The following is a 72,089-nucleotide window of genomic DNA, read 5'->3' as shown; positions in this document are numbered from 1 at the left end:
AACCAGTGGGGGGCCCTGGAAAGAGACTGGAAGGAAGGAAGAAGATGAGGTGAAAGTATTTATCCTCCTGGTTCCCTCTTTGCCGGGGAGGCTTAGTCACTACTTACATGCCAAGAACCTCTCTAGAACACTCTTCTCTCTTGGTTCCAGGAAGGTCTCCTTACTCTTGGCCCCATCTTGCTCCACAGAACTGCACTTTTCCCTGAAGCTTTCTCTAAACCTTCCCACATCAGTGTAATCAGCTCTGTTGCAAAACTTCCCTCAGATCACCCGGACTGGGTGAGATTCAGCCAGAGCCCTGCCAGGAAGAGGCAGGTACACTCAGACAAGGTTTTCATCTTCTTGATGGACCTCAAAACTATGCATCCAAGACTCAACACATATCTGAGATGTTGACAGAATCAGATAGGATTTACTTGTTCTAAGTAAAAGCGCCATATTGATATCCTTATTCAAATGATAAAGAAACAAGCAAGCAAGGTGATCCTGTTCAATAGATTTATTGTTTTTTTGGGTGGACTGGATCAATTCAAAATTAAGTGCAAATTAAATGTAGAGGAACAAGATTTGAATGATGCTTTCAAATTACTAAATTTCACTTCCATTAACAGAGTACTCTGGAGAATAATAATAATTAAAAAAAAAAAGAATGATTAGAGATCAGCCTGTATTAACTGAGTAAATTTGCCTATTTTCGCTTAATGTGATATTAAACTGAATTAATTATCATCCCATTTTGGATATATTGAGTTACATGATCTTATATTAATTTTTACTGACAGTCCTTTGGATAAATTAAATTATATATAATTTATTAATTATATTAATTATTAATTGTATGATTAAATTAAATTATATATACACAAACCCTACTGTTCACTTACTTAATAATATAATAATTTCTACTATACAACTTATCAGTGTCAATAATGTATATCGTTCAAATTCTGATTTTATGGTCCCAATAAACAAGCAAGCAAACAGATTAATAAGTACGTTTTAAAAAGATAGACTGATGTTACATAATGTATATATTATACATGTAGAACATATAACTGGAAATATATTATATTGGTTATAGCAGTTAAATGCAAGATTTATGTGGCTCATTGAGTGCTAATTATTATTTTCTCTTGCAACACACTGTGGCATTTCAGTGAACTATTTTGACATCAAGGCATTCCTAAGTATAGGCAGTAGGCTCCTATTAATATAGTAGCATATTTTTAGCATAGGCTTTAGCTTTTTAAAACCACACAGCTCAAACTGTCCCTCACAGAAAAAAAAAAATACCATACTCGAGTATAATCCCATCTGTGTGTCTACCTGAGTCCTTTAGCTTATGAAACGAGTACTCGACTTATATAAAGATAAATATATATTTAATTTCAGCAAGATACTCCACAGTAAGTGAAATCTCATAAAACAGGAAAAAAATTTTGTCTGTTGGATTTACCTTCTTGCCTCTTCAAAAGGGTCTCAGAAGCCCTGGCATAGCACAAAAGTGACATACAGAGTATTTGAAGAAAAGACGGAAGTGTCGAAGATTCCAGAACACTCGTGACCAAATGTGCTGTGGCTAGGAAGTCACGACAGTGGGCTCCCCAACGAGATCTGTTTTGTTGACATTTCTGTGTGGTGTGCGTGTGCGCGCGCGTGTGTAGTTGTGTGTGTGTGTGTGTGTGTGTGTGTTTCTACTCAGATAGCCAGGGTAACAAGTCAGACAAGTTCTCCCACAAACAAACTCAACACTGTTAATCCATCACTCTTTGCACTTTGAGAATTCACTTCCTCCTGAAAACCACTTATGAAATGATCCATTTTTCCTCTTTAGATTAGAGAACTGGAACAGAGGGAATCAGCACACTCGTGGTTACATATTGACGTCTGGAGACAATGGAATTAAAAGCAGCAGTTCTCGCCGCCGATAGATAATCATTCAGTTCTGCTGAGCGCAGATAACAGAGTGAGACACAAGCCCTTAATCACCAGCACTCACTTGTTTGGCTTTCGCTTTCTACTTTGTATAATAAAGTCGATGGTGGCACCCTGTACACTTCACAAAAGCCAGAGGCTGAGTCCGTGGCCATCTCGATCCTAAGCAAATCCAAAAAGTAGAGAGCCAAGAAGACCCTGCACCATGAATGCCATGCACATTTCTGGAGCCGCTGTGTCCCTCCCTCCAATGTTACTTACTTTCCCATTGCACCAGCTTTTCTCCAAGTGTGTGATGGATGTTCCTTGATAAGGAATCCTTCTGTAGAAACATCTACACAAAATAAAATACAAAACAACATACTCACAGGTTTTGCTGATCTCCACATTGCTCCAAATTGCAAATCTCCAGACTGCTCCAAACCTCCAGAGCCTTCTCAGAGGATCTACCCTGTTGCTTGGCTCTAGATTTGGGGGAGGATATCATGAGCTGCTAGTTCAGAATTCACAGTTCACCCCCCCCCCCCCGCCCTTACCCCGATCGCTCACCTCTTTAGTAAACACCAGGAGTCAGTTATATCAAGCTCATTCCCTGATCTCGCGCAGTGTGGAAGGAAATAGAGGAGAGTGGTGGGCACGGCCATGAGGATGAAGCCGACGTACACTACCAATGAGTAACAGCTGATACCCTGACGAGCATACGGTGAGAGCACGACAGGAAACAGCAGTCACACTCACGATACCTGATGGGCTGGAAACATTTGGGGGTAGAAGCAAAGAATTCTACACAGTACAGTTTCGAGGAATTGGCTAGGCTCACAAACACAAACTAATTTCTGCTCTTCAGGGATGACTTTTGTTCATCCTCACAAGGGTAAAGCAGCAAATATTTGAAACTGCAAGTTGGCTGAGATGTGAAAAAACCAACCTACTCTACCTTGTCCTCATTTTACAGAGAAGGAAATTAGAATTCTCGGAAACTGGTAACTGGTTAGAATGCAGCCAGCTGTTTTTTGTTTGTTTGTTTGTTTTGTTTTGCTTTGTTTTATTTTAAAAAAAGGGGGGGGGTGGATAGAACCCAACTCACTCATTTGTAACCAAAAGCTATTGTCCAGCCATATCTGATATATTAAATATTAACAAGTGAGACTGATAAGTGAATAATGAGCTTGGTCACTCTTTTTACTTGAGATGAAAGTAAAAATCTGGTGCTGAGTATATTCATTATTTACTATGAATCAAGACTTCATTGTTGGATGCTATTTTTGATCATTCAACAATATAGAAAGTGCTAGAGGACACTTTGAGAGGCTTCCCAGATCCCATTTCAATGAACCTGTTGCTCCAGAATCTGGGGATGCTCTGGCCAATAGCCTTGGGGGCTCAGCCATGCCCTCAGCAGCCATATTGGATCCTGACACAAAATGCAAAATGTGTGCCCCTAGAATCACGTATCAAAATATCCACCCCCATGTTTTTTGTTTTTTTTTTAAAGATTTTATTTATTTATTTGACAGAGAGAGATCACAAGCAGCAGAGAGGCAGGCAGAGAGAGAGGAGGAAGCAGGCTCTCCGTTGAGCAGAGAGCCTGATGCAGGGCTCAATCCCAGGACCCTGAGATCATGACCTGAGCTGAAGGCAGCGGCTTAGCCCACTGAGCCACCCAGGCGCCCCCACCCCCATGTTTTGAACCAAGTGCAAAATTTAACAGAAGCCCATCGGTGGAAAAAGACAAGGCAAAAACGAAAACAAAACATGACTATAAACAGAACCTTGCTCTGCCTAATCTATTTGCGCCCCAGTGTTAATTGTCAAAAACCTGCCCAGTGAAGACTTCGTACCGGTGAAGGCCTGAGAACCACCATCTGATTGGAAATGACTATTTCCATCACAGGGCCATCAAGCAAACAACAGCTTGGCTTTGTTTAAATTCTGATATTTTGCACACCATGCATTTTTTTTTTTACATGAAATTTGACTTTTAAAAATGTTGCCTTAAGGGGTGCTTGGGTGGCTCAGTGGGTTAAAGCCTCTGCCTTCGGCTCAGGTCATGATCCCAGGATCCCATGATCTCAGGATCAAGCCCCGCATCAGGCTCTCTGTTCAGTGGGGAGCCTGCTTGCCCCTCTCTCTCTGCCTGACTCTCTGCCTACTTCTGATCTCTGCCTGTCAAATAAATAAATAAAATCTTTTAAAAAAATATTGCCTTAAAACATCAGTTATCTTGATCCCTGAGTTTTGGATGCCCCTTCAGTTCTGCACGGAGGACATTGCTTTACCTACCCGAAACTGAACCTTTGGAAATTGCCTCCATTGTGAAGAACTGCCTCACCAAGGTCCTGCCCTTCTCAAGGGACCCACTCCCAGTGGCGGATCAACGTGGAAGGAGGCTGGCCATTCAAGCCCAATGGGAGCCGGCTCTGAAGGGTCATTCCAGGTCCAGGGCTCCCCGCAAGGTTAGCCAGAGCTGATTTAGGGACTGAGTTGTCCCTGGATTTCTCCTTCTACCCACCCCTGCTTTGTTCCCTGCCATCCCCAGGCGTGGACCTCCAGGGTTCTTCATAAAGACATGCTTCACACCAGCCTTCATTTTCGAGGATGATTCTCAGAGAACACTATCTATAAGAATTATCAACCTGGATTAGCTAATAATCTGAGCACATCCCAGGTTCCATGCGCATTTATAGGCGTTTTTATTTTATCCTCACAATAGACCAGTAAAGTACAACATGGATACTTTGTTGAAGGTATTAACATCAATTATACACAATGAAAATTTTTTCCCTCAACAGATAAAGTAACAAGAAAAAGTCCACATGAAACCAATGTGCCTTATCGTGACACCACACAAGTCAATGTTTTTCTTTTCCTCACCGGCCTGAGTAGCACAAAGATGCTTAACCTCATGAAAGCTCCTACGTGTCGTTCAGACCACACTCTTTAAGAAAAGTAGAGAAGGATTTAATACATATTAAGGTTTCAGTTCAAAATGTTACAAAATTGACTTAAAATTCACCAAGTGATATGCTTCGGCTACTTAGAAAGTTTACAATTTTCATTTTATTCTCTGATGATATTGTGGACAAAAATTTTTTTTTTCATTTAGTAAACATTAGTAATAGTGTTTCAAAATTTCAGTGTGTCCTAACCTCAACATTTCTACTTATTCAGACATGGAATACCATTAGAGACTGTAATAGTGTACAGATACCAATGATCATCCCAATACATAAAAACGCTAAAATACTTGTCAACTCTAATAAAAATAGTCTCACTCAAATCAGGATATTCGCTGTGCATGGTCCAGCGTGGGGCCCCACAAATTCATGGAAGCTCTTTAGAAATGCAAATCACCTATTAGAAATTGCTTCAGTGAGTACGGTTCTCTTTTTAAACTCCTTTTTGGTCTGGATGATTTGTGAAATCACACTTCTGAACTCACCATGATATGTCTTTTCTTTCTACAGTTATGGCCCCCATATTTCTGAGCATACTCTATTTTATACTCAGGTCTTTTAGTGTTCTGGTTCATAGGAAATGGTGTTATTTATTTATTATAAGATCTCACATTTGTTTTATCCATCACAAGCTAATGTTTGTATGAATTAGGCCCTAGAGATGTAATAGCATCTTTAAAAAGCTGCCCCAAAGACAGAAAGCTGAGAACCAAAAGTGGAATAAGAACCAAGGTGCACAGTCTGATTTTCCAAGTTCATATATCTTGCATGTAATGATATGAACGTCTTAGAATCCACAGTCTACTTCTAATTTTCATTTTACTTATCTATTTTTTTTTAAAAATAGCTGTTAGGTGCAGGAGAATGTGCAAACCACAGCAGTGACTGGGTAGCGATGTCTCTAGTCTGTGCCAGGAGTAAAAGCTGACTCGGTCAAGCTATTACTCTGTGTTTACCTGCTCTGAATTTTACATCTCTCAACCTTTTTCCAAAACAACAATTATATTTTAAATCTACAGCATTTCATTGGTTGATTTTTTTTAAAGATTTTATTTATTTGTCACAGATAGAGAGGGAGAGAGAGCGAGCACAGGCAGACAGAATGGCAGGCAGAGGCAGAGGGAGAAGCAGGCTCCCCGCCGAGCAAGGAGCCCGATGTGGGACTTGATCCCAGGACGCTGGGATCATGACCTGAGCCGAAGGCAGCTGCTTAACCAACTGAGCCACCCAGGCGTCCCCACTGGTTGATTTTTGAACTCTAACTGTCTCCTAAATATAATACTCTTCAGCAAAATATTCTGAATAGGTAGCCAGGACTTACATATATCCTAGTCAAGCATTAGAAAGACATAGGTACAACTCAATTTTGTGAACTGAGAAAGTTAGCAACTTGCAAGCACCTGGTTTACCAGGGAGCCTAGCATGATGTCAAAGAAAATCCATGTAAACAAGCCATTTACAGAGGTTTTGTTGTTGTTGTTGTTGTTGTTGCTTTCATTTTATTTTGTTTTACTGCACCTTGTAGAGGAAGAAGCCCAAAGGCCTCAAAGACCAGTCCTTGCCTGTGGTCTTAGAGCATTCAATATTAACTAAAAGACTTTCATCCAAAATGTAGAGGTTAAATTATTAGAGTGGCAAACAACTTTATAAAATGGTAAGCTAAACGTTCATTTTATTAAAGTAGTAGGGCTTTATATAAGCATGACATTTTAGGTTATGGCCTTCTAGTGTATTATTAGAGGCTACGGGGGGGGGGTGTTCAATAGAAATAAATTCAGTGGAGATATTTAAGAGAAGAAATTCACCTTTACTCTTACAACCCCAACATACTTCGGCTGTACCCAACTGATGTCAGTTGGTACAAAACAATATTCTGTATTGGAAACCAACCATCATTACCATAATAGCATCATAAAAAAATGCTTTACTTGACACCTTCACCAACAGCTGGCCATCTGTTCTGTTTTCCATACCATTTTGACCATTGTTCATGTTTCAAAGACTCTCATGTTCAGTGACTTCTCAGAAGTTTAACCAGTAGCTCACTTAAAGTAACATCAGAGTCTCTATGAAGCTAATGGGTCTATGACATAGTTGCCACTGAGTTCCCAGATTGTCCATACCAAAATACAGCTTATGATGTGTGTGCCCCTGCCCAAACATGTTTCATATGCCAGAGGACGTTGAAATGATGTCCTGTTGGCACAGGCTCTGTTTACCACATTGCCTTGACTTCATGAGTTGGGGCACATTCTATTTGGGTTGTGCAAGCCAAGGTCATCATTGCATAAAAGCAGGAGCCCACAAATTGCTGTTTCTTAGGTGACCTGATAGTCTCTGTTCACAACGAAGGCTGAGTGAGAGTTATCCTGGGTCTCTTTGGGACGTGGCAAAGCCAACTTACTCAGAGTTCCTTGGCTGAATCCAGGAAAAAAAGTCAGCTAAGATGAGTCACTATTGAGCAAAAACCTTGTCTGCAACTCTCTTTAGAGGTTATGTGCTCTTCTAAAATTACATATTTGGATTGATATATTAATGTCGCTGTATTGTAGTTGCCTAGAGACAACTTGGAAGCCACTGAGTTAGATGATGGGGTTCTCTGTCACTGACTGTATCATCTTAGGCACTCTACTTGACTTATGCCTTTTACAAACAGAAACAGAGTTGCCCCTTCTCACCTGTGACAGAAGAAACATTTTATCTGTTGGCTTCCTCATCCCCTAGAAGGGTCCATTCTTCACTTGGCAACGTCCTCTCATGAGGTTTAATATGTATGTGAGTCATTGGGATTGAATATTGTCACTTTGAGGAGACTAAAGAGACAAAGTGTCAGGAAAGGGGAGACAAGAAGAAAAATGTCAAGACAAGCATTGTGAACTATTTTGTGTTTTTCTTTATTCATTCTTTCAACAACTTTAACAGCTATCACATAAGATGTTTGGAGTGAAACTCTAGGAAAAATGAAGATATAGAAGGTGAACTTCTATTCTCAAGGAGATGCCATATATAACATAAAACAATAAGATGTTACTAACAAAGTGGGTGTGTGGTCTGAGAAAGAGGTGCTGCCAAAGGATCAGGAGGGACTCTTCAGAAGAGATTCCATGGTCTGTTCCCCCAAACAGCATAACTCTTGAATATTTGGAGATAAGAAGGGTGGGGTGTGTGCTTCGTAAGCCGAGGCACAGAGGTGGGGAATTGGTAAGCTAAGACCTAAATGAACATTTGGCTCAGGAAAGACTCTGAGGGCAACAGACAGAACGTGGAGGGAAATATTTCCACAGCTAAGTTAAAGATGGTGGCTACAGTGACAGCATGAGACAGGAAAAGCAACCCGTGGGTGTGAGGAAGAATGTGAAGGAGGAACAACAGATGCAGCATGGACTGGAACGATGAGGGGGAGGTGTCACCAACAGAGATGGAGCTCCTGAACCTGGCTGTGTGGGGGGAGTGGGGGGCCTCTGAGAATAGGAAGTGTAACAGGGAAAGAAACGGATGGAAACTAAAGACAGAAGAGAAACAAGTGCACCTCTAACTTTTTGTATTATATATATTTTTTAAAGATTTTATATATTTATTTGACAGAGAGAGATCACAAGTAGGCAGAGAGGCAGGCAGAGAGAGAGAGGAGGAAGCAGGCTCCCTGCTGAGCAGAGAGCCCGATGCGGGACTCGATCCCAGGACCCTGAGATCATGACCTGAGCCGAAAGCAGCGGCTTAACCCACTGAGCCACCCAGGCGTCCCTTTTTGTATTATATTTAAATGTGATTACTCTCCGGTGGTAATGGCCTATCCAGGTCAAGAGGGCCATCAGCTATCTGTCGTTGAGGGACATAAAATCAGGGTTTTTTAAGTATCAGAACCCGAGAGTTTTTCAAAGCACCCTTTGAAACTGTAGAGCTAGAAATGGTTGTTTTGGTCTCAAATAGGGCCATGTCTATTTACTACCATGACTCAATATTTTTGCTCATTTATCATTGGATTAAAAGGGATGAAAGAGAGTTCCATTTCAGAGATGACATAAATATACTTTTCCCTATTCTCTCTGCTAAGTACCACTAAAACCCTGGACATTATACATAAGACTAACTATTTGGACTCTGAAAGGTAGAAAGAAAAGGTTAACGGGCTATGAGCCTTGGGACTGAAGCAACAACAAAAAATTGAGTTTTCATGGGGGTGGTGGGCCTATGCCTCACATTCCCCAGATTTGGAGCTGAAGAACGAGGCAATCTAAAATCACCAGTGAACATAGGCAAAAGAAACCCCAATCAAAGTCCCTCTCTCTAGCCAAAGAACCAAGAAAGGGGTGGCCTAGCAAGAAAGAATGCTTTTTGGCAATAACTACTCTACTCCAGGCAAAAGCTACAGAAAATACTGTGACCTACCTCCACCCCCACAAGCAAAGGCTGAGAGGGAAACTTAGACGTCTACCCTCACCTGGCAGTAACGAGGTCACATGAACCCCACTTCTCCTGCTAAAGCACTGTCATAAAAAGTCATCTGAAACAGAGGATATAAATTAAGATCCGGATTCTTATAACATTGTACCCCAAATGTTTGTTTCAATAAAAAATTCATTTATGATAGGAAGAACCAGGAAGATTTCAAAATGATGAAAAATGAGCAACAGAGAACACTGAAATGATAGAGGTGCTAGGATTATCTGACAAAAATTTTAAAGCAGCTATCACAATAACAATAATTAATAATAATAATAATAAATGCTTGCATGAGCAATAATAAACATGTTTAAAATGAATGAAAAAAAGAAAGTCTCAGCCAAGAGATAGAAGATAAAACAAAGAACCAAATGAAAATTTTATAATGAAAAATTAATAACTGAAATTTTATTTTTAAAAAATTTTTAATAACTGAAATTTTAAATCTCAGTGGATTGGCCCAAGAGTAGCATAGAGGGGGCAGAGGAAAGAATTAATAAACCTGGAGATGGAACAAGAGAAATGACCCAGTCTGAAAAACAAAGATGAAATAAATGGAAATCTTAAATAAAAAAAAAAAAAAAAAAAAAAACTTGTTCCAAAAATGAGGGAGAAGAGGATAATATTGAAAAAACACCAATGAAACAGAATTATCATCATACACAAAAATATATTTGGGAGGATTAAGCAATACGACATCTTGATGTGTGTGTGTGTTTTAAGTGAACTAAAAGACTCGCAATATGAACATGAGTAGTAACTGTTACACAGCCTTTAAATTTGAACATAGCTTAACAACCTGGGGCAGGAGCTTCCCTTTTTCTTTCCTCTCAATTAAATCATCTAATTAAAAACCTTCCTAGATAGAAATCAAGTATACAAAATGTGCCTGACAAAGTGGCTTTCCTTCCAAAATATTAAACAAAAATAAATGGCCTTTTTTTTGTTGTTGTTCATTGTCTTTTATTTATTTATTTATAATTTTTTTTTTATAAACATGTATTTTTATCCCCAGAGGTACAGGTCTGTGAATCGCCAGGTTTACACACTTCACAGCACTCCACACTTCAAAGCACATACCCTCCCCAATGTCCATAATCCCACCCCCCTTCTCGCAACCCCCCTCCCCCCAGCAACCCTCAGTTTGTTTTGTAAGATTAAGAGTCACTTATGGTTTGTCTCCCTCCCAATCCCATCTTGTTTCATTGATTCTTCTCCTACCCACTTAAGCCCCCATGTTGCATCACCATTAATAAATGGCCTTTTATGGTGAATGAGGAGGATGAGCAAGAAAAGTGGGCAATATATGTTCTCATTTGAAGCACAGTGTTACTTCATTGTTTATAAATTAATTCCTTCTTGCAAAAATACCATCCTGGTGTTCTTAGGCATTATCCCTCCTGTTCTACTTTCCATCATATTGAGACAGTCCATCATATTGAGACAGTCTCCAATCTGCTCTCTGTGCTGCAAGTTCACTGAAAAGGAATTAGGGCCTCAAAGCCTATTCCCTACAAGAGTTGGCCACCACAGGGACCCAGTGTCCTAAACTCCTATTACTCTAATCCTCACTTGTTCTGCTACTACTGACGCTGGGTCCTCCTTGGTGCTCTTCAAACACATTAGCATGTTTCTACCTCAGGACCTTTGCACATACTTTCATTCTATCTTCAATGCTTCTCTCCTGATTATCCACATGAACTTGTTCATTTTATGTAGGCCCCTGCCAGATGCAACCTTCTCAAGAGATCATTTCTGAGTACCCTACCTCAACTAGCACCCTACTCCCCATCACCCCCTGTCCATTTATCCCATTTCACTTATCAAGAACACTGGCATGTCATTATATAATTATTTTGTTGTTGTTGTTCACACTACCCAAGTGGAAGCAAGAACAACCTTTGTTTTTCTGACTGTGGCATCCCCAAAGTCTAGAATGCAACATGTAGCACACAGTAGGTGCTTGATAAATACATGGTAATAATGAATTAATTTAATACATCCACATACTATGACTGATCTCTCAAAAATGATTCCTTATGGATTTCGAACAACTTATGAAAAGGATTCATAATTTCCCCTACAGAACACTTATTACATTTCAAGGGTCCCAACAGGTGACACAAGATCCTTAACATGTGCCAACCATTTTTCTCCAGTTTTCTTCTTTCATTTCTACCTTAAATAAATCCTTCAGTTAAGCTCGCTCATTGCTGACCTTATCATGCTCATCACGACCTAGAAGGGTGACTAGCTATCCTACTTTGTCCATGATTGGGGAGTTTTCTGGAGCACAGAATGGTCATCTCTGAAACTGAAAATGTTCCGAGCAAACAGGGGTGACGTGGTCACTCTGCTACCCTGGGTGACGTGGTCACCCTGACACCTTACTCTTCCCTTTGGCTGCCAGGTTCCCTGTTCTCTCCTTTACTTGCCAAAGGTCCCTGTTTTTTATGACAACCAACAAAAGTGTCACATCCTTGGCAAAGCTCTAGCAGTCTCTGCCACACCCTGTGATGTCTGCTCTACTATACTCAGTAGCAATTCTTGTTTATTATTTTATCAAATATTATTATATATTTTCTTCTTTTTTTCTGTATCCTTAAGGGATCTTTCATTTAAATTCAATTTAATTAGCATGTACTGTATTATGTTTCAGAGGTAAAATATAGTGATTCATCAACTGCATATGACACCCGGGACTCATTACATCACGTACCCTCCTTAATGTCCATCACCCAGTTACCCCATCCCACCACATGCCTCCCCTCCAGCAACCCTCGTTTGTTTCCTGGAGTTAAGAGTCTCTTATGGTTTGTTCCCCTCTCTGATTTTATCCTCTTTTATTTTTCCTTCCATTACCCCATGTTCATCTGTTTTGTTTCTTAAATTCCATATATGAGTGAAGTCATATAGTATTTCTCTTTCTCTGACTATTTCGCTTAACATAATACCCTCTAGTTCCATGCATGTTGTTGCAAATGGCAAGATTTCATTCTTTTTGATGGCTGAGTAATATTCTATTGCCCATATATGATATATGGGCGTACACACACACACACACACACACACCCCACATCTTCTTCATCCATTCCTATGTTGATGGACATCTGGGCTCTGCCCATAGTCTGGCTACTGTGGACACTACTGCTATAAACATTGGGGTGCATGTGCCCCTTTGAGTCACTGTGTTTCTATCTTTTGGATAAATAGATAACTGTGTCCGCTTCATTTATACAAATATTGTCTCTGCAATGGAATTTATCTCTAGAGAGCAGGAACTATACTTCATTTTTTATATGTCTTTTCATTTAGCACAGTGCTTGAAATGTAGTATTCAATAATTATTTATTATTGTGGATGGATATATTCTTTTTTTAAAAAAGATTTTATTTATTTATTTGACAGACAGAGATCACAAGTAGGCAGAGAGGAAGGCAGAGAGCAGGAAGCAGGCTCCCTCCTTCCTGAGCAGAGAACCCGATGTGGGGCTCGATCCCAGGACCCAGGGATCATGACCTGAGCCGAAGACAGAGGCTTTGAGGCTTGAGCCACCCAGGTGTCCCAAATGGATGGATATATTCTATCTTTGGAAGGGTATCTTAAATGCAAACATAATCATCTGGTAGGTTGCTTATGGAAATGGTGAGGTAGATTTTTAAAACCCAGGATATATGATTTTGGCAGATCAAAAAAAAAAGATTATTTTGATTTAAAATAATAGAAAAAAAGTACAGATTTGGATTGAGTCATCTCTTGGTAAAGATACCTGGTGATCCTTCCTTTGTTCCATGCTGAATATTACAAATCCGCGAAATGCCCCTATGGATAAAGTTTAAATTGGCATCTGCACCGCCACCACAAAATATGTGGTAAAGAGGGAAAAATCTAATGAAACATCTTGATGACTTATAATACGCCATGTTCTAATATTTGGCAGCATCCTAATGACCAACTGAAGTTTTCACTTTTCATCTAGCTATTTTGGTGCTGTGTAGACACAGGCCAAGAACTGGAACAGTAGGAAAATTGCCACAGTAATGCTGAATTTTACTGGCTTAGCAATGAGGGGAAACTCACATATTTCTTGCCAGAAAAATAACTGGCTTTAGTTGGTGCTATTAGTCTCACGCTTTTTAGGAGCACTTAATTTAAAACAAAATTGTGGGCTTAACTCCTACCCTAATGTTTTGAGACTGCTGTAATAAGCAAATGTTCAAAGTGTTCTTTATCCAACCAAGTGGCTGAGTTTCTTGTTCAAGCTCCATCTATAACAAAAAGATTTTCATTTGGTGAGCGGTGATCCCTGATTTAGCACAAGCAAACACATCAAGATGCATTCAGGCTTACAGTGCAGAAATCTCAGAGCGGTAAGGTTTAACTTGACAAAACAATCACTATGGAAAAATAACTTACAAATCACACTAGCCACCTAAATAGAAGCTCAGTTTCCTAACTGGCTTGTAATGGAAGCCCTGGAACAGTATGAGGGATTGTTAATAGAGGTTTAGAGTTACTATCTTATGTCTGTACCTTAACCATGAATTCTGGCCCGTTGCTGTGAAGCGTGTACCACATCAACATTTGAAGGATGTTGGGAGCAACCCCTTCCACACTCGGAGTGTCTTAAAGACAATATTATATTTCACTAAGTATAAACCTTTGACTCTTCAGTAATTATGTTTTAGCTTTAATCTATGTTTCAACTCCATCAGAGACATGGTTTACTTGGATAAGAGTACACTGGGAAAACATGGAAGTGAAAGCACTTCCTAAAAGGACTGAAATACTACTTGCAAGTATTTTTTTTCTGTGAACTGTACCATGATTTCCTTCCTCCAGGTGAAACCTGATCTTTTCACAGGAGTGATACTAGATCGTGTATAATATTCCAGCCTTGATGGTTATTTAATTGTCCTATTAGCACAGCACTCTTTTTTTTTTTTTAAGATTTTATTTATTTATTTGAAAGAGAGATCACAAGTAGGCAGAGAGGCAGGCGGGGGTAGGGGGGAAGCAAGCTCTCCACTAAGCAGAGAGCCCGATGCAGGGCTCCATCCCAGGACTCTGAGACCTTGACCCGAGCTGAAGGTAGAGGCTCAACCCACTGAGCCACCCAGGTGCCCCAACACAGCACTCTTAATACTCAAATGCTTTACTCATCCACGGTGCATTCGTTCATCATACCGGGTGCCTGCTAAGGGACCACCGGATCCTCCTCATCATGGGGTTGATGATAAAGGAAATTAACACACGTAAAGTAGTCCTCACTACCCTTTAATAAAGGCCTAATGTTTTCTAGACAATCTGTTGCATACTCTGAAGTATTATTTCTAACCCTTATGAAAATCTTACAACGTAGGTATTATTTTAACCATTTCACAATGAGGAAAAGTGAGTTTTTGCATATCACTTAACCCTGCTGACCCTCAAACCACTGGTGAGTGGCGGACAGAGCCATACTTTCTGGCTATCTAAATCCTCATTCCTTCCATTGTGTGCAGAAAAACTGCGCTCAAAGGAGGTAGATACTGTATGCCCTTAGAACAGGATCTTGTTCTCCATGATATTATGTTGAGACAAGTCAATGGTGGCCTTTATTTTTTACTGTGATAAGAGTATTTAATATAAGATCTACCCCTTTAACACATTTTTAAGTTTTCAATACAATATTGCTAAGTATAGGCACAATGTTGCACAGATTTCTAGAACTAATTCATCTCAGATAACTGAGATTTTATATCTTTTGAACACGAACTCCTCATTTCTCACTCCCTCCAGCCCCTGGCAACCCCCATTCTAGTCACGGCTTCTATGGAGTTTGGTGTTTTAGAGATCACAGAAGTAGAATCATACAGTCTTTGTCTGTGACTGGTCAATTTCACTTTGTATAATGGCCTCAAAGTTCATTTTAACAAGACCAGAGATGTCCAGCACTATGGAGGTCATCATTAGGCAGAACATACTAAACGAACAGTCCCTTTAAATACACTCCATATCAAGGAAACAGAAGCAAAGCCAAGCCAGGAGATGAATTTTCTGATGAATCTTGTCAACCTAGGGAACCAAGTTGGAATAAAGGGCTCATATGGGGCCTTCTATGGTGTTAGATAGTTTGCTTTGTGAAGCCTGCGGCTCTTGTTTTATCATATACTGTAATTTGGTTTTTAAAAAATGCATAGTCGAGGTTTATATAATTGAATGAGAGCTATTGACTGAAATGATTGGAATGTCTCAGTGGCCATTGGTAAAATCTTACTGATTTCCATTTCCCGCTCTCCAGATAGACAGCTCGCAATTATAGGATGGGAATGAGTCAGCTCTCTTTTCTGACTGTACTGTCTCTTCATTTTTACAAGGTCAGCCTAATAAATAACATTCCTAGAAGTGAAACTAAGTTGCATGGAATTAATGATAGTGATAAATGTGTTTCCGACAGCTACTGTATCACTTAGACCAAAAATAATTTGAGAAACAAGATATATATATATATATATATATAGTTATATATATATATATATATAGTTTTCCAAGTCAGAAGAACAAACAAGGAAACAAAGCTATTGCTTCCCTAGAGAATAGAAAACTAGTGTCAGTATCTAAAGACAGTCTTTTCTCTGAATTACAGATTTGGGAAACTCTCTCTCTCTCTCTCCCAATGAACAATTTCTACCTCCTATTTTGGTGAGGCAGTAAAGAAATATTGGTACATATTTAACATAACATTCTAATACCAATGATAATAGTTGTTTGAAAATGTGAGATTGGAAACCACCTTAAGTGGCAAGGTAGTTAATCACAGATGCTCTAGCCACTCTGTCTTATTTATTTTCTAGCTCCACTAATTATAAACCCCATGAAGGACTTTGGGTAAGATTTTTCACCTTTATTTGCATTCTTTTTTCTTTTTTTCACATGTAAAGTGGTGACAACAGTAACTATCTCATTGGGTTGTTGCAAAGATTAAGTGAGCTCTCGTACATAAAGTACTCAGAACTGGCACATCGTAATCGTAAGGTTATGATATGAAGGACATGAATACACTTAGAAATGTGTCAATTATTCATTTCAAGAGGAAAAGTATCAATGGAGAATATTTAATATTATATTTGCTTTTTTAAAACTTCAGTTCTAAGCCCATGGGGTAAATAAACTTTAAGTCAGGATAAGGAAGCAATGGAAAAAAAAGGGAGGGTTAAGAAGGGGGAACTTGAGTGGCTTAGAGAAGTTACATTCCATAACAAATAACTTAAAGTAGGAACAGTGTCTGTGACAAAGAGCATCCTTTGCTTTTTTATTGAATTAAAGCCTGCTGCATTCAGCCAATCCAAGCTACACCACACCAGACCTCTGCTTTCTGATGTTCCATCTCTGCTTTAAAAAAAAAAAAAAGAAAAGAAAAAAAAATCAGCTGCAAAATACATAGACAATTTACAAGTCTCAAAGATCGTATTTGTCCTGGGGTCTCCCAGTCCAGATGATCCTAATGGAGGACCCCATTGGTGGAACATCATTAATCAGGCAGCCATGGCCAAGGAGGTGGGTGGCTGCTGATAGTTTTGGCCCATTGGAAATGGCTTTGGATGACTGCCAGGTTGTGTGTAAAATTTTGAAATGTTTGAAACAATACAGTCTTTACAATGTTATAAAATACTAGGGTGGTTAGAGTGGGCTGCAGACTGGCTCATGGCCAATAAAACCTCAGAATTCCAGTCAGCTGTAACCTGGAGTTTAATGTTGTCTGAGGTGTTCAAGGTCATCTCTCCCCAATGTCCTGAAGGTCAACCCAGTCTTTATAAAGCTGCCTCATTGAGCTACTGCTCCCCCAATCACCCGAGTTCAAAAAATATTTTAGTCCATTTGCTTCCCCTGCACACCCCCATCCCCTGAACCACAAAAATCACTTTGAGAGTGAATCTTAAAAGTCTTACTTAGGAAAGGTTTTGAAAAAACTGAACTTGCTTTTTGTTTGTGCCCATTTAAATAGAACATGCTCACTGCTGACATGTCAATAAACTTGGAAAATAAAAAAAAGAAATTGCCACTAATTCCATCACTTTTAGGAAACCAGATAGATTAATGGAATATTGCTTTGCTGTCCTGCTTTCAGCCTGCATTTTACATAATCTGTGATCATATTTTACATATCCAGTTGGCCCTGGAACAACACAGATTTGAATTATGTGGGTCTACTCATACATGGATTTTTTTCAATAAATACATGCATAGTGCTGTAAATGTATTCTCTTCTTTATGTTTAATGATATTTATTTCTCTAGCTTACTTTATTATAAGACATATATGACACATATAACATACAAGATATGTGTTGACTACTTCTGTTATTCCGGTCAGTAGTAGGTGATCAGTAATTAAGTTTTGGAGGAGTCAATACTTTTGTGTAGACTTTCAACTGTGTTAGCAGTTGGCATCCTTAACCCCTGCACTGTTCAAGGGTCAAATGTAATTAAAAATCACCTTCTCCCAAACTTTATATTTCAAAATTCTATTCTATGTGAAGATAAATTATTTAATCACAATAATAGTGGCAGAACAATATTTTATTTTGTATTTAACAATTCTCATATTATCAAGTACTTATTATGCTTTTTCTCTCCAAGACGGTGCTAGGTTAAATAGTGTTATTGTTTACATAGAGCTTTTCTGTATCTAGTATTATTTCCTTAGAATAAGTTCCCAGAAGTGAAATTAAAGGGTCAAGGGAGACAGATACTTTTAGAGTCTTGGCAAATGTTGCAAAATGGCTTTCCAAACATTGTTTCCCGCAACTGACAGCCCATCAGTAAAGTTTGAGAGGGTATCATTTCATTCCCTCATTGTCAGCAATAGGTAATAGCAAGTATTCTTCTAAAGAACACAAATATGCTAATATTAAAAGTGAAAAATTGTCTTGTTCCAAAAATGTACATAGTGGTAGAACTAGCCAAGCGCTCAGTGTTGTTACACATACAGAATCACAGAACTACTTCATGGGTGATGTGTTTTCAGTATATTCTCCAAGCAAATGATTCTTCTAAGCAAAAGGGAATTTAATTCTGGGGCGTCGCCATATTAAATAAAACAATGAACACAGAGAATGTGAGATACAATGCTCCAGATAGAGAAGTAAAGACCAACAACACTATGCAGAGGTACCCTACGTAGTGGGGAAAGCAGCTAGCCTGGGGAGACTATTGATAAATGCAGAATATTTGAAAGGAACATTTGAGAAAGTGTCAAAGCAACAAATTAAGAACATTTTACAATTGTAACAGAGGACTTGAATCAAGAAGAGGATGTTCCGTAGTAAAGGTAACAGAGAAGTGAAAGACAGGACATGAAAAAAAGAAACACAAGAAAAATCCAGAGCTGAACCAGAAGAGAGACATTTATGCACTCTTATTTTAAATAGCATGGTTAGCTTCACGGAGAGAACTGATATGACATCTACTGATATGACAAATAACTGTATAGTTAAACTTACCAAGTTGCCATTCTAGTACGTTCTTTGGTCACATCCCCAGTTAATAAATCCCTTTATCCATCGGAGTTAGTGGGAATGCACTTTACTAACACAGTATAGATTTTGCTACTCACAAAAAAAGTAAAACTGATAAACACCTCCTAAGAAATGTTGACACACTTTTGTCTAGATGTCCTACAAATTATGTTCATTTCCCTGGCCATGGTATTCCATGTTTGTCATTATTAGCTCTAAGAGGGAATTTCTTATGCTTATTCTTACTCTTCGCTTTTCTTCTGAAGGGCATATATTCTTTTGTAACATACCATATTAAGTACTGAGCTGAAGTGCTTTTAAGAAATGTTCATGGGATATCCATGTATCTTAATGTTTGTATTTAATCCATGTTCTTCAAATCTAAAGGTCTTCTCTGATTATGCTCAGTTCTACCTTTTTTCCTCATCTAGGCTCTGGGTGACATGTTTTTGTTCCTTTTTTTCTCTCTCAGGTTCCCATGATGGCCCCATCATCCATGAGTTTTTCTGTCTCTTATTGATAAAAATCAAGTACAACAGCTCCTACTCACGATTCCTCCATTTTAAGCAAAATATAATCTACAAGGCAAATCAAAACTCTATCAGATGTTCTGGTTTCAGCAAAACTAGACATTTTCCAGATGTTGGGCACTTGAAATCTTCCATCTGTAACATAGTGTGTCTTGATTTCAGTTCTGACGTCTGTTCCTTAGCTGAGTACTTAACCTCTCTGTGCCTCAGCCAGCTCATCTCTAAAACACAGATAAAAATCATACTTGCCCCCACAGTGCTGGAGAGAATTAAATGAACAAATAGTGGAGTGTTCAGGACGATGCCTACAGAGGAGCACACAGGCAACATAAGGTATTACACCCATCATTATGAACAACCTCTCGGCTTACCCTCTCTCACTGATAGTGGTGCTCTTTCTCTGCTTTAAACCTCCTTCAAATGTTCTCGATCATACAAGCTTCCTCACCCAAAGGCCTTCTGGAAAGCTGTGCACATCTTAGCCTGCGATGTTCCCCTTCCTTCTCCAGTGGACTCTTTCAGTTTGGACTACGTATACCATTCTATTTTAACCATAAATCCCAACCCACTGAGTCTCCTGACATCTGTGAGGCTATATATAATTTTGCGAGCTACAATATCAAGTTTATTTTATTACCTAAATGCAACTATATAAATAAGAGAAATCTAGTGTAAAATCAGTAGCTAATAAAATCAATACTTAATTCATCAAGTATTCCTTATTGGGTCTTCAACTTCTTGTTTTAAGTGAGCTTAAAATGATATTCTAGTGTGCCCTTATGTTGATAACACAATGTAGGTGGTGTCAGCTCATGCAAATAACTGTTTTCACGTCTTGTGACTTATCGGTAATCGTCTATATCACAGATTTTTCTATGCTATTGCTGAAAGGTGCAAACATGCTTCCTTTCATTGAAACCCATTCCTATTCCAACATTTTAATGACTGTCCATGTTTTAAATCTCCTTTTTAAAAAAATTCTACCACAATTAAGCAAAATGGTAGATTGATGACTGATTGCAATGCAGCTGTGTCAAAAAATAAACAGCGCTTTGAACTCAGTAAGTTTTGCTTTTTCCAAACGTTGCTGTGTACATAGACCCACCCCATGTCCCGTATCGTCTCCACACTTCACACACATAAAATTACTCCCAATTAGGTGTTTCTCTATTTGCCTCTTTTTTCTCATCATAATCATCCCCAGAGCTTAACCATCTGCACTCACTGTGCTGTCTGAAATCTTCTGTGCTGCCGAGCCTGTAGTCTTGAAGATTTTACGTTTACAGCAGACTGACTCAGTAAGTACACTTTGGAAACTCTGGTGAACAGCTCAGCCCAATGCTGGTCTTGATGCCTGGCCAACAGGCTCAAACAACAGACATAATAGCTAAATCTGTACTTCCATTCAGTTAGGAGGTTGCCAAGTTAGTTTTCCTGATACTGCACCTACAGTATATTCATCTCCCAATGTCTCAGACTCACTTCATTAACTTTGTGACATCAGGCTCTGATGTTATGAACTCAATTTTGCTAATATAAATGATACAGTACTATACAGAAATTTAAGAGGTTGTAACATTAGAAGTCTCTTCAAGATTCCCATAACAGTTAAAGAACAACGAACCCAAATTCCCAGAACTAATCCTCGCTGGGAAATAATTCCTTATATATAATCTTAAAGCTATGCTCCCTCCACACAGCCCTCTGCTTCTGATTCCCATTTATGTGGCAAATAGCTTTTAATGATAGAACAGGGAAATATACTGTGGTTTCACACTTTCAGGGATTTTTATGGTCACTTATTCCTAACTAGGAGATAGAGATGCAGAGCAGAAAGATTTCTTTTGTTTTGTTTTTAAACCGGTTTAGTGCATTGTACCCTTCATCAAAAGGATATATGTAAGAAAGACCACTATTCAAAGATCAACTAGTAGAAGAATGTTTTCTTAATGGCAAGCATCTATTATCGGCAAAGCTTACCGCTGGATGGATTTATAAGCCTAGTGACTCAATTGGTTAGACTGACTAATTTGGAAACTCCAATATACTGCCGCGAATCCCCACCATGAAGAATATGGAAAATGGATGCACTATTGTTCACACAGAAGTAAGGAAAATTTGTCCAACGCCAATTATGCCTCCTAAAATACAGCCCATGTCAAAAAGCCAAGTAGAAGGAGCTTTTCTTACATGATTCAAATACCTCACTTTCTCTGTCTTCGCATTCCCTCCGTCTGAGCTGAGCAGATGTCAGTAAGTGTCACGTGTTGGTTCACTTGCGCAGAATGAGAACAACGCCAGGAAGCTACAAGGTCAACCTGCCCGGATGCACCTCCTGGCTTTCCTGTGACTTAATGCACGGCTGTGAACAAGTTAGGTAATAGCACTATGTCTTAAAATGCCTCTCAGTAAAATGGGAAAAGCAGCAGCAGAGAGCCGCTGTGAAGATTCAGTGGTATGCTGTGCGTGAAGCCATTACAACTCTTCCTGCTTAGTAAATGTAGACAGATGATAGATGATGGATAGACAGATATAAAGTTGTGATTAAGATATCCTTCCAGCTGAAAATATAAAGAATCAAAGCAATGGAGAAATAATCGTCTGGAAACCTCTCTCATGTTAATACTGATCCTAACTTAAATTGATTTCTCCCATACCCCATCTTCAAAATCCAAAGCCTCTCTCCACCTTTGAGAACGTAGGTGTGATGCAGGCTTCGTTGCCACCCTGAGCATCGGTACATGGACCAAGTAAGGAAGTACGTGGTACTAATTATTGCTGATCTTGGCCCGGGTCTTCACATGACCCTGTATTCTTAGAAAAGTCACATTTGTGATATGTCTTCTTTTAAATCTGCCTTTAGTATCTCACCAGATCTTTTCCAGTGTAGTCCCAGCCCAAATGCCCCCTCTTCCGTGAAGGCAAAGGGTTTCAGGTTTTCCATCATGCTTAACTGAAGCGTTTAAAGGAATCCTTCCGACACGATTCATGGCTTTTGTAGGCACATCCGTTGCAGCCTGTGGAGTAAGTCACCGAAGAGTCGGGTCTGCCTATGTCCTTCACAGGAGCTGATCACAGAGACCGTAGGGGAAATCTGTAGATTCTGAAAATCTGTAGAATCTGTTGATTGTCCAGGCATTGAGTTAAACCATAACCAGGAAAATAGCATACCAAAACGATATAGAAGGATGGCTAAGATGGAAACCTAGATGGCTGGTCGCTATTTCAATGGAGTAAGCATTTCTCTTTCACTAAGGGTGTTGGATTCCTCCATTTGGATACACACATGTGGCCATCAGTATCAATTTTTCCCCCCAGGTATTTCCTATGCAATTTTTATTTATTGCTTATTTTATGCTAAGATTCCAACAGCATCAAATGACTAGAAAAAACCTTAACCAAATGATAATTAAAATTTTAATTCTTTTTTTTTTACGGATCATTAATTTTTAAAGGATTACCTTTAATAGAAAAACATAGACATCCTTTCAAACAAAGGCATATTGAGACATTTGATGGCTACATATTACATTAGCATTTTCTATGTATACTTACTGATATTCATTAATAAGTTTTACTCTCTCCAGGATAGTATGAGGCCTGACTAAGCAGAGTTAAAAAAAATAATAATAAAGAATTGGCATCAAAGTTCAAAGAAAGTAGAAGTCTATAAAATGACATATCAACTGAAGACTAGAATTGCTACCGCCTCCTACTGCTATCTCTCCACCAACAAAGACAAAAAACTAAGGGGGGGGAAGAAAGCAAATAGAGTGAAAGAAAATGTTAGTGGAAAATATTTCAGATGAAAGACTTTAGGGAAAAAAGTAAAGTTCTACATTAATGGAAGAATATAAATTATAAAATTGTATTACTTTTATTATCACACACTAAACACACACACACACACACACACACACACACTCACAACTTAGAATTATTCAAAGAGAAGAAATACAAGGGGAGGGGCCTAAACATAATAATACTCAAATATAGTAAAATCTTAACCAAAATTAAATTGAAAAAGGCTTAATTAAAAATTTTCCAACATTATTGCTGAAAATTTTTCTAAAATAGATCACTTTCCTTTGCTGTCTTATTAATGCTTAAAAATGTGTATTGCAAATTATGTAAAATTTTAATTCTTAAAACTACGATAGGGTTAAAAAGATCCAAAGTGTCTTAGAAATACATTTGTGTCTCTCATTATGGCTATTCTGAGATCTCTTTTTCTACCATTCCAAATTTCAAGGAAAAATTGTAATAACCATCCATGTTGGATTCACAAGAGCTCAGGCTTGAATGACACAGGCAAGGTTTGCTCAGAATGGATGTGGCGCATCCCAGAATGAACATCGCAGAATCTTTTCACAGACAGGTCTCACTTTGCTCCCCCAAATCCATAAGTCATAATTTATTCCTAATGCAGCTAAATGGGGAGAAATAAAACGGGGGGGGGGATATATCGGTGGCAGGTATTCTGTTCCTGGCAGGCATCTAATTCTATTTCCTGTTTGAGATATCATTTTATTTCCATTTTCCCTAACTGTAATATGGGAACCTTCCATAATAAACAGTTCTTTAATTTGCCACTTCTTTGATTGGCATTTTTAATTTTTTTTTCAAGGAGTCCATCGGCCATTCCTTCACAAAGTTGCAAAAATAAACGAAAACACTGAACCATATGCCATTGTTGGGCAGAATTTTCTGAATTTGTCTTGAAGCCAAGAGAATTTATTTGACTGTCTGGGGAGCACGGAGGCAAGTCTCTTATTCTCAAAGAGATAACCAAAGTTGCTTGAACAAATGGTTCGTGTTAGCTGGAGAAAGACATTGAATCTAAACCATGTGCCTCTGGACCTTGTGGTTTCAAGTTGAACCACAAGCAGCGAGAAGAACTGTCGGTCTCAAGCCTTGATTTCAGCCACGTTCACGGGGAAGAGAAAACTGTCAGTGCCACCACGGTGTTGTCTTAATACGGAGACCTGAGAGGTCCTTCGGCACAGGCAAGTTGGTGGTGGTGCAAAGAGTAAGAGAGAGGTCCCAGACAGCATCCGGTGGGACATAATGGAGATGCACGACTTTCCCCAATGGGCCTCCGTTCACAGTAAAGGCAGCAAACCAGAGCCTTTCTGAGGAGCAGAAACAACTCAGGGAGGCAAAGGGACATAAAAGTCTGGCGTCTTCTCACAGCTATCATAAAGCTGAAGAAAAACATCCTAGAAGAATTAGTTTAGAGACCCAAGATGGATAAGGTTACTAGACCAGAAAAACAAGAAAGACAAATCCCTAAGTGGTACCATTTATCCAACTGCAGAAGCGTTGTGGGGACGGTCTGAAGGAATATTAGGAGCTCATTTAGGGCACAAACGTGAGAGACTCATTTAACCACAGACAAGTGGGGCTTCCTCCGTGAACACAGGCACGCCTTAACCAAGCCATTTCCGATTAGGAGCTGAGACTCTGGAAGAAGGAATAAGCTTTGGTTTTAAGTCATCTCGCAACTAGAAAGGATAGTAACGATGTTTTCTGCCTTGTCTGCCCTGTCTTCTGTTCAAGGGCTTCGTCACCTCACATGAAGCTTTTTAAGCTGCCAGGAGGTCCATCAGTTTGGGCAAAGGAACAAGGAGCAACGACAACAAAAATTTAGGTCCACATTTATCACAACTAATGCTAAATCTTCAAGTAGTCGATTAGCATTAGTAGGAATGGTTTTAGTCTCCTGTGAAATGTGCTAAATTTACTATTGTGATATACAGGAAATTAAAATCAAATATAACTAGAAAACAGACTAGGTGAATTAGGTTTAAAAAAATATAGGGCGCCTGGGGGGGTCCATGGGTTAAGTGTCTGCTCTGGCTCAGGTCATAGTCTCAGGGTCCTGGGATGGAGTCCCACACTGGGCTCCCTGCTCAGTGGGGAGGCTGCTTCTCTATCTGCCCCTCCCCCTGCTTGTGTGCTCTCACTCTCTCTCTCTTCAAATAAATAAATAAATAAATAAAATCATATATAGAGAGAGAGCTACATATTATATATATAGCATATCATATATATATGTCATTATATATATAGCTATAGAGGAAAATGGACATGTACATGAATATGCATATCACATATTCATGAATATACATGACTATCTCATACACACACACCTATTGCATATTTATGCATATCATGAATATGCATGAACATCTCATATGCATACTCATGAATATGATATACACATTCATGTGTATCACACACACAAGATGCAAATTAATACAAGGTATACTTCACACTCAGAATCAAGCAAATTTTGGGGAACTCTGCTGTTTTACAGAACAGAAGGGATAAACTGAAATGACTTGTAAACATTTAACTCCAATTTTCTTTCAAGAACTTCCTTAGACTGAGATAAAGCAGATCCCACTCGACCTCAACAGAAGTACCTGTGAGGTGTGCACAAATCACCTTTCACCTCTGTCGTCTGGTTTCCCAAGAGATGAGCTCACTGAAAAAACAGACCGTCTTGTCAAGAGCACTGAAAAAAATCCTTTAAGGTGAAAAACAGGAAAGCAATACAGTTTTGAAGTTCTTTTTAGGCGCACTGTTTTGAGTAATGGCTCTCACTCTTGTCTTCAAATAGGAATCTTGTCAGCCAGTAGAAATCTAATGAAATGTTTTGATACCTGGACCCCAACACAGACAAAATCAAAGTCCAGGGGCCCAGGGATCAGTATAGGTAATTCCTAGGTGAAAAAATTCCTAAAATGACTGCACTGAGTTATGCTGTTAATCTGAATAGAATGTTTATATCAGACTCTATATAACTTTAGGGTTTGCAGGTAAACTTTGACTTCTCACAAACAACTGGACTGTGATGTCACAGTCACAACTGGACTGCACTGTGTGTGCTCTGGTTGATAAAATAAGCTACGCAGGTAGGTTGCCTTTCATTTTGTGCACTATAAGAATTAGAACGACTCCTGGTAGTTTTAATTAGCTGAAGAGCAGAAACAGATAAGTTATCATCCCCAACTACATTCCAAAGCACAAGTTAGTTCCAATAAAACAAACTAAAAAAATACATATGCAAGGCTCCCACAGTGTCAATTAGAATAACCCATCTAGACCCATAAACTCAAAACTAAATTGGAGCCCACGTGTCAGTCAGTATTTATTAACTACCTACTATGTGTCAGCCACATGTGGAATTTGTCAGTCTCTATCCTCATGCTACAGAACGCTCTTGGAAATTGCTAACTCATTCCAAGATCTACTATGTTGACTATAAGGTCTGATCACATTCAAATTCTGCAAATACCTACATTACGGTGCCAAGCACTGTCTAAGGCAAAACATCCTCAAACACCATCAGACATTATTCTTTTTTAATTAACCAAAGTGCAGACATCCCGTCGAGCTCCAATGTACTTTGGAACGTTTCGTGAATTTGTCCATGATCAACTTAAAATGCAGGTTGCAACTGCGGTTTCTAATTTTCTTAAGTGTTCTGGTACATTGTTTTTCTGTCTTAACAGTTCTGAGATTAAGATGTGTCTTATCGTTGAGTATGTATTGGGTTTGGGCTTATCCTTCAAAGGTGAGAGGAGCCCTTCATGGGTGTCCCCAACCCTGAAGAAATGATCATCAAATCCAATGCACGTCTTAAAACGGAAGGCTGTTTGGAGCACAGCGACACAGGCATTTGGCTAATGAGTCCCATACCCCTGTGAATGTATCATCATGTAAAGGAGAAAAAGGGAAAAAAAAGTGGAAAGAACAGCTGTTTCATAGTTCTGCGGACAGAAAGCCCAAAGATCACTACAAAATAACCCAGCCCGTATTATCACTTTCCAGCAGATGGCATCTCACCCTTCTAAGTTAATCATTAAGGAGCCTACAGGCAAGACGTGTCCCCTGTCTACAAAACACATGGAACTCAAAACTCTACTTGTGCATCGTGAGAGTGAATTTGTCGGCCCGATCACCTGGAACGGGAACTTTGTACAAGCAGCCACAGCAAGTGGTCACCAAGACTGCTCACAAGCATTTTGGTATTTTCGGCAGGACCAGGGCACGGTGCACATTTGAATGACAGCACTGCCTGTTTCCAGCAGTCTGCACTACCTCACTGCGGAGTAAGGTGGGAATTATGAGTCTCCAGCAAATACTGTAGGCGGGGAGATGGTGTGTATTAGAGTAACCCAAACCATTGGCTCCATTTTTTTTTTTTTTTTTTTCTGTAGACAAGCCTCACCCGGTTACGACTCACAGTGCTGCAAAGCTTTCCGGAGAAAATCTTGCAGTATTTAACCATGGCTTCTGGCTGGCATATTCAATTTTTCCACTTTTGGGAAAGATGCTGTTACAACCATATCTACATCTAGGACTTTAATGAATAAGTAAGAGACGCGCTGACCTATGATCTCCAGATACCAGGTGTCTCCTTGTTTCTCATAATCGCTTTAAGGAGAAAGAGAAGTTCATGTGGCAATAGCTAAGCGTACGCCCACCCCACTGTCCATATTTATTAGACTTTGTGGATTCCCCTCTTCCTGTTTCTAAGACTGCTCAATGTGGCTTTTTTTTTCTCTCTCTCTCTTTTCTCATGTGGCAGTCCATTTGTGCTTAAATTTCATCTGAAGATGTCAATGAGCAGGAGAATCAACACGGAAAAATAAGACCTCATTTCATTCAGTCACCATCCCTGAAAGTCCGCAACGGAGATCAACAAGGGAGGGTGCATTTTGAGCTATGCTGGGGCTTCAGCTGGATGGGATTTCTTGAAGCCTCTTAAAACTAAAATGAAGAAATAAAATCATGCTTTAAGATAGCACAATTCTGTGTTTTTAACTCTAGATGACTTCATAAAAGATGACAAATTGCTAGCCAAACAGCCCAAAGGATAGAAACAAAAGTAGTTAGCACGGGAAATCAATCAAGGCAAAAAACTAATAAAAAGTAAACATTGTTTCAATGTTATATTCGAGAGAAAAGTTCAAGTGCAGTACTTATTTGGAAGGAGGTAATAAAAGATGCTTTCAACTGAATAAATGTGATGAGTGAATCGAAAATGGTCGATGAGTCCGTGTTGGCAGAATGCTGCTGTCAAAAATCTTCAGTGGGGTACCCGTTTTAAAGAACAGGTTAACAACAGTGTTGGGGGGTTAGCTTGAACTGAAGGATATTACAACAGGAATTTCTGGAGAGCAGTAGCAAAGGTGCTTCTGCAATTCAGAAATCAGAGCAAGGGACTGTAATTCAGGAGCCTTCCATGCAGTGATGGTAGATGATACCAGATGAAAACTCAGGGATGGATAAAATCTCTGACATAGAGAGAAATGGAGAGTCATGGGACCCACAGAAGTAATGAAATTTGGGATCGATGGTACTCCTATAATGTATACAGCTTAAACTTCTGTAGAGTGGGGCCAACTCTTCTATAAGTGCCTTTAATAATGAGTTGATGGGAAATTTAATAATGAGTTGATGGGAAATTTTTCCAGCACTGCATTCATGTTACAGGAATCTCTGTGACCAAGGATCCCATTTATTTCCCTCGTATTCCTTAAAAACCAAAGGAGAAATTAATGATAATGTGTTCATTTGGATCAACTGTGAAACATTTTTTTTCCAAATGCATAATTTCTCCTCTCCCTTCTCAATCAATAGCCAAATCCTTTTAAAGAGAAAATAAAGATTATTTGTTTTTTCCCTTCGAGAATGACTTGAGTAATTCTACCCAATTCAATGGCCATTATCTAATCATTCCTAGACAGCTGTAGCAAAAACAAAGGTTTGCAATATTGAACAGATGTACTGTCTTCATATAGAGCATTATCCTCATTCGGTTATCAGCCAGTGAAAATGTGCAGCATGGATAACATAAAGAGATCATACCTATCTTCTGAAACAATCATTTTTAGGTGTGTCTGGGGACATGCATAGGAAGTGATTATCAATCAGAAAGAAAAACCTCAACCCTTTTCTTAATTCCCAGACAGAGCCCAACAGGACCACAAAAGCAAAAGTAAGACATGTGTCTCTTTGCTGTCTCTCCTAGATTCCCCCATTCCATCCGACCCTTTCTTCCCCTGACACCACAGCCTCAAAAACCTGCTCCTGAGTCTGAAATCCACACCATAAATGCAACAAAACTGTATGTAGTTGCCTTTGGGTGAGCAGAGGCCGTGAAGAGAAGCAGAGTTGAATTTTGTCTTGGATAAAGTCAAGCTGAAAAGACTAAACCTCATAAGACGAGCAGGGGAAGGCCATCCCCAGCAACCCCCCCAGGTTAGGAAGGTTTGAGGCGGGGGTCAGCTGCAGGGAAACTTTAGAGTTTCGTGGATTTACACTGGCCAAAACACGGGAATGGTCATTGTGGCAGAGAGTAGGGAAAGGAGAAAACCGGGGATTTCAAAAGTGTAATTTTGCAAATAATTTTGGGAGGAGCTCATCATTCACAGAAGTTACCAGTGATAGGCTAGCACGTCGTGCCCGGCTTATTTTACAATCCACCCGATCAGACTTTTTAAAGTGGCTGTCACACACCAGTCACATTTTGAATGTTCACCCTTTTAAAGAGTATGACGCTGTCCTTAATTTACATTTGTGAGTATGTTATAATAATTTATGTAAAATCGACAAACGCTAAGAGGGTTTTTCAGAAAACTATTGGAAACCATGAACAACATAAATTCCCCGGATGTCAGAGTGGTGGGAGGGTGAATTCTATGACCTCACTGCTAATACTCCCTATCTACTCTACTTGGACAAGCCGAGGGGAGGAAATCTCCTTTATTTTTCCACAGAAGAAATTAAACACTGGTGCATTAATATGGTACCTACAGGAGTTTAATGCCCGCACTGTGGTTCCACCACATGTTAATGGGTGATTCCATTCTCGGAGCACAAGAGACTGCAGACAGAGATTTCTTCCTCTATGGTCAAACATCCCCTACCTGAGGCACCAGGATCTTGTTCAGCACTCGAGTCCAGAAACAGCAAATTCAATCTAGCTGTGGCAGGCCGAGGGCGAATTAGAATGCCAACTCCAGACCGGGATTCCAAACCACGAGCCTCTGGAAATAAAGCTTGGACTTGGAGAAATGACAGTAACCTCAAGCCAAGAAATCTCACCCAGTTTTTAAAAAAGATTCAGTACACGGTGAAGATAGATGACCATTAACATGACTCCTCTTTTCATTTAAAACCTATCAAACCAAGAGTTGTGTGTAGAGTGCCCTGATAAAATGACATGCTCTACTCTGAATCCTCAGACTTTTGAGCTATTTTCCTTGTCAATTAGATACCAAAATGTAGCAGCCGCGTTTTCAGGTCTGGTGTGCTAAGACAGCATTGTCTCCTTCACCTACATGCCTACTTTGTCTTGTTTCATGCATTAGCTATAGCTACCGAGGGAAGACAAAATGGCTAGTAGAGGTACATCTATAAATATCTATAAGTCCATCCATCCATCCATCCATCCATCCATCCATCCATCTCTTCAGATCATCACTAAACCATTACCTTGACTTCAGAAATCCCAAAGTAGGGGATGCCTGGGTGGCTCAGTTTCTGCCTTCAGCTCAGGTCATGATCCCGGGGTCCTGGGATTGAGTCCTGCATCCGGCTCCTTTCTCAGTGGGAAGCCTCCCTCTCCCTCTGCCTGCTGGTCCCCCTGCTTGTGCTCTCACTCTCTGACAAATAAACAAACAAAGCAAAAACAAAACAAAACAACCCTTAGAAATCCCAAAGTATCAGAGACAGGTTGGCCAGAAGGTAAGCTACACACACCTCGGCCTTGGATTCTGTTCCTCATTTTCTCACATCTCTCCACTCCTGTCTTAGGCAAGCCACCCTGGCCCGTCTCTTTATTCATGACTAAAATACATAGTTTAGAAATTCAGGAAGATAATACAATGAAGTCCACTGCTGTCTTAAAAAACAATTTTTTGGAAACCTATGAAAACATAAAATTCTAGCTTGTCTAATGTGATGGTTATTTTGTCTTAAAAAAAAAAAGATTTCAGCCATATTAGTCATGAAAATGGTTTGTCTCTTTAGCTAAATGCTATGTAAGTAGATTCTGGGTTTTGGTTTTAATAGACATAGGTTGAAATCCCTGAACTACTGAAAAGAAAACTTCATTTAAATCAGAAAGAGAGAATTTGAACAATGATGGTGGTGGAGGGAATGTTGAAGGTAGAGATGATGTCTCTTTGTTGAGTGTTTAGTCTGTGCCAAGAGCCATGTTGAGCTGTCCGATATATTTAGTTAATTGAACGTTCTAAAAGGTGATCTTATATAATTATTTCTCTTTTCTTTTTTAACTGCCAAACTCAGCTTCTGAAGCCAATAAAGGAAATCCTATCAACTCATCATCTTTTTTCTCTCTCTCTCACACTTTAGAGAGTGGTGGACACCAGTTACAACCAGTGGCAGCACTCATTAATTTACAGAATCACCAGAGCAATGGAAGAACTAAAAAAACTTAAAATAGTAAATATTTCACACATAACAAGCCAGATATTGAAGTACCCACTCATAGTTTCATTAGCTACCACATGGAAACTTGCCAGACAGTGAGAAGCTTCATAATCTTTTATTTTGGCATTTCTAAAATTCTCGACTCCATGTTTAAGGGAGTAATATTGCCTGAAGTTAAAAGATAGGCTATACCATCACTGACTAAATTCTAGCTTAATCTTGTAGAGTTGTTGCTATATTCTCAATTCATGATTATGGTTTATTCCTACTCCATTCAAATTCTTTATTTATTAGAACACTACTTTTCTCGAGTATTTAATTTATGCTTGATACTGTGCTAAGTTATCTTTGTGTATGTTCTCTCTTTGGGCCTCATGGAGCTCCTATAGGTATCAATATAATCCTCTTCAGTTGACAGATGACAAAAAGGAAGATTTAGTCACTCAGGAGAATACACGTAGCAAACAAAGGGATGGGAACCCCAGCCATGTTTGCACTCCTGGCGTTAGTCTGGATCTGAAGTTCTACTTCTCTTAGCTACCTGAAGCATATTTTTGTGCATTTATTAGATGAGTGTGTCTGATAATGATTGTATTTCTCTCTCCTTAATCATAAAAGCTCGTAGCTGTTAAGTACAATAAGAGAGAGACATTGCATGACATACCCAAGGCTCATGTGTGCTTCGTGATTCCACCATGGTGGTAACAGGCATCAACACATTTCTGTCCTTCCCACTTCCATCAAAGAACCACCAGTGGATGGGAAGTTAGATAGCTTTAGGGTTGCCCTAGACCTGCCATTCTTGGTTCAATTCAAAGGATTCTATTTTTATCTGTTTTATGTATTACGAATCCAAATAAGCTATCGTTTGGTGGGGGGAGGGCAGGAAGGAGAATGGTTCTTTTATTTATGAGAAAGAAAACATTCACCTACCATGGTAGATAATTTATAGAGTTAGCCTTTCTTGAACACCCTAGCAAAGTTATTACAAAGTACAGCATGCTCTGTAAACACCAGATCTCTCTTTCGTGTTAATTAAGCACATATGCTTGGCATAGAGGGAGGAGACTTCATATCCTTGGATCAGTGTAATTAAATTCTGAAGTCTTAAATGGAAGGTATTGCTTTTGAACCATTCTTTCCCAGGTTTGCAATGAAACATCAAGGAATTCTGAAATTGCCACATACTACATAAATTCTCCTTTTTTAAAATTTAAATTCAATTAGCCAATGACATGTTTAAATTCTGAAACCCGTTCGACAACCTGCTGTATTTTGTATACAGTGGTGACGCTCTGCACTCATCATGAGGCTATGTCCTTGGGATTATTCTTTGTTGTTGTTTTGTTTTGCATAGTAGGATAGCATTTAGCTAAACTTTCTTACTCACTACTTGTGATTAATAACAGGCATTAGCAATATGGGTTTTCAGGGTAGTGTTCATTTACTGTGACAGTGGAATAGATTAAATTCAACTTCGTCATGGGAAGGCTGACCCACGGACTTGCTTCCATTAGTGTATGGCTCTAACTGCCAAAGCTAACTGGACAGCGGGGTATTAGTAACTTATCGCTCTTGCTTTTTCTGGTGTGAATTTTTTTTTTCTAAGATTTTTATTTATTTATTTGACAGAGATAGAGAAAGCACTAGCAGGGGGAGCAACAGGCAGAGAGAGAGGGAGAAGCAGGGTCTCTGCAAAGCAGGGAGCCACACAGAGTTCGAACCCAGGACCCCCGGGATCATGACCTGGGCCAAAGACAGATGCCTAACCAATGGTTGGAGCCACTTGGGTGCCCTGGCTCAAATTTTTTAACAAGTCATCAACTCACTCTTTTTATAACTATCACATGCTTTAAAGATGGGACATTCAATTACATTATGTATCTAAGTCCTTAAACACAGAGCAGCTTTGCTAAGGAAGAAATGCTGACCAAGCGTCTAAAGCAGAACATTCTTTCAACCACCAAATTAATAGAAAACAACAAGAACATTTATGGCACATCTATGAGAAACACCCAAGACAGTGTTTTAGGAACTCTAACTTATAACTTTTTCCCCTCCTTCCATGGGACTGGGAAGCAGAAAAGCAGAGATCTGCTCTAGTCGATTCTTTATGGTGCTGGTCACTGACAATGGTGACATGGCCCTCCAAATGGGAAAATGCCAGAAGAGGCAGATGGTTTCCCTGATGAACACAAAAACCACGCGTATTTCCACAGCCAAGTGAATGCTCACTCCTATTTCTTCTGAAGAAGACAATCCTAATGAAACAGAGTGAGTGCCTCCCCCACTGAACCCACTCATGGTGTGTCTACGTGGATAAAATTTTAAGTCACTATTGCTAGTGGACGTGGGTCAGACGGGAAAGGGAGAAGGCAAGTGAATGAAATTGGAGATTAGGAAGTAACAAAAGAAGAGAAATGAAAACCAGGCTTCTGTAACTTTTGATCATTCTTAAACACAGCAGGATCCACAATTATAAAGGGAAGCAAATCTTGTGGAAATGTGAGGGTGACACGTCTGTACTCACACTGAGTAATTTCCCGTGGAACAAAAAAAAACCTGAAGGTTTATTTTACTATGAAATAATGTACTCCACTTGGCTGACTTGCCAGCAAAGCAATAGAAAAACCATAGAAATTGTGTTTGCTCTGGGAATAAGATATTGGGTAAGTTTTCTAAGCAGAAAAGGGGATCTGGGTCTAGTGCTCCTTCAGACGCCATCTTCCCCTGGCATTCGGAGGTTTTGTCAGGGAGCTCAGGGCCAACAGTTGCTTTTCCCTCAAAGCCCTCAAACAGCACGCCGAGGTCCACATGAAGACATCAAGCGTGTTTGTGGACAGATTCACTTGAGGGATAGTACTGGGAGAGAGATACTGATTCTACATGGTGGGAAGGGCCCAGAGGGGAAGACAACTCCCAACCCCCAAACTCCCCCTCCAACACACACACACAACTTTCAATAGATTTTCTCTAAGCCACGCTCTTTCAGGGTCTGAATTTCCATCCATTGATGACTTGTTGCTTTAAGGGAAAGCCTTTGCTTTCTCCCGAAGTCTCAACGGGGAACAGTTATGCCTCGAAGGGAAATGGAGTGATGAGGCCTATCTTTTAATCGTTTGACAAGATCAACGTCTCACATGAAATCAGGTTACAGGTGGCCCTGAGAAAAGGTGATCCAAAAGAAGTTTCATCGAGAAGGAGAGGGCCATGTCCAAAGTAGAAGACAGAGGCCGTAAGCACCGAAGTCTGGAATGGGCTCGACATCAACAGCTGATGTGAAAGTGAGCAGATAGAAGAAGTCACCGTCTCGCTTGTCCTTGTGACTCCGCTCTCACTGCCCTCTGACTTCCCCCTCTGCTGCCTCGTGGCCTCCGCAGTGACATTTCAATCACATGGTTTCTACGACTTCCTTCCTCTACTGACAGCTCACCACGGACGTGCTATAAAAGTGACATTTACCGCTCCATCCTCTCCCCGCTTTATTTCCGGACCGGAACGCGGGGCACCAGGCTGGAAATACTGGGCATTGGGGAAATGTTTGAAATTCTCTCCAGGCCGTAAACAATGGGAAAACTCTCAATGCTCTAGGAAAAGAGGAACCGGCTGGAAGGAAGGCGTGTTGAAATGGGAGATGTGCATCAAAGAGGAGACCCGCGGTTTGGAAAAGGGGACTGGGCAATGTCGAGACGGGAACCAGACACGGGCACTGCTCATTGTGAAGCCCAGGTACTCAGTGTACGGGTGCTACAGGCACTACAGGCCTGCAGTGAACAATAGCAGGTCCACGACTGGGATTGTGCACAGCACATCATCACTCCTGAACACACTCGTGCTTACAGCCCTCTCCTCACTGAGGCTCCTTGAACTATTTTTTCTAGAACCTACAGATCTGGGGCCATGAGGAACCATTCTCTCCTTGTCCTAGGAATAAGACATAGAAAGATATACTCAGTGTGAAAAGAAGAGATAAAGGTTTATCAATAAAAACAAAGGCACTGACTCATGAGTTTTGGTGGATCATTCTAGTGACGTTGTTATTGGGCTACATGGAATTGAGAATAAACACTCTGCATTGCTTTCTCGGTGCTGAGGAGGGATTTTCTATGAAGCCTCCATAGTTTGATCACAAAGAGAACTGAGGAAAAGTGCTGTTCTATTCAGGTCTATGGTCTAGGGTTAGAACTAGAAGAAAACTCTGTAAATGCACAGCGAAAGACACTGTTCAGGGGTCAAGCCAGTGACCTTGGCCTCATTAGCACCATGCTCTAACCAACTGAGTTGACTGGCTTCCTGCAAAGAAATAGGAAATTAAATTCATGGGTGCATTCCTTTCTGCAGCATTAATAAAAGTCTGTGTTACTTGAAATGGGAGAGATTCAGTACCGCGACCAACTGTGTGATGCTGGGCATTTGCCACCAACATCTCTGGCTTTGCTTCAGTAGCAGTAACACACTGCTATTATTTTTTAGCTTCCGCTGGGATGCAGAGAGACAAAGAAGAAAGGAGTTTGGGGCAAAGAAAAGAAGGAGACTCTAAAACATATGATTTGAATCCTTAGAAGAAAACATTATGTAATTCCATTACTCTCGCCATTATTTTAACTGATACAACCTGTGATTCACCCACTTGGTAGACCTTCTGAAATCTTTCTGCAAAACTGAAAATATTCCCAAATTCCTGAAACTCACTAGGAATAAAAACAAATTAGTGAGCAAATTTCCTACTTTAAAATATTGAAGGCAAAATTGCATAAAAGGATGGTTTGAGTTTGTTTTCTTCTTCAGTTGTGTTGCAAATGGTTCCCCCAATGAAACCTTGGAATTTCCTCCAGTCTGTTCTCCATTACCTCTGTGGGAAAATTGTGAAAAATCAATCTGTTTTCTGCATAACCATATTACATCCCATTATTTGAGGAATGTCAAATGCAAACCCCAACGACCAACAATATCAATCTTTTCCTTCTCATTTCCAAGTTTAATTTCAGCAGTAGTTATGAAAAAGAAAGTGCATGTGGAACATCATTATACCCCAGGTGATTGCAGATTTTAAAAAGAATTTATTTAAAACAGGAGGATATTTTCTCTTTAGAGTTAATTATATCCTTGACCTTGGGAGTCATGTGAGCTTCCTATGACCATGACGTGTGCTAGAAGTCAATCATGAATAGAGACTGTGGCAAGCAGAACCCAATGCCTTCCCTCTAATTGACAATACAAACTTAGATAATGCCAGGTCAAGGTTGGAATTTCCGGCAGGGAAGAAAAAAAAACAAAGAAAAGAAAAGAAAAGATTCCAGAGAAGGTGGTGTCCTGTTTTGGCAACACTTGGCATGATCTCATAAAATAATTAGGGCTTAGGAATCACTCATGCCTTTTCTTTCATCCTCTCTTCATCCTCAATATCCTATATATAAAATATGTATGTGTGTGCATATATTAGGTATGCATTACAGTGCATATGCATATCATATATGTATACATATATCACCCTTGCGCAGAACAAGAATCAAGATTTCTTATGAATTTAAACAGAAATACTTAAATACTTTTTAATACAGTCCTACCAGACCAGAAGATGACTTCTATTTTAAAGAACCCTTTATTGCAACTATGGAGTTTTTTTCTGATAAATCTTTCTTTTCTTTTTTCTTTCTTTCTTTTTCTTTCTTCCTGGCTTGCTTTCTCTTTCTTTCTTTTCTCCTTCCTTCCTTCCTTCCTTCCTTCCTTCCTTCCTTCCTTCTCTCCTCCCCTTTCCTTCCTCCCCCCTCTGTCCCTCTCTCCCTCCTCCCTTCCTTCTTTTCTCTTCCTTCCAACAACCTTTCAAGAATAATCTAATTCTGTTGCTGCTTTATATGATTGTTGATCCAATATATTTTATTGATGTGTATTCCAGTGAGAATTTTTTTTTCCCTAAGAAAACAAAAATGCTGAAAATATAATAGTGTTTGGGAAGCGTGGGACAAGCAGGACATAGCAAAAGACTCCCTCTCCCTCTGCCAGAGTACGTCCATCCATCACATGATGCTTTGTCCTTGAAGTTCTCTTTCACCTCATCCTCTCTCTCTCTCATCCGTTCTTCCAGAAAATCAATACAGAAAATCTTTGGCCCCGTCTCTACAAGAAAAAGCCAGAGTCTTTTGTGACTATCATTATTTTTCAAACCAATCTAGAATCTTCTCACATAGCCCTTTCTGCTTATCATAAGGGAAGAAGTCTATAGCTGCCAGAGTAAAGAAAAAGAATTGGCCCTTCCATTCTGCAGGCAGAGAGTCTCCATTCGGTCATGGTTTTGCTTCCTACACATGGTAAGAACAACTATTTTGATGTTTTTGTGAGATAATGTGTATTAATTTTTTTCCTCAAAATATATGTCACTATATAACTCCTTAGGATGGGAGAAACAGATAGCCCTGAACTGAGTGTTAGAATACCTGATTCTGCATTCCAGATCATTCCTGAGTTCCTTTCACACTTGGATGAGTTACTGAATCTCTCTGATACCCTATTTCCACATCTATAAGACGGACATAATAATCAACCTTCCCGAAAAGTATCATTGCAAATGTTAAAAGAGATTTATAAGATTTATAAGAACTTTGTGTTCTGCCACACGGTGAAAGTACAATAAAATTTCAATGAAAATAATTGCAAACTTGCACCAAGAGTGGTGTCGGAGAATTATAAGAATGACCCTTTGACTTCCTTCTGCTAACACGCTGAATTCCAATGTTGGGAGAGGTACCCCATAGTAGAAATCACTCATAATAGGACTCAAAGTCTGCTGTCAATCATCAACCCTTTTTAAACAGTTTAGTTGTGATAATCATCTCTGGAAGAGAGAACCTCATGGACATGACTAGTGGAGACCCTCAGATCCTATGCAAAGCAAAAGGGTCTCATTCCAGGTACACTGGGTACAAAGAAAAACACCTTTCTGAGTTCATGGTATTTTCTCTTCATTAAAGATAAGTATTTCAGATAACTTTTGTCTTTCCGGACCCAAACTGGCAAAGTCCACTGGAGACGTCGTCAATAAGATGGACGCCACAACTGTAGATTGAAAAAAATAAAGAGAAACGTGTTTGCTTTGCCCTCTCAGCCCTTCCCCACCCTACAGTCTGAAGAATAGAGACCTTTCCAGCTGTGGCAGGGACAGTGGTTTCGGTGGTTGATGAGTGGAATTTGAGACCTGTCGTAAACCTCCATCATCATGAGCTGTGGGAGGGATCACCCCACTCCCATGAAGCACACGGGCTTTCTAAATAATCTTTCCACCAGCCATAGACTGAGCACAAAGGGAGCTTTTCTTCACCTCGTCTAAGGGAGTCACTGTTCTTGGGTTAGAGTGTTGGACCAGATTAACCAGCACGATCCCCAGGTGCCAAACCATGCAGGGGCAGAATGAATGGGCAACAGGAAAAAGCTTGATTTTTCTATTTCTATAAACACCATTTTTTTTGGCATTCACTTCGAGAAATTACGCTAAGTATGAAGCTCTCTGCAGAGATAGAACTAGGGAGCATATCCACAAAATGATGTATGCATGGCCATGGCTGTGTGTCCCTTGTACCCATGCTTCTGCAGGATTTTAAGCCACAGACTCCTTCACTTTCTTAATGTTTCAATCTACTTTCCTGGGCCACTCCACCCCTTCATTCTTCCTCCCCACCTTTCTCTCCCTTCCTTCCTTCTTCCCCCCCCCCTTTTTTTTCTAGATTGTGTAAAACTGTAAAAATAAAACAAAAGAGAAACACATTTGCTCTTATTTTCAAGTAGGAAGGAGACTAGCCTCAAGACAGGGAGACTCCCTTACAGCCAAGATGACTGAAAAATTCTTGTGGCTTTCTCCAAAAGTCAAACCAAAATCTAACCAGCAGCCAGGCTTAGTCCTGGCAACCCTGCTTTGCCTGGAAATGAGCGCAATCATATCCTAATAGCTATTTGGATAATTGTTCATACGAGTGATCTGCCAACTAATGTTGGAAACAAGTCCTTATTACAAGTATAGCATGCAGTGTAATCTGGAATATATTAAAATGTTATTTCTGTAGCTGCCCATTTCCAAACTGAAATAATAACTAAACCATTTATCACATTTGTTTTTAAGGAGAAGAACTTTTAAAGTACAACAGTAACATGTAAATGTGTGAATGTATAGTTACAAGTGTAATCGTTTAAATGAAAAAACTTACTCTCTTCTTCATGTGAGTCTTACCTTCTGTATCAACGTTAATCGAAAGAAGGATTTTGCTTTTTTCAGGCATAATCATAATATGAACGATTACATATAAAAGTTAACAGTGATTCATTTAAATCCCTTGTAATGGAAGTAAGCTGAAAGACGGCAGCCGGGGCCCCAGGGATTTGCAGATGGAGATGCACGGTGATGGGCAATGGGAGATAAAGTACTTTCCAGATATCTGGAAGAGTCAATTGTCAACTTTCCCCAAATTAAAATGACCACCTTCTTTTGAGGTAAAAGGCTGTGAGTGTAGGGGGCCCAGTGGGAATCTTCCGTTAATTCCGTCCCATGAAGTTAGAGGCAGAGTGGAAAGCTTTCTGCTACGCTTTCAAAAGGAGACATTTGGCACAGGGCAAGGACTGGGGTTTTGGCCTCAAGACAGTCTGGGTTTGAAGTCTAACCTGCCTCTAAGAAGATGGAGAATCACAGGTAACTGACATCCTTTTTTTTCCGAGATTTACTGTCCTTGTCTCTGAAACGGTGATCGCAAACCCATCTCACAGCATTGCTGGGGTGATGCGATAAAATGACACAGGTAAAGTGGCAGGTACCAACCAAACATCGGCGGAAAGGCAGCCCAGCAGCATGGGCTACGGCGCCATATTGCCGTAATGGTGCCTCTTTCTAGTGGGGTCGCTGTGGACCAGCCACCCAACCCCCTGTGGCTCAGTTTCTTCAGCTGTCAAATGGGGATGATAACATTACATACCTCAAAAAGTTGCTCTTATGACTGAGTGAGTCAATAGTATAAATTCCTGGCAGGATAAGCAGTCAATAAAGCGAACACATTATAATTGCTGCTTTGTTATTACTCCATTTGGCGTAGAAAGATCTAGCTCCTACATGCCTCCCCACCACCCTACTCAGACTTACATTTACTACATTTTTTTTCTTTTTTCTCTCTGTTTCTATCTATAAATAAAAGGGATATATCTTTCTAGAAATAAAATGTATATATCCATTTTTAAGGGTTAAATACTTAAATTTCTGTAGATTTAGCCTCTATGGGCAGGAAAAAGAAAAATAAGATATGCTTGTAAGTAGAGTTGTCAGGAGGAGACACTGATTTTTTTATTTTTCCAAAAGATATTTAAACCTGCTTCCATTTACTCATGTCAATAGGTTCCATCAACTGAAGACAGACAGCTCTTTAGCGATGCACAAGCAAAGCAATTTACCAGGTGTGATGATCATAAAATGGTGACAACGACCCCAAGAAAAAGTTCAGGAGGGAAGGTACTATAGGGAAGTAACAAATGAATGTTCAGAGAAGGTAATGGTTGTTTACGTCTCCTTTTCGGAGTAACCAGGTACTTCTGATTACTGTCACCTTAGGAGGATAAATGGCACGTGATCAGTACCTTGAAAAAATGATGAAGAAAAATACAACTTTGATCAACAGAGCCAGAATGAAAATGGACCCCATGGCTCAAATCTAATGTAGAAATTAAACTTTCTCTAGAGCCCTCAAGAAGTACCAAAAATGATTTCTGTGATTTTGCATAGCAAATTATATCTCTTTTATGCTCTTCTTGACTAGATGAAAAGTAAATTGTACCAATCACCATAGCAGGACCCTTCTAGGATAAGAACCCCAGAGTCATATGTAGTAAAGAAAACTATGGGAAAGAACCAACAGCCTGAGGTCCATCAGGGGAATCTTGGAGAAGGGAAGTCCCAAGTCCACAGTTCTTGGCCTTCAGTGACTCCAGCATTCGTGGACAACTCCATCAGAATGGTTACCATTCACAAGATGCTGCACCAGAAAGAGTGGAGTATATATGTCCCTGCCACTTGCAGAATCTGCCATCTGCCCATTTGTCCCTTGGGGTCAACAACCTGGGTCAAGTCTGTTCCAATGCTAGCCTCATGCTGTCTCAGCCACAGATCCATGTTGGTCCCGCTTAGCTGTCCCAGACTCCAAATAGAATCCTAGACCTGTGGGGTGCCTGAGTGGCTCAGTCGGTTAAGCATCTGCCTTCAACCCAGGTTATGATTCTGAACTGAGCCCTGCATCGGGCAACCTGCTCAGCAAGGAGCCTGCTTTTCCCTCTGCCTGCTGCTCCCCCTGCTTGTGCTCTCTCTCTCTCTCTCACTCTAGATTTATCTCAAATAAATAAAATCTTTAAAAAAAAAAAAAAAAAGAATCCTAGGCCTAAAGACCTCCTTCGGGTGCCTGCTAACTTCTCATTTTGGAAACAAAAAACTGTGAAAATCTCCATAGGCAAGTCAGGATACACAAAAAGAAATACAAAGGCTAAGTATTCAGCTCTTTGGGGAGAAAAAAAAAAAAGAAAAATTTACTTTTTGATTCTTTCAAGTCCACTACAACAAAAAGAGAGAAACATAATTTAATCTGTCAGGAATAAATCCTGCCACACTCTGGGAAATCTACTGAAATGTATCCAGCAGCGGCAATATGTACTCATGTAAGCTTCCGAGGGCCTGGGTTTCTTTTCTAGAAACCAAGCCTAAATTTTGTTCCACAACATGGGGAGGAGGGAGCCGTCTATGATTTTATACAGAATACGAAGTTGGGACTCAATCACTACCCAATTGACACCCAACGGGATGTTAACATTCAGCTTTCACAGTACTTGACGGGTAAAATCACCCTCTCATCCCACATTAGATGTGTCCCTCCCATTAACATGGAGCGGCTTAGCTAATTATTTCTACTAAGACTTTTTCTAAGGCATGTATTTTTTTCTCTCTAAGGTTGTTGCGAGAACGGGGTCCTTTACGATTGGTTTCGTGCTCTCCACGTTTAGAGCCGTTCTTTTCTCACGGATTGGGCACATTCCCAATGTTTGAGTAAATGAACGAATGAGGTAAAGTATATTCAAATAATGTGCATGCATGACTAAAGGCAGCGAGGAACAAACACAGCCCGGCCCCAGCTTCCAAAGGTCTCAACTCAGCTCAGCTGAACAAATGGGTTTATTTATTTATTTATTTATTTAAGAGAGAGAGAGATCACAAGTAGGCAGAGAGGCAGGCAGAGAAGTGGAAGCAGACTCCCTGCTTATCAGAGAGTCCGATGCGGGGCTCGATTCCAGGACCCTGAGATCATGACCGGATCCGAAGGCAGAGGCTTGACCCACTGAGCCACCCAGGCGCTCAACAAATGGGTTTTAAACACTTCCTGCATGCAAGGCATTGGACAAGAAACATGGGAGATACATAAAGGTGAATGAAACTTGTTCCCTGGGTGGCTCAATGGGTTAAGCATTTGCCTTTGGCTCAGGTCATGATCCCAGGGTCCTGAGATCGAGCCCCGAGTTGGCTCTTTGCTCCGTAGGGAGCCTGCTTATTCCTCTCCTTCTGTTCCTCCCCCCACGTGTGCTTTCTCTCCATCTCTCTCTCTCCGTCTCTCTCTCCCGGCCAAATAAATAAATAAAATCTTAAAAGAACAAAAAAGAAAAAAAAAGGTGACTGCAACTTGGTCCCTGCCCTTGGTAACCCTTCCTCGTATTGAAAGGGAGAGATGCTCATCTTGAACTACCTGTTTCGTTCAGATTTATGCCCCCCAGCCACTCTCATGTATCCTGGGAGCTGCATCACGTGGCCTCGGTCTCTTCCTTGGACTTCTTTTCTGTGCACAGTGAGTGCCGGAGCAAATCATTCAGTGTGACTCGTGGGCAAGCCAGACTGTGCTGGTGACACCCCACCTGGCTACCTCTTAACAAATGGGAGATAGAGCCAATCAACCCTCCCCTCTTCTGGCTCTCAGGTTCCGGTCCTATTCCACTAGCGGCTCAGTGGGTTCCCCCAAGAGATCGAGTTCCAGCTGTGCACACTGGAGAGCGGGTCTCTCTCCTTCCCACTGCACTCCTTCTGTCTCCCGCCTGTGTTTCTTTGGATCACTTCCCAAAATGGCCCCGCACACAAGCCCTCTTCTCCATCTCCGACACATTATAAATGACTAATTATAAAATGAGTGGGCTGTAAAGACAGGCTAAGAGCTCTGAATAAAGGAATTCTGCAGCAGTTGGAGACTCTTTCCAAAGGGTCCCGAAGCAGCTCTGAAAATCTCGTGGTCCCTACCTGTCATCTCAGTGGCCCGTACATTTCTCTGCACTAATCCTGAGCTGTGAGCCTGATTTAGCTGATTATAAGCGACAGTGAAGATAAAATCTGTCTTTCCTCAATAACTCTAGAAGTTGTGGTAACAGAAATTTAGAATATTTGATGAGACACTTAGGAACATAATGAGCTCTTTTTTTTTTTTTTTTTGTTTTCACTGCTTGCAGGTTCACATCTGTCCTTTATTTGGAGGCAGGACAAGTAAGAGGGAAGACAAGGACAGGAATGGATACTCTGTCTCTGCTTTATGACTTCTTCTTAGATTTTAATATGTTTGGGGATGAAATCTGAGCCTAGGTCTTAACCGGGAAACTGAGAGGAGGTTCTGTGTTAAATGAAGTGGTGACCTAAAAATTAGTAGTTGGTTATTTAAACTCTAAATAATCCGAAAAGCAATCCATCACATCTATCTTGAATGTATAGATCTTTACCCACAAACCCCAGGCTTTTTTCCCACTTCCCTTCCCTTGAGCTGGTGCATTCTCGTGACGTTAACTCTAGTGCTGAATAATTTGTTCATACACTGCGTTCGGAATACAGACTTGCTGGTCTGGGTTCTGCGTCGGTTCCCGGTTACTGTCAATGAGCTCAGTGCTCCTTCACTCACCGGCCTCACTGGACCCTTTCAATATTCTGGAGTCCAACTCGAGAGATGTTACTTTGGATGTCCATTTGTTTTACAAATCAGTCATTCTTTCTGGATGGCATAAATACAGACCAGATGTCCTTAACTTTGTCTTTTACTTGTATTCAGTGTCAACGCAGAATATGGACCCTACCGTCCACTGCAGAGCCTTTCACTGGACTCTTCTGGCATTTATGAAGATCTACCTCATCACAGGATTTTTTCTGGACATGCCTCCTCTCGCGCCTCTGTCTCCCAGCGATGCCTGTCCTGAGCTTGCGTTTGCTAGCTGGTTACTAAGAGAGTGAAGCAGTCAATGAATAACTAGCAAACAACATCCTGAAACAGTAAAATTGCGGATCAGGAGTTATCTACCAAGCTGCAGGAATGTCACCGGGCTGTGATTCCCTAGCAGCATTACACAGGCTGACATCCCCAGTGTGAACACCAGAGGTTATACACACATTTTCATTAAGATGCACTCTTCCCATTTAACCATGCTCTGTGTTCCACAGATGTGCGGTGGCAGCCATATTTCAACTCCCCACCTTCACACCTCCCACTGGTGTCAACCTCTTTTCCCCATGATTTATGTCTTTTTTTATTGTTCTGCCTGGAGCCATGCCAGACCCTAGGATCAAACTCCCCAATCTCACCAAACCTTTGGGTGACAGGACGGAAATCAGACTTGGTAGAAAGGCCTGTGCTCATAATGTGGGAAAGGAAATGGCTTACTCGTCTCCATGGCAACGTGCACACTTTCCAATTGTTGCTGAATAAATGAAAGTTGTGTTCTTAATTCACAGATCTCAGTGTCCAGCAAACCTAGCAGTTTCTCAAGGCCAGCACATAGAGAAAATCTTAAAATACAAGACTTTGTGATGCATTATTATTGCCGTAGAAAGGATTAAAGGGAGTGGTATTTAATAATTAATAATCATTAATAATTATTAATAATTTTTTCTCCATCCCACACTTTCTTCACAGCTCAATGGCATTGCTCTCTAGATGGTATTTGCAAAATAGCTGGAAAGCACCCTATTTTTAAAAGTATGAAATTACTGATTATAGCTGCCTTAAGATTCAGTTAGTTTCCTTAAAAATTAATAGAAAATGACATGAAACACAACAATGAAGACCAGACATGTAGTATGTAGTAGTATTTCACCAAAGATACAGGGAGGTACAAAGAATTTTTGTTTCAGTGACCATGTTCAAATTCTCAACCAAGGTTTTTGAAGGATGGCTTATTTAAATCAAATCAATATTTATTCTCCACTGTTGGGTTCTGAAGACAGCTGACGATGATGTCACATAGAATGGTTGTGTATCACAATCACAGAGGATCTTGCAGAAAATGCAGAGCTCAGAGCTTGACTTCAGAGGCAATCAATTAGTGCCTCTAGGGGTTACTGTATATAGTGTGATATTGTACTACATATAGTAAGGTTTTTAAGATGACAAGCTTTGGAGTGGCTCTCTTACATCTTAATTACACAGCCATGAGAAAATTATCTAACCCCTCTGTGCTTCATTTTTCTTCCCTGTAAAATGATAACACTAATAATAATTAAAGCTAAAACATTTCAAATGCTTAACACATGACAGCTGTTTTCTGCATCACTACTTACTAGTTTTATGTTCAATAAGCGTTAAAAGTGATTTGGATGTGTAGTGAGAGGTTACAACTTTAAACACATCCAGTGTGATGAATGAATGGAATTTTAAGTTTTATTCAATGTTAATTATTTTTTATTTAACATCTAGTACTTGATTCAGTTATTGGAAAACGTTTAAGTATGCCTAGAACAACTGGGGTATGTGGATATATTTTTAAACACTATGCTTTACAGAATATAAATTACAGATCAAATGTTTTCAAAGAAATTTTAGCATTTGAATTGAGATGTAAGAGTACAATATACACCATGTTTTGAAGACTTAGCACATACAAAAAATGAAATGAAAAATATCTTATTTATTTTTGTATTAATTCCAAATTGAAATGATCATGTTTGGGATATAGTGGATAAAACAAAATATATTGCTAAAATTAATTTCACTTGTTTCTTTTCAAGTTTTTAATACAGCTTCTAGAAAATTCAAAATCACCTACATGGCTGGCATTACATTTCTATCAATCAGTGTTGAACCAGAGGGTGTCAGAGGTTCATGATTTGATGAATAAATTCCAGAGTCTGATTACCCAATTTTCCAAATCCAAAAATGAAATCCATCAACAGACCCAAAGATTATCAGCCTCTGGTGAATGAGTTCTAAAACACAAGAGAAAGATACATAGATATATAGAAAGATAGATAGATAGAATTCTCTCTCTCCCTCTCTCTCTATACACACACACACACACACACACACACACACACACACATAAAGCAATAAGAAAATCATGTGTGGGCAAGTAGTGTATCACTGTAGAGGGGAACTGTTCACCAAGAAGAGATTTCAAGGTGTTCTGCTGACATAGGCAAGATATGTAGTAAGCTATTTACAGACCACTGAAATATCTGAGTGGAATTTCTTATAGGCAAGTGAGCCAAAGTTTGTATGCTCTCCTTCTGTAATGTACCTGACCATATCAAAAAGACCAACATTCTCTCATCCATTAACAGGACTCATTCTGAAAACTGAGATATCAACATTGATGTGTATTCCATTCTCTGTTCTCCTTAACTGTGCGTTATCCCTAAACCATGGGAATTTGGGGACCTCATTGTAACATAAAAAATTCCTCAGATCGCCACATGACAGTAGTTATGGATTCTCTCCCATGTGGAGAGATGGCACACAGATTTGAAACCTAGGGGTTAATAGAATGAGCCGTAAAGTCAGGATTTCAATTCCACCATCATCACTTACTGACAATGACATTCAGCACATTATGCAACTTTTCTGTATCTTGATTTCCTCCCTGTCCAATGGAAATGATGATAACAGTATTTACCTCCTGAGGAGACTGCAATTCAGTGACATAGAATCTATAAAAGGTTTTCCGCGGTGTCTGGTAAAGGGTAAGCACTTACCACATATTAACTATTATTTTTATAATTAAGTACTGCTTTTGACATAAATTGTATCCTAACAAGCACAACACCGAGCATACATATACCTTAAAAAAGACAAGGAGTAAGTGTATAACTCACCCCGCTTATCAGCAGTGCTTTGAACACACACAAATTCTCCAAGGCCCTGCTATTAATGTCATAGCTCCCTTGCAGTCCCTGGTTGAGAAGTAGGAAACTATAGCTCCAAACTTCCCAGATTCTTTTAGTAGGATCATTCTTACCTTAGATTTTTATTTTGTATTTCTGTTTATTTGTTTATTTATTTTTATCATGTTCAGTTAGCCACTGGATAGCACATCATTAGTTTTTGATGCAGTGTTCAGTGATTTATTAGTTGCTTATAATACCCCGTGCTGATCACTACATGTGACCTCCTTAAAACCCATGACCCCGCTTCACCCTTCCCCCACCTCCCTCCCCTCTGAAACCCTCAGTTTGTTTCCCGGGGTCCACAGTCTCTCATGGTTTGTCTCCCTTTCTGATTTCTTCCCCTTCAGTTGTCCCTCCCTTCCCCTACAGTCCTCTGTGCCATTCCTTATGTTCCACCTAGGAGTGAAACCATATGATTATAGTCTTCCTCTGCTTGGCTTACTTCACTTAGCATAATCCCCTCCATCCTTGTTGATGCAAATAGTGGGTATTCATCCTTTCTGATGGCTGAGTAATATATATATATATATATATAATCACATCTTCTTTATCCATTCATCTGTTGAAGGGCATCTCCACTCTTTTCCATAGTTTTGCTACTGTGGGCCTTGTGCTATGAACATTGGGGTGCATGTGGCCCTTCTTTTCATTATGTCTGTATCTTTGGGGTAAATACCTAGTAGTGCAATTGCTGGGTCATAGGGTAGCTCTCTTTTTAACATCTTGAGGAACTTTCATATTCTTTTCCAGAGTGGTTAAACCATCTTGCATTCCCACCAACAGTATAAGAGGGTTCCCCTTTCTCCACATCCTCACCAACATTTGTGTTTTGTTTTTTTTTTTTAATTTTTGCCATTCTAACTGGTTTTGATTTGTATTTTCCTGATGGCCCGTGATGTTGAGCATTTTTTCATGTGTCCATTAGTCAATTGTATATTTTCTTTGGAGAAGTGTCTATTCAGGTCTTCTGCCCATTTTTTGACTGGGTTATATGTTTTTTGAGTGTAGATTTTAAGAAGTTCTTTATACATCTTGGCATCTTGGATCAGCCCTTTATCTTTAATGTCATTTGCAAATATCTTCTCCCATTCTGCAGGTTGCCTCTTAGTTTGGTGACTGTTTCCTTTCCTGTGCAGAAGCTTTTTATCTTGATGAAGTTCCAAAAGTTCATTTTTGCTTTTGTTTCCCTTGCCTTTGGAGATGTATCTTGGAAGAACTTGCTGTGGCCAACGTCGAAGAGGTTACGGCCTATGTTCTCCTCTAGGATTTTGATGGACTCCTGTCTCACATTGAGGCCATTCATCCATTTTGAGTTGACAAATCAGAAAAAAAATCCAACAGAAAAAAGACAACCTCTTCAATAAGTGATGTTGGGAAAACTGGACAGCTACATACAGAAGAATGAAACTGGTCCATTCTCCCACACCATACCCAAAAACAAACTCAAAACAGATGAAAGACTTCTAAAGCATTATGTAAGTTGCCTTATATAAAGTACATTTTCAGCTCTTGATGAGATATTTTTTCTTGATCTCTTGAATGCTGGTAATTTAGAACAAAGCTGACACTGCCTTTCATTTAATAAAGTTGATATCTGATGAGGATAAAAATCTGCTCAAGAATTGTCTTCCCCCTCTCAACTCACCAGGAATTTGCAATTATAGGAATATGACATGAAGTCAGAGTAATGACACAAAGTCAGAGCAATGATTGGTTTCTATTAGGCTCATACAGTTCTTGGGGAATAATAACCATGAACCCCAACTAATTAAGTCATGCATGTCGCCAGCAATCTCCTGAACCACCTTATCCTTGGGTGTTGGCCTCTTGAAACTGTTCTCTCAGAGCAATGCTAATAAAATAAAAACTTATAAAACCAAATGACTTGAGGGAAGTCCAAGCCCCACCAGACCCTGAGCAACCTCCATATATCCACAGCTCACTTTTCTCTTCAGGGCTGAACCCCAGTCTTGTTCTGTTAGTCCCTCTTAGGTTGCTGCCAACCCCACCTGGCCAATTGTGTTTGTTGGTACCCAGAGGTGCCAAGTTGTTTTATTATATGAACAAATGCCCACTGTCATTAGGTAAAGACCTTGTAAATGTATTTCCCTCAACACTTAAAATGTTTTTGAACCTGGGTTTTTAGAGATAAATGGTTAAAATTAAAACTCATTACATGTCTGTATTTGTCATTGGCCAGATGTGGACCAAGATAAAAATGATAAACAGTATATGAAATGGTAAAGCATCAGTATTTTGTATATCTTAAGTCAGGGTGTGCAAACTGTGGCCCTCCAGCCAAATCCAATACACCACCTGTTTCTGGAAGGCCCACCTGCCTAGAATAACTCTTACATTTTTAAAGGGTTACATTTTAAATGGTTATAGAAGTACCAACATAACATCCTTGGTTTTGCCTGTTTCACAGAAAAAAAAAATTGCTGATCCTGGCCTTAAACTAAAAAAAAAGTATGCTTCTGATTTTTCTGTTGACACCTCTTTTTGTCATAAACTTTATTTCTAAGATTAGAATTAGTACAGTTCTATGTAATATGTCTCATCCTCCAACTTTTGAGTGACAAAACATATAGTTAATTTGAAGGGTGTTATACATTATCTGAAAAATCTATATATGGAAGCTTCTGACTTAGGGAAAAAGAAAGAAAAAAACCTTTGAATATGAACCTTTAAACATCCAGGAAAAATATAGAATTTTATATTACCTTACTGTATAAAGCAATCTGGTATTAGTGCCCAAAGCACTGGTATTTAATGAAGTTTGCTTATTAATTCCTCTGCATTCTTTATGTACAGTGTATACACGTCTGTTTTGCATTTCAGTATGTAGCATACTTGATTAATTTTATTCTTTTAATATTTTTTTGGCAGTAGAAACAATAGCTTTAAAATGGTTTCTACAGAGGTGAATTGTCCCTGGCTCAGTGATAAAGGTGTTTGAAAGTTTCTAATGCAACAATGAAGCAAGACCAAAGACCCAATAACAAACAGCTGAGGGGATCAATAACCCCTGTGTTTTCAGTCCCATGCTTATTTAAAGTGGTGGATGGAAAAAAAGGCTCTCTATTTATATCTGGAACTTAATGAAGTGAAATTATCACAGCCGACAGGCGCTAGTGTTGTAATTCAGAGACAGGGCTTGGCTTAGAGGGATTTGCAGGCTGTTTTTATTCCAATTTTTAATTTTTTCTTTTTTTTTCTTTTTTAGAGAAACTTAATCCTCTAATCAGTTCCAATTTACATATTTGCTGGTCTTTTTTTTTTTTTTTTCCAGCTCAGTTCTTAAAGGAGTGGTGTTGGAGGCATGGAGCATTTATTTGATTAAATGATTATTCATCACCCTGTGCCCTGCTCTATTCTGTGCAAGGGGACAAGTGGCCAAAATATAGATAAACTTACAGGCACAGACCTGGGGGCTTCTGTAGCCATTCAAAACTGTTTCCTTCCACATGTGTACGCATAGGTGTGTGTACATATATGGTGTATGTGTGTTTTTAACTTGATCCACCCTGTAAAGCTTTGCTCACACTGGCTCTCCTTTCCAGTCTCAGGAGATTAATATTCTGCTAAATGAAGTGTTGCAAAATTTGAATTTTATTTTGGGGCTAAATGGAATACCAAATGCTGATGCTTACAATCATGGTAGAATTGTATTCTACCACCAAAATATCCTCATTTCCTGCATGAGTAAACATGTCAGAGAAATTATCTTTCTTGTGTGAAATCACCAAGCCTTTCATTTATTTTTTTTCCTTTGAATTTCATGTAAAATGAGGCATTTCCAAAAGATTGGTGATTTTCTTTTTCGAGGTTATTTTTTTTTTCCCTCGTTCAGAGCTGGGAAGACCACAACTAGAGTGAGGGCACATGGGGACAATTAGGGGACCGTCAAGTATTAATGTGGCATTTCTACTGGGTTTTCTGAGGAATCATCAAACTATATTAGAGGTCTAAGAATCTTCATGACTCTCTGATAGATACCTTTCCAAACAATCAGAAAAATTAAGAATGATCTTGATGAGTCATTTCTTTCCTAACTGAACGGCGGGTTTTACCACCAGTAATCTGGAGACCCACAGCTCAGTCATCAGGCGGTAATATCACTCAAATCTCAAAACCAATCCTAGCTTTTCAACCTAGGACTTGTCCACTTGGTAAATATTTATGGGACATCTATAAATTGCAGGCAATGAGCTAAATTCTCTGGGAAACGAAACATGAATACAGTGAAGTAAAAGCCCTGTCCCCCAAAATGTACCCCAATAAAAGATGGCATATGCAGAACCCCCAAATATCTGTTATTAGATCTCGGTTCTTTACCAGTGTTCACTGGATGTCATTCAGCTTGTTTCTGTTGGTTTTTAACAATATAACACCATGCCTAAAGTTATCCTTATGTGATGATTCTTTATAGAATATGTTGATATATTGAACAGGGAGAGATCGAAGGCAGCCAGGCCCATTAGTAAGGTATTGTGATAGTTCAGGCAAGAGGACAGAAAGCTGGAAAAGCAACACCAAAGCAGTGAGGACAAGGAGAAGATAAATGGTATCCATATTTCCCGCATCAATACATTGTTGAAAAACAGCAGGAGATGAAAGATGTCAAGATGTTATAGAAACTCACTGATGCAAGAGTCTTAGGGGAAACCTCTTGAGCTCATCTTGTCTTTGTGATTCTCCCATTGGCCTTCAAGAAAATTATACATGGGAGTCAGAGGTGCTGTCTACCTTCCCTTGGTCATCCAGAAAGAGAGAAGAGCAAAGTGGTAAAGAGTATAGGTTTTGGCATCAGACCAACCTTTGTTTTAAACCCAGTGTCATTATTTTTCAAAGGCACATTGTGCCTTTGGCCAACATATTTTGCCTTCTTTATCCTTCTCTCATTTAAAAGGAAAATTACAATATGTGTTGCTTGGATGAATTAAATAAAATTATAAAATTTAAAACTATTTGAACAAAATGTCCAGGATACAGTTGGAGCTCAGGACAGTAATTAATTGTGATTATCATTTTAGTCGCTTAGGCTAATGGTAATCAAACTGTGACCCTCAAATACCATACTTCATAAAAATATTCATAAATGTCTCACACTTTGACTTTCAGGAAAACTCTAAGTAAGAAGGGTTAATCTTTGAAATAGGTTTTCCTACAAATTTCTGTAGGAAACTTTCAGACATTTGATATGAATTATATACTGTTTTCTAAATGGTTTTCTCTGGATGCTAATTCAATTAAACCCCTGAAGTACTTCTTGATCATTTGTTGTATGCCCAGAAGCATGGAAGGCACCATGGAAGATATAAAAATATTTTTATAATTTTTCTTTGTGGTTAAGAATATTATAGTTTAGTTAGAAAGATAAAAATTATACCCGTGAAACAAGGAAGAAATGTTAAGATAGAATATAAGCAGAGTATTGCTTCAGACTGAATAGTGTTGCTACAAGAATTCAGAGCATTGGTACAGCTTTGACCAATCACCAGAGTTCTTGGTTTGTGAAGATGGAATTGATTTCCAAGGGAAGGATGGATCTGGGCTTGATGGAGAGGGCAGAAAAGCAGTCCTCAAATGGAGCAAAGAAATGAGGGGAGTGGGCAGAGAGTACAAAGACATGCTTCATGATGGAAGAAGTATGGTGGAGCTCAGTGGGAAGGTAGGGTTGAAACTGACTGATCAGCGTCCCTAAGACCAGGCTTAGACTATCGCGTGTGGATCACAAATGGCACTTTTTGAAGCAGGTAAAAAGATGATTCCTTTCAGGTTCTAAGGGCAGGACATTCCATAGTGGACAAGGAGGAAGGTGGTAACGGAAATGACAGAGCGCTAATCATCAAAAGAGGAAAACAGACCAGTAATGACCAATTGCCAAAATATTACATGCGGACGTGGACAAGGTATCTAGGAGACTGTGGGAAAGCAGCTCCTGTGGAGGAGAGAACTCAAGAGAAACAACGAGTAGTAAGAATAGGAGGTGAGAAAAGGCACTTTTTAGTGGACTCCTATGTTTTCCTCCTTCAAACAGAAGTTTATCCAAATGCCTTTCAAGCACCTTATTATGTTGCCTCACCTTCTACAAGCAACTGTGTTTATTTTATTTCCTAACAGATGCTCTCCTCCCAAATCTGGCCCATCTGAAACTTCTACAAGTAAACCATTGTGTTTCCTGTCTCTCTATCATGATGTTCTTATTTTGATCCTGCTTGAAATTTCTACAGTGATAGTTACAGCTCTCAAATAAAATATAAGCAATGAATAGTTTTAGATAGTCAGATAGTAATCTGAAATTAAAATTTAACTGGCCAACCTACATTTTAGTTTGCTAAATCCACCAATCCTACTGATACCATCTATCTTACTCTCTCACCACAGTTCCATACTGTCACAGGTCTTTCCAAACCATTTAGATTTTAACTTCCTGGAGGACAGAGAAATATAGTCTGTATTTTTCCTTCCCTTAGAGCGGGGGGTCGGGGGGAGAAGGCCACGTACTGATTATTACAGAATAATCAAGGTCTGAAGTCGTCTGGTTTAAAATAACAAGTCTGCAAAATCAGGAATTGGAGAAGAGTTAAGGGCACACTCTAGATATTTCCAGCAGAATTTAGTTACTATTGGATCTGGAGGTGTTAGAACTTGTAATTAGGCTATGCTATCCCCCCCAGCACTTTTATCCAACAGATACTTAGTGAATACATGAAATTAAAAAATGGTACAAATCACCAAAGAATGCACTAGTCTGGATACGAAGTTGAGTACGATGCTCTGCCTTTAGGAAGCTTATTTTATACAGCAATCCACACATAGACAAGCAAAGTAACCTATGATTTCCCTTAGGAATGGTACCCACAAGCAGCAGTTTCGTTCCTCGCCCCTGGGGACACTTGGCAAATCTGGAGACATGTTCCAGCATCATGACCAAGGGAGTGCTGTTGTCATCTAGTGGGTAGAGAGCAGAGATGCTAAACTGTAAAATGGACAGTAGTAATAAGTAAGGTGCCCTGATTAAAAATAATAATAATGATGATCTCTTCCAAAATGTCAGTAGTTAAGGCACTGCCAGAGTTGAGAAACCGAGTCTAAAAGGATATGATTAGAAGAAGCAAAACTTCTGCCCAGTGACCAGAGCAAGCTTCCATATATGAATACAGAGGAATTAAAGACAACCAGTATGGTATGAGCAAATAGAGCAAAGTCAACATCTGTTTATGGCACAGTACAAAGTGTTGATCATCCTGAGGTCATAGTTCGTGTTGGAGACCAGAGAGTGGCAATAAGGTAGAGAGGATCTGCCTTATTGAGAGAGAACACAGCCAGAACCATGGTGAGCACTGAACAGGAAGCTATGGAACTCCAGATTGTCAAACATTACCACTAAAATGGTGGTGGAGAATTTGGGGGAAGAACGATTATGTGGCAACGATAAGCTCATTTGGAAATTTGAGTTTATATCAGTATATTAGTTGGAAAAAGCCGCTGAGTATTTTTAATTCCATGGGGCCAAGCTTCCAAAACAAAACAAAAATATGGTAGTTAGGTAATCTTGACTATGATTCTAACTGAAACAGTTTACTTCCCTCAACTCTTCATCCCCATTCCCGCCGGAACTGAAGCTGTGGTCCATATGAGGTCATCTTTAATTTTTCTGTATTAACATCACAACCTTATGAGCTCACAATTTTAATCCTTCCTCTTGATCCTGTGGTAAAGTCACAGGAGTCCCATTTTCATCTTAGGCAACTCTACTGAATTTTACATGCTGAACCAGCCCCAGAAAATGGGATACCAGAATGAACTGGATAAGTTGAGAACCTATCTTAAATTCTGTGGTTCAGAGTTTGGAACTGAACCCAAATATTTTGGTATTGGGGCTTATTTCTCCTTGGCAAAACATGGCCTTCTGTTTTAAAGGAGTGGGGGGAAGGTTTTAAAAGGCTTATTAAAAAGTCTCGAAATGCTTCTTCAACATCAAATAGCTCCTAGAAAAATATTTTGATGAGTTAAGTGTAAATGAATCAGAAACATATGGATTACATTTCCTTTAGATTACACATGGGTTTCAAAATTAAGGGGGAAAGTGCTCAGGGCAAAATGCATTTTGGATTTTATTGAACCCAAAATATTTGAGAAATAACTCAAGATACTCAAAGAACCCAAAATCCTGCCAGGCTTCCCAATCCCTTGTGTAAAGCAAATTAGATTTTAAAATTCTTTTTACTTTAGTGATCTATGGTATTACATGAAATGTGGAGGAAAAACTTCTTTTCTATATATGGTTTTTATCCTGGATATTTTCACTTACAACTTTGGCAAAAATTGAGACTCCAAGTATACTGTAGATGGGCTAATTTGGCTAGATGGCTCAACCTCTCCCTGCCCTGCTCAGCAACATGAATTTTGATTTGTCTCATGCACAGTCAGAGTGAGGGATTAAGCAAGGAGCTTCAGACAGTTTTCCAGTAAATGGTAACAGGCAGCATTTACAATTTGCCATCTTACCATTAGTTTTTTACTTATTCATTGGGCGTCAATGAAAACCTTTCTATTATTTCTCAGCTCCCTCACAATTTGAGAAAGGCTGAGTCTAGGTTCTATAGTTCAAAATACCAAGTAAGTAAAGTCTATTTCTTAAGTTGGTCTTTTGCATATTCCAGTGGTAGGGCCAAGGCATGGCTGGAGAAGGGCCTTGGATCCCAGGTCAGGCTCCCAGAGCCACAATCTCCGTAAAACTAGCCTACTTGGCTAAGCAAATACCTTTAAGACATCTCCTCAACCATGCTTTCAATCATTCTGCTGTTCTAAGCCCCTCTTACACAAAATCTTTGAGATTCATAACATTTATTCTTTTATGCCTTCACTGAACAGATTTTTTTTTTTTTCCTTAGCAGCTGCCATAACCATGGACACAGGGGTGGGTATAAGGGGCACAAAAATCAAAGAAGGCATAGCCACACGTTTTTAAGGAGCTTCTTATGTATATGTACAATTCTCCAGAACAGAAAAAAAAAAAAAAAAGACAAATAAATATGTCATCTTCAAGAGTACACTGTGCCAAAGAAGGAGCCGCCAAAAAGGAAATAGCCACCTCAAATTATAGCTCTATAATAGTCGTTATTTAAATCTAATCTATGGGATTCTGTTCAGAGTGTTTTGTAGTGAAGAGAGTGCCTCTCTCAGTGACGTGTGCCTACTCCCTATGTCTTTTCTGTGTATTTCCTTCCATTCTTTCTCTGACAAATTCTCACTCATAACTCAAAGTCCAACCCATGGTGAGATTTCCCATTTCTACCATGGTTGAGTGAAATGTTGCTCTGAATTTACAGCATATGTTGAACATGGGCTTGTTGGTATCATTTTTAGCATTGCATCTTAATTAATTTCTTTATACCTCAGAGCCTCCCATTAGCCATCGGCTTTTTGAGGAAAAGGGACCCCAACCTAGTCTTATTTTTATTCCTGATACACAGCAGATTGCCTGGAACCCACAAAGCACTTACATAGGCGATGGGATGAGTCATGCTATTATTAAAAAGGAAAATGAAGAAGGACAGAAGTATTCTACAGTCCCAATCTCAGTTACATTATCACGAGTGGCTTAAAGAAGCTCATGCTGGGGCGCCTGGGTGGCTCAGTGGGTTAAAGCCTCTGCCTTCAGCTCAGGTCATGATCCCAGAGTCCTGGAATCGAGCCCCGCGTCGGGCTCTCTGCTCAGCAGGGAGCCTGTTTCCCCCCCTGCCCCCCCCCCCGCCTGCCTGCCTCTCTGCCTGTTTGTGATCTCTGTCTGTCAGATAAATAAATTAAAAAAAAAAAAGAAGAAGAAGCTCATGCTATATATACTCATTATAATCTGTATAGAACAAATCGCTCATATTTGCTATTAGCCACTACATTTGGTTACTAGTGACATGAACAGCGCAAGTTTGAGAAGCAATCAAAACTAGTGCTTGGATCTACTGAGAGAAATCCACCCACCATTCACACAGTCTTTTACCCAGCCTTTACCTATGCTGGACCACGATTTCTTGAAGGGCTTCCTTGCAGTCTATATCAGGAACCATGGGTGGAACACTACAGAGTTCTGTATGTGGCATACTAAAAATGTTAAATAGATCCCAAATTAAAGAGTCTTATTTTATCAGATGGGAAATATACCTTGTGCTCCCTAAAGGAAAATGCCCAGCAAGTCAATTTTTTTTTTCCTTTAAGATTTTATTTATTTGAGAGAGAGAACATGAGAAGGAAGAAGGTCAGAGGGAGAAGCAGACTCTCCATGGAGTTGGGAGCCCAATGTGGGACTTGATTCTGGGACTCTGGGATCATGATCTGAGCTGAAGGCAGTTGCTTAACCAACTGAGCCACCCAAGTGCCCACAAGTCAATTATGTACATCATCAAAAGACTCTTTCCAACCACGTTCAACTTTTCTTAGATTTTTGTGCAGTTTCTTGGATGACAGACAACATTATAAAATGCCCATGGTTATCTGGACGGGGATGGGGACATGATATGAGGGTATTTTTCTTATCAAGGAAGATGTCTTTGCAACACCATATAACTGGAATAAAATAGAAAAAAAAAAAAAAAGAGGAGCACATTGATTCCAAAACCCAGGATTCTCCTACATAGAGATTTAAAAGATGCTTTTTTAAAAATCTGAAATATATAATCCATTTTCTGTGGGACCACTGGCGTCTCAAACACATGCATAAAGAAAATTTAACAGGAGTCAACATTCAGCCTCTTTCTTTAAGTTTCCCAAATCTTTGGTCTTTCCTGATTTTATTTAAAGCCTCTATTAGTTTATTAGTTTGACAGGAGCCCAGGTAATTACACTGGCTTCTAGGTCCTACTGTAAGTTACGTCTGCATCTCCCTGAACGCACACAAAATTTAGTGCCACTGCAGCACTTCTCAAAACAAATAAAAGATTTGTGAACTAGTCACCAAGCATCCGACGCAATTAACCTGCATTTGTTTCTCTTTGGGCATTTTCACACAATCGAAGCCTTGTAAGAGGTAGGCACTCCTCAGATCACACTGTGTTTTCTTTAGAAGAAAGTGTGCCAAAATCCTCCTGCCCGACGTAACCAAAGTCTCCACTAGCAGAAGGTGGATAGTTAGAGCGTGTGGACACGCGTGCGCACACACACACACACACACTCACTCTTCCTCCCTCCCTAACACCATAATATGCACATAACGAAACACACACACACACACACACACAAACCCATAGCTACAAAAATATTAACGCAGGGAATAGGATAAAACTTGCTAGAGATGAAGTGTGGCTGCCCACAGTCTCAGTCAATTGCGGCATTACTTAAGAGAAAGCAAACACAATTCATTCAGAAGCATATATACGGGCAACTCAGAGTAAAAGCAGATAAAATAGAACTGCTTCAGAAAAACTGGATCCTTTTTTTTTGTTTCTGAGACAAAGTGAATCTCACCTTGAGATTCCCACAACTCAATAGTTTTTAATTGCTAAATTCAAGGGGTCCCACTTTGAACTTTTTTTTTCTTTCTTTTTCTTTTCTTTTTTTTTTTTTTAAGAAAAGTCTTTAAAACCTGGTTAATTAGAACCAACTACCATGAACTCTTTGATGGACTCAGCATCCTGTCGCGCTGGCTTGCGCTCACAGCTTCCCCACTGCTTTCCCTGGGTTGGTCGCCCACATTGGTGTGGATACTCCTGGGTATGAACTGGGAGCCAATGGTCCTTGTTATAAAAATCATTTATAAGGAAAAACCCAAATAATAATAAATAAGGTATATGTGCAGTCTGAGCGGACCCCGTTGGTTGCAAAGACTTATCCTCCAACTCCACAGCAAATGACCCCTTTAACCTGTCCAGGACTCTGTCTCCTTGTCTGTATTACACAGTACAGACTGGTGAGAATGCCTCCCACCAGCTCTGGGAGGACATTAAATTTTCTGTGGAGTTCCCTGAACCCCACCATCGACTGAGCACTACATGTTACACACTCCGATAAACATTTTCCATGCACTATTTATCTAATCCTATAAAGCAGACAGTGTCATCCTTATATTAAGGATGATGAAACTGGGGGTTAGCAAGCTTTAATTAACAGGCATCCAGTAAGAATCATAGTTTTAATTTAAGCCGAGTTTTGCCTGATTCTGAAACCCGGCTTCCTGTTACCTTACACGTTTGCCTGCCAAGTTCTTTATGGCCCAGTGTGTTAGACTTGAAGCTCTTGCTCCATTATTTTATAGAAAGAGAAAGGGGAGAAGTAAACCCTTCACTAAATTAATTAATGGAAATAATAAAAAGTGTTTCTTCTCCCAGGAAAGTGCTATCTTTGGAAGTATGGCAACTTTTCCTCCTTAATTAAGAGTAGTTTGCTAAAATGTATATCAGGACTTGAAAAAACTATATAATCTTTTAGGGTGCTCTTTTGGACACTTATCTGTGCGCTCAAAGACTCATTCTGCAGAATTATAAATTATATACTTATGGGCAAGAATGTTATTGGGATGTATTGGGAGGCAATTCCCCATAGATCTCTTCCCAGAGACACCGACTGTACTTTCTTCTGAATGATCTATCGGTTTCCCTATCTGTCCACCTATCTATATTTATCTTACCTATTTATCTGTGTCTCTAAATCTACATCTATCTCAATGAACATACTTACTTATCTATATAGATAGAGACAGATCTATTTACCTTCACTTGGAATTGGGGTCATGTTTGTTGTATATTAAAAAAAAAATACATGTTACCTAATTAACACAAAGAAATTATGGTTGGGGCAACCTATCTGTTATCTCTGCATGAAGCTTGTATCTGTAAACAAAAATGAAGCCATATTCTTACACCATCAAGCAATTAGTCAACAAAAATGAAGCCATATTCTTACACCATCAAGCAATTAGTCCTTGCCCATACTGGCTGGCAATTTTCTTTTCTTTTTTGATTTTTGTTTTACCATAAATTACCAAACATGCATGCAATTACAATTATATTTTTTAAACCATTTAAATTTCTAGGGGTATCGGTCTTGGATTTGGATTTGCAAATGGCTTCCAAAAAGGATTTTTGACTTGAAAGGCGCTGCTTAGAAGCAAAGACGATCTTACAGCGCTAGCAATCACCTGCTGCTTTTGACCGCTTGAAGTTTCCATGAATATCCATTTTAACCTGCTCAGGGGTGTGTGAGAAGCAACTGACCCAGGAAAAATGAAGAGAACCCGAAGTACACCTGAGTTACACTGAGCTGCATATTAGTTTTCTTGTTAACCCTTCTCCCATACTTCCTATTTATTTTCTCTTTGGAAAAATCTGCTACATTCAATTGATGTCTTTAAACCATCCTATACTTCCTGCTAGCCCTTACCAGACGGAGATGTGTGCCTCACTCTTCCTAATACCCGATAATCCTAAAGCTTCTGATGTTTCAAAGCTCCTAGTGTCATTATCTCACCTCTGCCACGCCTGTGAACTGGGTACTCTTTGTCCTTTAGCTGTACTAGGAACATAATTAGGAGCAGTTAGAAGGCGTCTCCTATTTAGCACTTGGAATCAGCAACAAAATTATCAGAATATCAAATATATCAGAAACATCCCAGATATCCACAGGTGGATTGTGTCAATGATATCTGTTTCTTTGGGAAAACAATGAGATAATTTATATAACGGCGCTTTAGCAAGAGTGGACTAGATCTACCACAACAATAAGATTAAAAAAGAAAAGATAAAGAAATTATAACACGACTTAGTTGTTTGTTCATTTGTATCAACTGTCTGTTGTCTATACTTACTATGCAAAATGCTAGAAAAATATCAGTCAGCGAAACTTGGTCAATCTATAAGGGAGAGGTAGTAGAAGAAGTGTGTCAAATATAGACCCAGATTGCCCTTATAAGCAGAGAGTAAAACAGATAAAACCAAGTAAGAAATAGAACATAGGTCTAGAAAAATCTTTCAAGACCATAGGCATATAATCAATGAGGCATTCCCGATAAATAAATCTAAGATCCCTTCTTGCATTAAAAGAATTCTGTGCAGAAGTTTCACGAAAATCACAGATCCAAGAGAAAACTGAACATACAAAAGTGCTATGAATGTTCTGTAAAGAAATAATGTTTGAACATGCAAAATCCCATCATTAGCCTGGATCTCTCATTCAAGTACTGCAGGTCAAAACCACCAACTTTTCCAAGTCAATGGGGAAAAGCCTTCCATTTCTCTCTTGTGTATTTGAATGTGTGTAATTAGACTTCTCCTATGCCAACAAAAACCCATGAAGGCTTTTTCTATACAAGTTTAGATTGTTCCAGCTCCAAAAATGGGATCAGAACGTGCTGGTACACCATCAGCAACGCCACTGGATGGGAAATACCACCATGCCATTTCAGCCTGGAGGTTACTGCTCTCCGCTAAGATAAACAGCAGAAATAAAAAAAAAGACTGAATAAATGAAACAAAAGAGAATGCTATTCATCTAACAACCGCAACAGATTCGATGTTGAATTCTGCTTGCTGACTTGGTCGTAGTAGATGTTTAAGGTGATCTGGTACGTGGACGAGCTACTGATGTGAAAATCTGAGGTCACTGACCACTCTGTCAGTTAAGATTTGATTTGACTACATATTACATAAAATCAAAACAGCAGTATTTTAAGCAGGATAAATGTCTGTTTCTCTCTCACGCATGCCAGAAAAACCCAACCAACCAGCCAACTGATCTACCAAACAGGCCGACAGATGTGAGCTGGCAGTCTACAGCAGTTACAGCGACTACTCAGTTATTAGATAGCCATGTTGCTACATTTCATTCCATCCTGGTGGAGACTGAAATTTACAACAACGGTCATCATGTGGGATCAAATTGCCACATATTCTTATGCATTATAACCTTGCTGACCTCTGAGAAAGAAGTGGAAGAAGGTCACCTCTTTCCTTCAATCTGAGCCATCTTGTGAGCAGTAAAATGGAGCCCAGAGGATGCTCCATAACTTCTAAAGTTAGGTCAGCAAAGACCATGCACCTTTGCCGGCATTTTGTTTTGTTTTGTTTTGTTTTCTTTTGTTTTGGAACATCCGCTCTCAGACCCCCAACTCCTACGCTGTGAGAAGCACGAGCACTCACAAAGGCTGTGAGTAGGTGCTCTGGTTGACTGTCCTACATGAACATCCCCTTGAAATCACTCTAGCGCCCTGGATATTTGATTGAAGAGGGCTGCAGGTCACCCAGGGCTCAGTCATCTGAGCCTTCACGGCTGAGGTCCCAGACACCATGAAGTCTCATAGAGCTGAAACAAACCATCTCTGCTGTGCTCGAAGTTCCTGAGCCCCAGAATCCTCAGGCATTATAAAGCAGCTGTCATTTCACACTACTGAGCTTGGAGAAGTTTATTATACAGTAACGGATCATTGGAACACACGTGCTCAGAATGCACTGAAGATGCGTGCTGGGGATCCAGCCACTGTACCCCTATTCCAGACATCAAGAAGGAGAACACGGAGAAGTAGGGCACACTCATGGCATCTGAAGGGGGGGGATATGCTTACCTTTCACTAGTGAAAACCCCGTCATATGGAATTACCTAGGGTCAAGGCAAGCCCGGGAACAGAGTCTTTAAGATATACAACTCTATTTTCAGTAAAATATTCTGTTCCTAGAATGGCTGGCAAGAATATGAGACTGGAACCCTCTGCAGCAAACAGCTTTTTTATGTTCAACCTTGTGTTAGGTACTCCTACTTTGACCCTCAGTCGTTTCATCCGACAAGGTCCTATTTGTACTGAAAACTCCTGTACAGGCACAAATGGAAAATCAGGAAAAACAACATGTAAGTAGAGATGTCAGTATCAAATCACTGTTTTGCTCATAAAACAAATGGCAAAGACAAAGTATAGTTAAGAGAAACCAAGGACATTGCCAAAGAAGTAAAATCCCAGTCTTGGTGGAGGACAGAAAGGGAATCACCATACATTAGATTTCCAGTAAAATTCATAATTACCTGGGGATGAGGCAGGAGGCAAATCTTTAATATTTTTATTCTTTAGATAAATCTGGTGAAGGTACTGCGCCTTGGCTGTTTTGCTGATATTAGGTTATTATGTTAGAATCATTTACTTCAATACAGAAAGATTCCACTCATTCCCACCGTATCTTCAACGCAAATCATTCATTTTTTTGTGTGTTCTTTTGTGTGGGGCTCATCATTATATTTGTGCAAATATATGGTTCCTGTGGTAGCCAAATTTACCTATAGCAGCCGAGATGGGTCCTAAGTAGCTAAGTTTAACCTGAGCCTAGATTTCAGTAAGATTGCATCGAAGTCCCTCCCTCACTGAATACTGATTCATCAAAAGCAGAAGATGTTTTAAAGGCTAGTCACATCCTTCTTTGAACACTGGTATCTAGGGAATCTGGCAAAATACTGTAGGATTCTAGATGATTGGACTTCAATGTGGCCTTTCCAAGATGGAAAGCAACAATGTGCTCTGGTCTTGGTGTGAAACTAATTCTTCATTCTACAGCAACCAGTCCCTGAAGAACCTCAGAAGCATTTGCAGTAATAATCGCGATGACAATAATGACAGTGAAAACAAGTAACAGGAATGATACCAGGTATTTTTCAGCACTGATTTGTATCAAGTACTTGTGAAGAGCTTAGCAAGTATTATCTCATTTAGTCTTTGCCACAACTCCATGAAATAGATCCTACTATTATTCTCATTGAACTGATCAAGAAGTAACGGCGCCAGGGTCAGGCAGCACTAAGATTCAAACTCAAGCCGTGAAGCAGATGACAAAGCAAATGGAGCATTTTGTGGGTGCTGAGTCTGTCTGTCTGTCTGTCTGTCTGTCTTTCAGCCTCATAGTACACCTCTTTCGACCTGCATTCATTCACTGTATGACGTTGGAGGTTTCTGCAGTGGAATGGAGCGACTGGCTGAGCCGTGAGCATTCCCAACATGGGCGCCCTGTGCAGACAGGGCTAGAAAATGAGCTAGAGAGAGGACCATGAGAAGCAAGGCCATCAGGATGTAGGTGAGTATGTCATCGGGAGGGAGTCTCCTTCCTTCCTTCCTCCTTATTTTTTTTCCCCCTTTATGCAAGACACATTGCCCTAATAGAGGAGTGTGGCTTGCAGGCAGCCTCCCTTGAATGTGCTTTGGGAGAGAGCCTAATACCTCATATTTTTAAAAAGAAAAAAAAAAAATGCCCTCGCTCACGCATACACACACACACACACACACACACACACTCACATATATACCCAAGCCAAAAATATCAAGGCGTTCATGGCTGTTAAAAAGCCAGGGAAAGCTGAGTCGCACCCTTCAATGTTTTTCTTCCAAACACATTGACCACCCTCTCTTCACAACATCTTATTTATTGAAGCGCAAGCTGTCCAAATGGAATAAAACTCTGCAACCCTGAAATCTGGATCCTTCCTGAAGTTCTGTTTTCATCGCAGTGCTCCTGTCTCTCTCTCCTTCCGACCTCCCCTCTGTCTCTCCCTCTCTGTCTCTGTCTCTCCTCTTCTCTGCCCTAGGCATCAGAGGACCCGTATCTGCATGGAGAGCCGGAGGGAAAGGGGTTAATGTGAGAGGCTTGGAGCCAGGCCTCTCTTAACTGGGGAATTGGCAGCTAGCAGTTTGGAACGCTGCCTCAAACGTCTGACTGAACGTTTTTATTATCCTTTTTGCCCAAAGGTGGCTTTTAGACACCCACAGCAGCACAGGGCTTTCTGATTGGGATTCGACAGACGGGAGCCAGAAAGCTGTCTGCCCCTTCTGCGATGACTGGGGAACCCCACGGAGGAAACCGCCACCCCCTCCCCAACCGGAGGGTGGACTTGCCCTCCCGCACCCGTCCATAAACTGCAGGCCTTCCAGGGGACTCGTAAAATCAGTGGGGAGCTTAGAGGGAGACCTGGGGGTGGGGAGGAAAGGGGGGGGTGTCCGGGGGACAAGCGGGGACTCGGGCAGGCCCGGGGACTCCCACCGCAGGTCGAGCCAGCGGCGCCGCGAGGACCATGTTGAAGACGAAGGTGAGATTCGAAGAGAACGAGGACGCTGATGGGCAAAGGGCAAAGAGAGAGGAGGGGAGAAGCGCAGGGCTGGAGGGGTCCTCACCCAAGCCCCTCCGGTTCCTCATTTGCCTCTGTCAGCGGCAATTAAGCCACGAAGGGCCCGAGTTGCCGTTTTTTATGGAGTTATTTTAATTGCTTCATCCCTCAATTAAAGCAGGCTGGTTTTCACCGGGGAAACACGGGCTGCTTGGCAGTGTCAGATGGAGTGGCTGGAAGGTGCTAGTTTGTCCTTCGGTCCACTTTGCCTGCTTCCCAGCAGGACATGCACCGCACCCCGGTATCTGGACGCGTGCTGGGGGCAAACGCTCACAAGAGGCCGGTCCTACCCAAAAAGGAGGGTTGAGAGCATCCCAAGAGACGGTGTGTGTGGAGCGGCCCAATCCCAGACCCAGTGGCAAAAAAAAAAAAAAAAAAAAAAAAAAAAAAAGGCTCTTTGGGGGTGCCACATTCTGTCTCTTTCCCATGGAACCCTCACCCCCACCCCGGGACCCCAGTAAATGAGAACACATCCCAGTGAACTCCTCCCTTAGGGACATCTTCAGTCCTGCCGCTGAGAGGTAGAGAATCAAGACTCTACAGGACCAAAGCAGAAGTAGGGCAGGGAGTTCCGAAGCACTGAGTGTTCACTGAACAAGAAGAAGAATGAAAGTTTCTGGGCTTTCACTGTGCACAAAGCACCTCCTTTTCCTGCATCTCTTTGCACACACATGACGCAGTGGCCCATGGAGAAGGGCGGATGTCAGTCGCCTTGCCAATTAGCAGAGAAGGGAAGCAACAGAATGGGTCCCCAGGTGTGCTCCACAGACCAGAACTAACAGTCTTGCTAAAAATATGGATTCTCCAGCTCCGCTCTACAGACCTGCTGGAAGCTGCCTCTTGACCTCAACGCGAATGACTCCCGGTACCCTAAATTTAAAGACGCACAGGGCTAGCGTTTTGGAATCTATGACCAGTATCTCAACAGGGTTTTTCCAACAGCTCAGTTACGTTCACTTTTATAGAAGATGCCACTGAAGCTCAAAGACGTTAAGTGCCTTATCCAAAGTCACCTCAGAGGCCACTACAAACTGGTAAAAAGTATAACCGGAAATAGACAGCCAAGTAGAAATAAATATGTTGACTAGAAACAGTGAGAATAAAATCCTGATCTTCTCACTTTTGGTTTTTCCTTCTTCTTTCAGCTTACCTCAGACTGCCTCCTTGACACAGGCAAGATTTGACCCTGGTTCTTTCTCGCAATCTGTCATGGCCTCTCCCAACATGGGTAATACGAGTACACACACTTATTGATGCCTCACGGCACCACTCCTGATGAAACGGGCCGCTGATCATGGCCATGCTCTTCTAAATGTAGTCCTGTGAAAAATGCTCACTTTCTTCTACTCAGACAGTATTTTAGTTTTCAACCAAAATCTTTGAGGCAGAAGTAGTAGAAGGATCACTATCCCAATAGCCAACGTGTAATAATATTAGGTGTGCCAGGGACCATTCTAAGTTTTTAATATATGTATTAAATTAAACAGATGAGCTCATTTACTTTTTTAAAGCAAACCACTGAGGTAAGTACCAACATTACCTAATGAAGACCGGGAGACCCGACATGACTCCCCACGTTTACACAACCCTAAATTGTAGGGCTGGGCTACGAAGAAAGCTTGTTGGGCTTCGGAGGCAGCCAACGTAACCCCCACTAACGCTGCCTCTGCTGTCAGCCGGGGGAGTATGGTATCGGCCATGTGGGCAGGTTGGGGGGCATAGCTCACCCCCGATAGCTCACACTGGTCCAGCCGCATAGAACTATAAGCTTGTTTTTTGCCAAAGGCATCTAAAGGGACATTTACCAGAAGTCATCACTTCTAAAATCAGCCAACCAATGGAATAATACAGATGCAGGAGTGACTGTGAAGCTGATGTGGTTTGATAATGTCATCTCACAGATAAGGAAATCAAGGCTCTGAAAGGTGAAGTCACCTTCTCCAAAGTCTCAGATCATTCCGAGGCATCAGGTACCGACCAAGCTGCCTAGGTAGCAAGTGCAATCAGTTTCTTGAAGCAGGGCCTTGGGTGAGTGTATCAGCGATGGAGGGATCTACTGCCACAATAATCATCCATCATAAACAATCCCCAAACCTCAGTGGGATGCAATAATAAGTGTTTATTGCTCACGAGTCTGGCGTGGTTGGCTAGATGCCTCTGCGGATCCTGACTGGGCTTTCATAGTTTGGGGCTGAGCTGACTGTTGGCTGATCTAGGATGGCCACAGCTGGGGCAAGCTGGCTCTGTTCCATACTTCTCTCCTCCCCCTTGCTTGGAAAAATTCTCACGTCAGTGGGGCAGGTACCTGAACACAAGTGGAGATGTGCGAGCACCACTTCAAGTCTCTGCTTGCCTTGTCACGATTCCAATAATCTCTTTGGTGAAAACAGCTCACATGGCCAGCCCCTGATCAGAATTAAGGGTGCTATAGCTCACCATGAATGTAACTGATCTCCCACAGTGAGGGAGGAATAACAAGATTGGACAGTACCAACTTTAAGGAGGAGGAAAGAAATCAAATAAGCCAAATTATGCAATGTTCGTTTTAACCTCCAAACTTTGAGGTCACACCCTCCATTTGTGGGAACACTAGTGACATTGAAGAAATGAAGACAGATACATCATTTGATTAAAATAAGGGAAGTACCAGATTGAAGGAGTGTGTATCGTTTTATAAAATCAGGTGCATCATGCTGGCAAGCATCATATTGAGTTTGGGGATTCTTAACTTATTCCCAGAAAAATGCAGGTAGGTCCTTTTTAAGAAGGATCTTAGAAAACAAAACTGAATATATAGTCAACTGAAATTCAATTCTGTTTTATAAATATATATGTTTGTATTGTAAATTTTATATTGTAGATATAGATATATGTCATGCTGAAAAGTAAGTTTACTTGATCAACATAAATATGGTTTAATTTATAAAACATTAATGTAGGGCGCCTGGGTGTTTCAGTGGGTTAAAGCCTCTGCCTTCAGCTCAGGTCATGATCTCAGGGTCCTGGGATCAAGCCCCACATTGAGCTCTCTGCTCAGCAGGGAGCCTGCTTCCTCCTCTCTCTCTGCCTGCCTCTCTGCCTACTTGTGATCTCTCTGTCAAATAAATAAATAGAATCTTTGAAAAAAAATAATGTATTAGCAATTTATAAAAGTTTAATATATTTCTAGCTTTTCCAGTAGAGCTACAACTAATTTGCATACACATTTCAGTGACACACTAAAATGATTTGCTTTGGTTAATTTAGAAGTCTTTTTTTTTTTTTTTTTAGATGGAGATATATTTTTAAATCTTTATTTTTTATATGTATGAGTGTGGGGGGTAAATGTTACTTATGAATTAAAATATCTTCTTCAAGAAGGTAAAATTCAAGTGTCACTTTCTTTTTTCTTCCCTCCCTTCCTTCCCTGCTTCCAACCGTAACTGTTCTTCCAAAATGGTTTTCACCTTTTCTCCCTGCTAGTTGGACTAATTCCGTAACTGGCCATTCTCTATCATTTTGCAGATATCTTGAAAAGAGTATTTTAAAAGTATACATGTAGGTGCTTGATACATGTAGGTGCTTGGGTGGCTCAGTGGGTGAAGCCTCTGCCTTTGGCTCAGGTCATGATCTCAGGGTCCTGGGATAGAGCCCCGCATCAGGCTCTCTGCTCAGCAGGGAGCCTGCTCCCCCCACCCCTGCCTACTTATGATCTCTCCTTGTGTCAAATCAATCAATAAATAAAATCATTAAAAAAGAAAAAGAGGCACACATGTACCCACAGAGCCCGATAAGCATGCCAACACCCATAAAAGGCAGAAAAGAAAAAAAAAAAAGCAAAACAACAACAAATGTGATCCTACTGATAGAAACTCTTGCAAAATCAGTTTATAAAAACTAACTCACATATTGTATTCAAGTCCAGTTACGAAATAAAATATAAATGTAAATATCAAATGGCTTCATTAGAGTTGTTGCCTCTCAAAAAACTGAGATTCTAGCACTCCAGGTGTCTTTTATGTGTTTTCTTTTCTTTTCTTTTCTTTTTTTCCTTTTTAAATAATATTGTCGTAAACAGGTGAATATTGTGCTATTCTGCCTTGCTGGGCTCCTTTAAGAGCTTAAGTGCTTAAAATCTGATGTTACAACATTATTCTTTAAGATGAAAGACCATTTTAAACAGGCAGAGTGCAATGCAACAGTATCTAAATTCAAGAATTCCAAACTAGCTTTCTCAAAATGCCCTATTCTCCAGGTAAGTGCCTTTTTTTTTTCCTTCATACTGAAAGGAAATCCTATATGTTGTTTTACCTGATGATCTTTGATTTATTAGAGGAAACATGTTCTCCTAATCCTGGAGGCAACAGTAACTTCATTAACCTCTAGGTGGAGAAAAGTAAGAGTAATAAAAGTAATGTGGATTAAACAAAAGAACAACCCAGAGATTGATAGATTGGATCGGTTGTGGGGTTTTCTTTCCAACATTCCGTGGCATGTGCAATTGCCCCTAATGACTAATTCAGTCTTCTTGTGGGACCCATCTGTTTGCTTTAAAAAGTTTAATTATTAATCTCCAGTCACTATTTATCAACAACCATTCAACTTGGTGATGTCTCGGGACGTGTATCTGTTCTCTCTAGCTGTGGGTTTTCCTCTGTTGGTTTGCAGCCTCAGGACTTCCCTGGAGGAAATCTGAAACTGGCCCAGTACACAGAGGGCAAAGAGAGACACAAGACAGAGGCAGGCCACTCTAGACGGTCAGGGATGGGTTTAAGAAGCAAGGGAACTTACTCCCAAGGCTTGTCCTTGGTGCCACAAGACAAGCAGACCTCAGCAGCCTATGTGACAATCTTAAATGTTGATACACAGGACTGGTGGGGTTCAGTCACTTATACCCTTCGGAGAGTCTCAACACATCCCTGTCCTAGCAAATAGCTCCAGTTTTGGGGGGAGAAGGGCTACTAGGTTTCAAGGACAGAAGAGGGGGTTAGGAGCCTCTGATTACCTAGGGCCGTGTCTCCAGTGTGTGTGTGTGTGTGTGTGTGTGTGTGTGTGTGTGTGTGTGTGTGGTGGGGTGGGGACATGTTGTCTCAAAGACCTCCTCCAATATCCTCATACTTCACTGTTATCTTCGGAGAACTTGTCGGGAAGGGTATATGATTGAGTCGCTCTTAAGGAATTCCTGGGGAATCCCATTTTCTTTCGAGATGCCATCCGAAAGGAGACCAGCTCCACTATAAGCAAAATCTTACCGACGCGGGAGCAAGCAATCTTAGAGACGCGGGAGCTTTTCATTTTCCTTGCATGCACAAAAATGCACCAACGGACTTAACCTGTTGAAACCTTTTTCTTTTCAACCTGTCACTCTGTGCTTTTCTGTAGGTATCTATCTGACCACATCAAATTACCTGGGTGGCACAAATGCCCAAACAACTATTTGAAAGAATCTATTCAGCCAAATATACACACATAGACATTGTAGCAGAAAGCGCGCCTCTTTTTTTTTTTTTTTTTTTTTTTTTTTGCTCAAGGGGGATTGAATTTGTAGGTAACAGTCATCAGATACAGTCTTATGCCATTTCCATTGTTCCTTGAACATGTATGTTTCCCATTTGCTTATCTGGTTTGCCCTCTGGAAGCAAAACAGCACATTCTTTTCAGGATCTTACTTTTTTTCCTAATAATAGGACTGATGGCAGCAAAAAGGATTCTATGAACTCTGGTGGCTACTTACCAAATGGCTATATCTATTACATGTAAATATATATATATATATATATATATATATACACATATATACATACATATATATATATTTTTTTCCAACCTGCTTTCATAACTATTCTCTCTTGGATCCTTGCAACAACCACATTAATAATCTCAGCTGGAACATTTTTAGAGATTTTATTTTATTGATTTGACAGCCAGAGATCACAAGTAGGCAGAGAGGCAGGCGG

Source organism: Mustela nigripes, chromosome 16 (genome assembly GCF_022355385.1).
Source record: "Mustela nigripes isolate SB6536 chromosome 16, MUSNIG.SB6536, whole genome shotgun sequence".
NCBI lineage: Eukaryota > Metazoa > Chordata > Mammalia > Carnivora > Mustelidae > Mustela > Mustela nigripes.
This window is presented reverse-complemented; position numbering follows the sequence as displayed.